Below are 72,089 nucleotides of genomic sequence, written 5' to 3' on the forward strand. Positions count from 1 at the left end.
TACTCTGGTATACATCTTAAATTAATTTGTTGTTTTTGTCTGGCTTCTAAAAATAACATACCATTTTGCTGTGCTTTCTCATTGGAAACATTTCAGTGGAGCCTTTTAATCAGAGATGGGTAAGCAGACCAGACCAGACCAGACCAGACATCACCGAAGGGGCATTACCTTTAAGGTCTTCTAGTTTAAAGGGACCTCATTCCCTCACACTTATCACTCAAAATACTTCGCACCTCTCACCCATCACTCCTGTGACACATCATAACTCCCTGTCACTGTATATTAGGGTCGGTAGCACGTTGCAGGTAAGTGACAGAGCATTATGGGGAAAATTTAAATAGTTGGTTTATTTTACTTCTCTCTACATGATGTAACACTTATCTGAGGATATTTTAAGAGACCCTCTCGGTGTGGCACAGCACATTTAAGAGCACACCCATCCACAAATTGTGTCTGTTGTGCGTACGTTATGCATTCACTTTGCTACCGACACTTGTGTCAAGTTACGCTTTACGGTCTTACTTAATAAATCTTACTGTTATCTATACATTTGCCAGCAGTAACAGCTTGTCGCCAATATAAATGTCAGTCGTGCACTTATATCTAGGAACAGAACGGCAATTAAAATTGGGCATGGTAAGATTGGCGTCTAACTTATGTGGCCGCAACATATGCTCTTACAGTTCTGCAGTGTGCTGCCACGTGTATCGAGCTGGCAGCGTCACACTAATCGATGGGGTCTGCCACAGAAGCGACCATAAAGGTACTTTGGAGGCACCATCCAGCAAGGCTTTGCCTGGAGGTGTTGAAACCATATGGATCCTTAAATGAATTAAGTCTAATTTTTAATAATCAAAATGAACAATGTTCTATATAAATTATTGGATTTAAAAAAAAAAAATTGTCCATAAAATCCAATGATTTTGATTGTTTTAAGCTGATGTAATCACCGCCTCTAGATGGCAGTCTAGTCATTTCTACATTAAATTTAACACTGTTTGCTATACTTTGCAGACACTCTCTTTCAGACTAAAAATAATGAATTAAACTGGTTACTGTTGCAATATTGACATTTGTTTTATTTTTTAACAGTATATTCACACTATGCAATATTTGTTGATTTAACAGAACGCATGTATATTAGTCTTTAGCAACGTTGTGATGGACTGCTATAGGGGTGATATATCTAAGGAATTTTAAAGTCCGTTAATTTACAAAATTAAAATAAAAAGACAGAGTAAAGGTGGACACCAAATTGTTCTAATAACATTTCTTATCAGAAAACGTTGTTATATGTGAAGGCTGATGTATATTAGCCTGTAGTTGTGGGAGGGGCTATGGTTATTTACCCAACGCCTCTCCCTTCCACAGCTACGTTACAGCTCCTAACGTTGGCTGATGCTATACAGGAAGTGATGTCACGGAACTTCAGGAAGGAACGTTGCAGTTTTCAGCTAGTATTGGCAGTGTGGCATGTCTGCGTTTCAGGAGCCAAACGACTCCTGCAAATCAGGTTTTTCGGGGTTATTCGAGAGGGGGCACCCCCCTTCCGGTTATACTTATTGTCTCGTTGCTTGCTTGGTCGTTTATTAACTCATTTACGGGGTCTATGTGGGGTTTTGTTGTTGTCTACAGACTGCTTTGTGTATGCAGGGTGCTGCACAGGTGCTGTTAATCAATCCTAAACCTTCCCAAGCCTGTTTTCACTTTCTTCGTAATCTATATATGTTTCTTTTACTAACAGTACCTAATTACAACATCTGTGTTAACCCCTTCGTGACCTTTGACGGTTCAGGACCGTCATGACAAGAAGGTCACTAAATGACCTTTGACGGTCCTGAACCGTCAAAAAATTAAATAAGCTTAGAAAGTGATCAACGATCACTTTCTTCGCTTAAACGGCGTTACTGTAATGCCTCGATGTCGAGGCCTTCAGTAACGCCGAGATCGGCATCAGGGGCCATGTCTGGCCCCTCCCCGGGGCGTCAACAGCCGCCATACATTGTATGGCGGCGGACGCCCGTTTTAAAAGCGTTTAGGAGGCGATCAACGATCGCCTCCTAAACTTAAATGGTGACGCTGGAATGCCTCGATCACAGCCGCAGCTGCCGGTGATCTTCGCCATCAGCAAGATGGCGGCGGCCCGGGAAAAAAAACAATAAAGAAGAAAGAGTTCGCTAGACGGTCTCCTGACCCTCTAGAGAACTCTGGCTCCACTTGCAGGTTGAATACAGGTACTGCATTCCACCAAGCAAGTCAATGGAACCCAGCTTTCTAATCACTATGTGATTAGCAAAATATTAAAAAAAAAAAAAAAAAAATGTGCTAACATTTAAAAATAATTATGCAGTAATGTCACTTGATGAACCATCCAGTACCAGCAAAATGTGTAAAAAAAAAATATAAAAAAAGTATTAAAAAAATAAAATAAAATAAAAAAATAAAGTTTATTATTTTGAGCAAGTGCTAAAATTTCTCAAAAATCTCAACAAAGAGTTAAAATAAAAGCACTTCAAATACCCAAGGGGTGTCTAATATATAAAAAAAATGGCTGATGGGGTAAATTGGAGTGGCCGAGCTCAAAGATAGGGCATAGGTACAGACTGACCAAAATGGAGAAAAAAAGCGCACTTCCCAAATGTGGCATTTTAAATCTCAAACAACCCGACAAACCCATGCATGTCGGGTATCACTGCACTCAGGAGATGTTCCTGAACACACATTGGGGTGTTGTTTGACAGTGACATATACCAGAACCTGTATATCTATAACTAAAGTACAATTTGTGTGAAAAAAAAATAAAAAAAATTACTATTACAAAGTTTGACAAAGTGTAGTTCTATAATTGGTGCATGGAAAGGGTTAAAATAACCGCATTTGGAATACCCTGGGGTGTCTAGTTTTCAAAAATATATGGTTTGAATGGGTTAAATTGAGTTAACCGGCTTCAAAGATATTCCAAAGAGGAGATGGAGGCAGACTGACCAGATTTGTTAAAAAAGATTTGGAAATCATAAAACGCTGCTTGTACTTATTGCCCTATAACTTACAAAAAACAGCAAAAAAACATAAAAACATTGGGTATTTCTAAACTCAGGACAAGTAGTAGAATCTATTTAGCTAGTTTTTTTACTTGCTTTTTTAGGTGAGTAAAAGATTTTTCAAATAAGTCATAAAATGTGTTTTTTTTCAATTTTTCACCATGTTTTTTTTATTTTTTTTATAGTAAATAAGATGATATGATTGACAAAATAATGGTATCTGAAGAAAGCCCATCTTGTCCTGAAAAAAACAATATATAACTTATGTGGGTACACTAAATGGGTGAGGAGAAAATTACAGCTGAACACAAGCACCACAAAAGTATTAAAACAGCCTCGGTCCCACAGGGTACAAAACGAAAAATGAGCCCGGTCCTTAAGGGGTTAAAGGTAGCAGTTCAGTGGAGCTAGGCTGGGTACTTCTCTTGATTCAGATTGTTTATATGTATGCACGGCCACACAGGTGCACTTCTCATACTCAATCGTTACTAAGCCTGTTAACCCTTTTACTACCTGTTGATACCTCTAGTCCTGCACTACACCATTATGCACGCTCTCTTTCCTTCATGCTTTTATACTGTTCAGTTCATGTTACCATGTCTACACTTTTATGGAGGTTCATTTCCTTATCCAAGTGTATTTTCAGTTGCTCGCTATATTGTTCTTGGAGTTACTCGTTGTATGCTACAGCTGGTCAATTACATTGGTTGTTAGAGTACTTTCAAATTATACTTAACTCCAATTAATTCATGTACACACAATTTGTGGATAACAATCAGCATACAAGCTACATTCACTAGTTTACTCTGTTGGTCTCCTACCGCTTCTGCTGGTAGACTGTTCTATGTATCAACTGGCCCTGCTTGAGGAATTTCTGTTGCTAGAGTCAGATAAGGGTTGCCAGTTAACCACTTTTTTCATTAACCCTTTGTTCACTATTAGTGTGAGTTATTTAGGTTGGTCACATGATTTCCTCTGTCACTGTTATTGCTAATTGAGGAACTGTCTGTTGCCCTCGGCCGCTTCTGCTGGCAGGCTCCTCCATGTATCAACCGGTCCTCCTCGAATTTTCTTCACGTTACTCAACACTATCCAGCTTGGCCATGGGATAGGTCTGGTTTGTTCTTATGTATTCTCTGTGCTGGTTCTTGTATGTGCAGGTTACATTTGTTGTGTATTTCTGGTAGTAGGGCTGGCCCCCCGAACTCTCGCTGGCCCCCCTCTCTTATTCATTATTGGTGCTTGTTATTTAGGACAAGTGCCCAGGTCACGTGGTCTGTTTATGTATATTTGTTGCGTTTGGTCTTCAAGTACTTTCTGTTACACGTCTTCTTAATTAGTCGTCTAGTCGGGTACGGTTATTTCCTTTTGTTGCTAATTCAGATACTCATTGTTGGCCTCTACCGCTTCTGCTGGGAGGCGGTTCCACGTATCAACCGTCCTGCTCGGATTTTTCTTCACGTTACTGTACACTATTACAGCTTGGCCGTGTGATAAGTCATGTAGGTTGTTTTGTTTTCACTGTGCTGCATGTTATTTAGGACAAGTGTCCAGGTCAAGTGGTTTGTTGTTTTTGGTCTTCCAGTACTTTCTGCTATAGGTCTTCTCTACCTAGTCGCCGCTTAAGCAGTTCCCGAGCGGACTGCCACCTTAGGTACTGCTATTTGCCTCTTGTTGCTAATTCAGGTATTCATGGTTGTCTTCTGCTGGGAGGCGGTTCCACGTATCAACCGTCCCGCTCAAAAATTTTTCTTCACGTTGCTTTACACAATTACAGCTTGGCCGTGTGATAAGTCGTGTAAGTTTTTTATGTTTTCACTGTGCTGCGTGTTATTTAGGATAAGTGTCCAGCTCACGTTATTATTGAGGTACTCTGTTTTATCTCACTGTCTGGTTTCCCATTCCTATAATTAGATTACCGGCAGGTCGGTTCCCGTCATTACAACCGGCCCTCTTCCAATAATTGAAAGAAACAGATGTTCCATGGGGTTGCTAACCTTAGAGTGTCAGGTTTAGTGAGTCAGATAGGAGGCAATATTCTCAGGACCTCGTTACGTCCCCGCTTAGATAGACGGCCTCCTTGAACTAGGCAGTTGGGACCCCCCCACCCCGAGGCAATCTCCCCTCCTCGCTTGCAGGTTACGCCCCACGAGCTAGTTTTCGTGCCTCACTGTTAGTTAAAAAGGCCTCCCTCTACGTTTCGTCCCGCTCCAGCCCGGAGCTCGGTTAGATATTCAGTTAGTTCAGATTTAGGTCTGGGGTATATGTCCAGGTTCCGTTGAATAGACTTGTCATTCCTATCCGATCAAGAAGAGAGGTCCTCCATTCCCTGTTCGCACGCTCCTGGGTCAGACTTTGCCGCCTCACATTCCCTCCGTGCTCAGTCTGTTGCTAAATCGACGGCTGTATTAACAAGGTGATGCATTCCTTTCTCTGCCTCGGCCAGCATAGCGGAATTTTTCTACCTACCGTTTGCTATTCCCCTGTCTCCTCCTCATAGATCCAGCCCGCCACAATCTAGTTTTGTGGACAGGGCGCAATGAGGGACATGCTCACCTCACTAGTGGGTGGCATCGGTCTCCTTAATTCACGAGAGATTAGCCAATTTTGGAAGCCCAGTTTGCACCAGCAGGCCTGCCCCCTTCCTCTCCTGCAGGCCCTGCCACCACTGGTTGCCATGTTAGTCTATTCATGCTACGTCATATTTGCACGGATGCCATTAGGCCCTACCAAAGCAATGTGCCCCGGGGCATTATTTCTCAAGCAATGTCTATCTCCTATTAGTGTGGAATCCGGTTTTAAGAGAAGCTGCTGTTTTTCATCCCTCCCCGTAATTCCAGATTAGGGTTTAGCATGTGGGTCCTTTACAGGTATTATGGCTGTACCTCAAGAAGCTCCCTGCCCCTTATTTCCCATACGAGCTTCAGCATAGTTTCCCTCATTCCGGCTGATGAGTTTTCCTTTAAATGCGCCTCTGTAGGTATTCAGGCCAGAGTCTATGTGGGGTGGGGGGGGGTAAGCTCATGGTTTTCGCTCCATGTCCGTGAATCTGTTACATGGCTGCTTCTCAGGCTCCGCGTCCGTGCGTCTGTTACACGTCTGCTTCTCCACGTCCGTGAGTCTGTTACGTGTCTGCTTCTCCGCGTCCGTGAGTCTGTTACGGGTCTGCTTCTCCGCGTCCGTGAGTCTGTTACGGGTCTGCTTCTCCGCGTCCGTGAGTCCGTTACGGGTCTGCTTCTCCGCGTCCGTGAGTCTGTTACGGGTCTGCTTCTCCGCGTCCGTGAGTCTGTTACGGGTCTGCTTCTCCGCGTCCGTGAGTCCGTTACGGGTCTGCTTCTCCGCGTCCGTGAGTCCGTTACGGGTCTGCTTCTCCGCATCCGTGAGTCTTACGGGTCTGCTTCTCCGCGTCCGTGAGTCCGTTACGGGTCTGCTTCTCCGCGTCCGTGAGTCCGTTACGGGTCTGCTTCTCCGCGTCCGTGAGTCCGTTACGGGTCTGCTTCTCCGCGTCCGTGAGTCCGTTACGGGTCTGCTTCTCCGCGTCCGTGAGTCTGTTACGGGTCTGCTTCTCCGGCTCCATGTCCAAGAGTCCGTTACATGTCTGCTTCTCAGGCTCCGCATCCGTGTGTCTGTTACATGTCTGCTTTTCAGGCTCTAGCTCCAGTGAGTGGGACGTTTAGAGAAAGGATTCAGTGTGAGCCTTCTGGTCTCGCTCAGCGACTGTCATCATCCACTCATATTCACACATTGACAATTATACGCAAACTGTCCCTCAGAGCTGACAATCTGACCGTATCCGCTATTGGTTCACGGTGAGCACAGTTAAGCCTTTTCATTAAGCGATGAAGCTTTTCCTAACAGAAGATCAATATTGTAGTTCTAAAGAACCTCTCTGGTTTCTTCTCACCCGGATATAACGTATTAGAGGTCTGCAAGGTCAAGCCAGTGAAGTCCCTCAGTAATTTACCAATGGATGGCGAGTAAGAGCTTTGCTAATGTTAATTGGACATCCTGTTTAGTCCTGGTACATGTATAGTGCTTAAGCTTCCATGTGACTTTTTCGGATGCAGGCAGCTTGGTGAGCTGGCTACTGTACTTAATTCAGCTTCGGTTCTTCTGATCATTACGAGCTGTCACTCGGTCATACGAAACGAATCAATCCGGTCCGAGTACACTGTTTCTTCCTACCAATGTCCCCGGGTGCCTAGTTGCAGTCCTTATTTTACTGGGACGGTAGGTCATCCTTCGTTGGTTCATGCGACCGAGGGTACTGGCCATTACGCTTTATTCTTCGTCATCTCTGAAGTCTCGGACTTGTGTTCTGTTGCTGATCATTTCGTTCTGTCCCTCGGTCATACGAAAACGAATCAGTACACGAATTACGTTTTTTCTTACCAACTCAGTTTGGTGCCCAGTTGCAGTCCTGGGAGCCTTGTTGGTTTTTTGACTGGGAAACCGAAAGCCAGTCTTCTTTTGCCCTTCCCCAGGGAGCCGTTGTCGTCAGTCATGTTTATCAGATATGTTAGGTTATTACGTACCAGGATTGGCCTTAACCCGCTCGCATAATCGGGGCAGCCTCAGCAGCGTCTAAGTTCCAGCCCAGGTGATTAAAAGCTAGGCAGATGGAACTCGTGTTTCCTTCTTTATATCTCACAACCAATCTCCGGAATGCGTAATGCCTTCACGTCACTCGCTTAATAAGCTTGGTCATTCATATTGTCATGTTATGGTACGACTAACTTTGTCTTCTTCTTTTTGCCCTCTATAGGCCTACCTGGTACGTCGGTCATGGCACACCTCAGACCGAATGGACCCTCTCTGGGTCTTTGGTTCTCCGTTCCACTAATCCTATTTGTTTGCCCCTCACACAAATATAGGGATGTCATTTAGAGGGGCAGCTGGAGGCCCAAACATTGCTTTGGAAAACAAATGTTGAGAGTGTAAGAACCATACTCATGAGAGGAACAAAGAAGATAGTCACTAAATAAAGGCATAAATTAACTATAGCTACATATGTAGGAGAACAGACTATATTTTATTTGTCTGCAAGATTTCCTTAGTCTCCAGTGTCTTGTGAACTTTACCTTCTATAGATGCACAAATCAGTACCATGATGTCATGAATTAAGTTTGCCAATTAAGTATTCAATATGTAACAATTCAAATCATTAGGAGAATTTTCTTAATATTGGCAATGGTGAGTCGCAGATACGCTCTAGAAAAAGCAGTCAAGGCAACCTGCTGCACCCCCCCCCAAAAAAAAAATTGCGTTATGAGGGTCCTTCTACTTTACCATATATACACACACTTTGAAAACAAAACAAGCACACAGGGTAATCCAGGTACCTTTATCCAGGTGAATGTCATTCTATATCATATAAATATTTCATATATTTTTACAGTCTGTTTTGTGATAACTTAAAATTAGTCTTCCGATTTTTATGGGGATTATTATTTCTGCTTAGCAATATTTTATTCATCTGCTTCCTATACAACAGTTCACTAAATTGAAGTTCTGGGGTAATCAATCTTTGGCACAAATGTTGAAAAGTCTTATTTAAATTAGGATTCAAATTGTATCCAACAATCCTAGCTGTTCCCGCCTGAAAAGGGCTCAGAGATTTGTCTCGCATTTGGTCAGGATCAACCTCATCTTGCAAGCAAACTTGAGACATTTGATCTCTCCTCCTCCAAAGTTCCTCCACCTCTCGCTGCATCTTCTGTCTGCCAAATGTATCCACTCTGTTCCAGAAAGACCTGTTGAAGTAGACATACAGCTGCCAGTCATACTGGTTCCAGTTCTTGATCTTATCCTGAGTTTCACTAGAGAGGACCACCTTGGTGGTGTTTTTCCTACTATTAAGTGGAAATGAAAGCACATCATCAAATGTCCAGCACAGGGCATCCTTCAAGAGCACTAAAGATTCATCAAAGTATTCTGAGATCAGCACTAGATCAAACATTGTCTCCACTGTTTGTTGCATAATCTTAAAGTGCTTTGCCGATTCTGGACTATTGTGGTCAAAACCCAGATCATACACCATTAGGTTCTTGGCATAGTGGCTGCTTTCACTAGTGCTTTTGTAAAAGTAAGATGAGTTGTTAATGAAGTCTTCTAGGCTACTGGCTTTTAAAAATATATCCATGGCTTTATAGTATGCAAAAGATGATTCCATGAGCGAGACTGGGTTTCGTAGAATTGTGAAGTAGAATGTGTGATTGTCCATCACCTTTTCCACCTATCAAAAAATACATAAATGTTATAACAACTGCTTCAAAAAAAAGAATCCCCCAATACTCCATTAACCTTAGGATTGCTAGCCGATAACACCATATCTTACTCCATCAAAATAATGCGGGGTTCAGGGTTTTTGCGCAGGGATGCGCAGTTCCGGGCGCCAGGCAGGTGTTTCGATTACGTTTTCATCTATCCCTGCTGCGAGTAAGCAGCAGGGTTAGGATCCAGATCCCCCGCAGCGCTGCAGGGGACCTGGATCCTCTTGCCCCCCTAAATATGAAAGCTGGAGACGTCACTGTATCTGACATCTAATCTGCAAAGAATTGTGAAAAAAAATATAGCTTTATGCCTATCCCATACTTGTTTAAAGTACCTCACTATATTAGCCTCTACCACTCAGATGCTGGTATAGGGCGCTCACAGGGCGAGCTGCATCAAAGACAGCAGTGTGAACATTGGTGTGTGCCTGCCTGGGTATGTTATTGTGAGTGTCCCTGGGTATGGATGTCTGCCTGAGTGTTTAAGTGTGTATGTGCCTGTGTGACGCACGCTGAGGCTTTGCAGGGTATGTGAGCTGTGTGTATGTTTGTGTCTGAGTATGTTAGTGTGAGAGGAAAAAAATAGAAATAGGAGGAGAGATCAAGAGAAAAGGGAGAGATGATGAGCAAGAACAGAGTCAGAGATAAGGGTTAATGAGAGGGACAGATGGGAAGAAAGGAAAGAGATAATGAGACAGTGTGTGCGTTTAGAAAGTATATTTTCGGGCAAGCAATTGTGTGGATACAAGTGTAAGCTAGGATGCTTATGTGTAGAGGGAATTATGAATGCGCATGTGTGTGTTTATGGGCAGGCATTTGTAAGAGTAAAGCATATGTGTGTATTTTGACAACCTATCCATGAAAAAAGGGTTGCACGTGAGCCAGACTGAGGGGAGCTTTGACCCAAAGAAGTCCTGACTGAGAGGAGACCCTAGATCTGTGCAAACTGTGTGTATTCTAGGTGCTGGGGCAAATCCTGTTGACGTAATCTGTGCAAGTCTTGTGTCTGTCAAATACCGGGAAAAATAAACAGGACTACAGCTGATCTGCAATTAGATAGGAGAGCAGAGCCTGCAGTCTTCAGTGCTGAAACATAGCTTTTATTAAGCCAAAATTAAAACCATAACATCATGCAAAGATCAAAACCAAGCTAGTGCTCAACCTGACGGGTTTCGTCCAAACAGGACTTACTCATAGGTGAACCACCATTAAATTCGCCCAGATATAAATACGCAGACTGAACGCAAGCACAGCTGCAATGTATAAACTAAGCTCTGCCTAGATGAATAAAAGATAATAATAATAATTCTGTTGTACAGTAAACTGGAAATAAGTAAAATATAAGGATTAGGATCTCAATGGGGACCCAACCAGACTGGGGAATAAATCAGCGTTATATCACTGCAATCAGCTATGCCTGTAGCCGTATACTTTCTCAGTCTGAGGGAATTAACTGTTCTGAAATGTTACAAAGTTGGATTTTAGCCAACTGAAAAATGAATGAATGGCTAGCCAGTACACTTAGAACCAGCAAAACTTTAATTATATCAAGAGTACATACAAGATCATGTGGAAGTGTCCAGGCCCTAAAAATATATAAATTAAAGAACCACACTGCACAGAGATGTAAAAGAAAAATGCCACATCCTATTCTGAGGTTAGACCCTGGTGTTCTTTGATCTCCAATACAAAATTCCAATAGACCTCTGGCCAGTGGCGACTGTAGAAACAATATATAGGGGGGGGCACACAAGATACCACAGTCAAACTGGGGGGGCATTAATAATTTCCAAAAGTAATGTGCTATGGAATTATACTTTTGTTATTGGACTAAAATAATACTTGATCATTCAACATGGGAAGCCTGAAGCCACAATTGAGTGCGACTAATCCTTGAAATAAATATTATAACGCAATAAATAACTTTTCCACTAAATGATTTCAGGGCCTTGAACGTTTTGTCCCCTGAAGTCACTACAACTTCAGGGGGGCATTTTATCTCTGGATAAATATAAATTAAATAATTCCTACTGTAAATTAAGTGCCAGGAAACAGATGACCAAACACACACACACCAGGACAGGCTCTGCCACACCGACAACCAAACACACACACCAGGACAGGCTCTGCCACACTGACAACTGAACACAAACACCCAGACACACACACCAGGACAGGCTCTGTGACACAGACACACACACCAGGACAGGCTCTGCCACACCAACAACCAAACACACACACACACACTAGGACAGGCTCTGCCACACCGACAACCAAACACACACACACACACACACACACACACACTAGGACAGGCTCTGCCACACCGACAACCAAACACACACACACACAACAGGACAGGCTCTGTCACACCGACACCCAGACACACACACCAGGACAGGCTCTGTGACACAGACACACACACCAGGACAGGCTCTGTCACACCGACACCCAGACACACACACCAGGACAGGCTCTGTCACACCGACACCCAGACACACACACCAGGACAGGCTCTGTCACACCGACACCCAGACACACACACCAGGACAGGCTCTGTCACACCGACACCCAGACACACACACCAGGACAGGCTCTGCCACACCGACACCCAGACACACACACCAGGACAGGCTCTGCCACACAGACACCCACACACATCAGGACAGGCTCTGCCACACCCACATCCAAACACACACACACACCAGGACAGGCTCTGACACACTGACAACCGAACACACACCAGGACAGGCTCTGCCACACCAACACCTATACACACACACACCGAGGACAGGCTCTGCTACACTGATAACCAAAAACACACAAACAGCAGGACACAATCTACGTCACAGACGTCTACATCAGGGTGGATTTTTCACACTGCATTGTCGTTTATACCCCCCTTAGTGTTTTTGCCCCTTGTGTATTGATGCCCCTGCTGCCCATATATATTAACATTAGCCCCAGTTGCCGATAGCAGGTATAGATCAACACATTAACACACAAACCAAGCTTTGCATGTATAGATCAACTGAAATTCACTTGTGATCTCAAATAAACAGAATCAGACATACAAATCCTGTATTTGCAGGTATACAATAGTATATGAAACGTAGCATTGCAGGTATAGATCAAATAAATACATGGAAACAGCATTGCAGGTATTAATCAACTGAATAAGACATATTAACCCTGTATTTGCAGGTTGTAAGAAATGAAGGGTGCCTTTAAAATGGGACATTACATTTATTGCATAATGTTTTGGGGACGATTTGGGTTTCTATAAGGTGAGATATCTGGTTTTACAATGTAAGGTAACTTGCATAGTAATGCATTACAAAGGATTTGGAACAAAGGCTCCAACAGAGGTGGGATACCCCACAGGGGGTCAGACAACTGAATCCGATGTATATTAACATAACTGTGTGCATGTTTGCATAGACTACCTGTCTCCTCCGTAATTGGGTCATACAGGAAATCTCTGGAAAGAGGGGTTGGGTAAACCACTTTCTGGGAGGTACAAGGAATTCTGGGATGACTAGTTAGGGGCTGCAATAGAAAGAAGAGTCTGAGTAAGAGAGAATGGAGAGTCGGAGAAAGAAGAGACAGAGAAAGAGCGCAGTGAACAGAAGCGGCCTTGGTCAGGAGACTCAGAACTCATCTGCTTTGTTAATGATGGAGGGTTTATTGAAAAAAGTTGCTAGGGCCACAAACCCTGATGGTATTATTAAGTATATAGTAGGAACCTCAGATCCATGGTTCCAAGCTCAGGAGTGTGTGGCCAAGGCAATTTATGAAAAGAAATTATCCAAATCAAAGGGGAAAACGGCTCTGAATTTTGCTGCCCGTTGGATAGCGGAGCAGTACAAATCAATGAAAGAGCAAAAAGAACTTTTGGAAGCAAAAGTTCTAGGTTTAAACATTGAACTTGAAAAGTGTAAGATTTTTGCACAGAATGCTGCAGCTTTATGTGTAAGCAGCCAGCAGACTTTGCAGGAAATTGAGGAATTGCGTAGTGCAAATGAGCGGCTTACTCAGAGGCTGAAGGATGCAGAGGGGGAGATTAGGACCCTAGCAGCTTGCAATAAGAGGGAGGATGATCCTGTGAATTGTACAGCTAATGGTAACAAGTTAAATGTACAGCTACAGAAAATAAATGATGTTGTGGCTGCAGTCAAAGTGTCAAAAAATGATGATGTGAACGAAATAGATGGGCAAGGTTTAGATGAGAAGCAAAATAATTCTAATCCTAAAGTCATCCAAAATCACAGCAAAATGATTGCAAAGCCTGTGTCAGTATCAAGCCCTTCGCTTCAGAGACAGTTATATCAAATCAGGCTCCAAAAGAATCAAGGACCCATACGTAAAAGGGAAGCATTTAAATGTTTTGCTTGTGGTAAAGTAGGACATTTTGCAAAAAATTGCCACTATCACGCTGCCAAAGAACACCATGTTCAGGAAAGACCCATGGTTGATAGCTGGAGGCAGGGAGATAAGAATTGTTTTAATTATACTAGGTGGGGATCTCAGGGAAGAGGTAATGATGTTAGAAAAGACTACATGAAGCCCTGGATTCCCTACCATGTTATCAGAGGCGTATATAGGGTATGGCAGCCATGGCACGTGCCATGGGCGCCATCCCAAGGGGGGCGCCGGTGAGCGGCTTTTAAATGCCGCTCACCGGCATTTTTTTTTTTTTTTTTGATGCGGAGGAGAGAGAAGGGCGCCTAGCAACCGCTCGGCGCCCCTCATTCTCCTCCACGAGCCCTCTACCCCCATCCCGGTGCCGGCATTTCATGCAGAGCGCCGCAATATGCCGGCATATTGCGGCGCTCTGCATGAAATGCCGGCACCAGCGAGCGGCTTTTAAACACTGATGCGGAGGAGATAGAGGGGCGCCGAGCGGTTGCTAGGCGCCCCTCTATCTCCTCCGCATCAGTGTTTAAAAGCCGCTCGCTGGTGCCCGCTGCTTCACTGCTGGGCGCCGAAATATGACGTCATATTACGGCGCTCAGCAGTGAAGCAGCGGGCACCAGCGAGCGGTGCAGGAAGAGAGCAACATCCTGCTCCCGTCGCTGGACTTCAAGGTGAGAGGGGGGGTTAAAAAGTGGTGAGGGAGGGAGGGAGGAGGGTTAAAAAGTGGTGAGTGAGGGAGGGAGGGGGGTTAAAAAGTGGTGAGTGAGGGAGGGAGGGGGGTTAAAAAGTGGTGAGGGAGGGAGGGAGGGAGGGAGGAGGGTTAAAAAGTGGTGAGGGAGGGAGGGGGGTTAAAAAGTGGTGAGGGAGGGAGGGGGATTAAAAAGTGGTGAGGGAGGGGGGTTAAAAAGTGGTGAGGTGGGGAGGGAGGGGGGTTAAAAAGTGGGGAGGGAGGGGGTTAAAAAGTGGGGAGGGAGGGGGTTAAAAAGTGATAAGGGAGGGGGGTTAAAAAGTGGGGAGGGAGGGAGGGAGGGGGATTAAAAAGTGGTGAGGGAGGGGGGTTAAAAAGTGGTGAGTGAGGGGGGGGTTAAAAAGTGGTGAGTGAGGGGGGGGTTAAAAAGTGGTGAGTGAGGGAGGGGGGGGTTAAAAAGTGGGGAGGGAGGGAGTGAGGGGGGGGAGGGGGGTTAAAAAGTGGGGAGGGAGGGAGGGAGGAGGGTTAAAAAGTGGTGAGTGAGGGAGGGAGGGGGGTTAAAAAGTGGTGAGTGAGTGAGGGGGGGGTTAAAAAGTGGTGAGTGAGGGGGGGGTTAAAAAGTGGTGAGTGAGGGAGGGGGGGGGTTAAAAAGTGGGGAGGGAGGGAGTGAGGGGGGGAGGGGGGTTAAAAAGTGGGGAGGGAGGAGGGTTAAAAAGTGGTGAGTGAGGGAGGGAGGGGGGTTAAAAAGTGGTGAGGGAGGGAGGGAGGAGGGTTAAAAAGTGGTGAGGGAGGGAGGGAGGGGGGTTAAAAAGTGGTGAGGGAGGGGGGTTAAAAAGTGGTGAGGTGGGGAGGGAGGGGGGTTAAAAAGTGGGGAGGGAGGGGGGTTAAAAAGTGGGGAGGGAGGGGGGTTAAAAAGTGGGGAGGGAGGGGGGTTAAAAAGTGGGGAGGGAGGGAGGGGGGTTAAAAAGTGGGGAGGGAGGGAGGGAGGGGGATTAAAAAGTGGTGAGGGAGGGGGGTTAAAAAGTGGTGAGGTGGGGAGGGAGGGGGGTTAAAAAGTGGGGAGGGAGGGGGTTAAAAAGTGATAAGGGAGGGGGTTAAAAAGTGATAAGGGAGGGGGGTTAAAAAGTGGGGAGGGAGGGAGGGAGGGGGGTAAAAAGTGGTGAGGGAGGGAGGGGGGTAAAAAGTGGTAAGGGAGGGAGGGAGATAAAAAGTGGTAAGGGAGGGAGGGAGGGGGTTAAAAAGTGGTAAGGGAGGGAGGGAGGGAGGGAGGGGGTTAAAAAGTGGTAAGGGAGGGGGTGGGTTAAAAAGTGATGAGGGAGGGAGGGAGGGGGTTAAAAAGTGATGAGGGAGGGGGGTAGATATAAGTAAAGAGTGTGCATTAATGTGTGGATGCATTGAGTGAATGAGAGAGAGCATGAGTTAATGTGTGGATGAGTTGTCTGAATGAGGGCGAGCATGAGTTAATGTGTGGATGAATTGTCTGAATGAGGGAGAGCATGAGTTAATGTGTGGATGAGTTCTCTGAATTAAAGTGTGAATTAGTGAGTGACTGTAAAAGTGTTTGTGTATCATAGATGTATAATTGTGGAAGGGCAAAGATGGCACTAGCAGGAGGTTTGAGCCTTGGGGACCGAGATGGCACAGGCAGGGTGTATATGGGACAAAGATGGCACTGGCCGGACTGTTTGGGGACAAAGTTGACTTGTGGTGGGCTATTTGGGGACAAAGATGGCAAATCTTATGTGTGTAATCTGGGTGCTGGCCAGGTTCTATGTGGGCAGTGTTGACGCCAGGGCTGGCTTTGGGGTGCAACCTGTGATCTATGCCTGTAATTTAGGGGGTTTTAAATATACCTTTAATGCCGTGTTTATTTGTGAATTCCAATTGATCTTTACCTACAAAGCTGGGTTTTTGTGTTATGCTGTAGATCCATATCTGCTATGCTATGTTTCCATACATTATTTATGTGTACCTGCAAATACAGGGTTAATATGTCTTATTCAGTTGATCTATACCTGCGATGCTACGTTTCATATATTATTATTGTATACCTGCAAATACAGGACTTGTATGTCTGATTCTGTTTATTTGATATATACCTTCAGTGCTGAGATCACAAGTGAATTTCAATTGATCTGGGTTTGCGTGTTGATCTATACCCGCTATCGGCAGCAGGGACTAATATATATATATATATATATATATATATATATATATATATATATATATATATATATATATATATATAGGCAGCAGGGGCTAGTAAATGGGTTTTTATTTGGACAGGGGCGCAATTTCAGTGCTTGCCATAGGCGCTATTTTCAGTAGATACGCCTCTGCATGTTATTAAGGCACAGAAAGAAAGAGTAGAAAAAGAGAAAAATGAGCTACAGTGTAAAGTAACGGTGTATATGAAGGAACTGGACATTGTAAAGACAGAAGTGTCCAGAATAAAAGAAATGCTAGGAAACAAAAAGATAGCTAAATCAGAAGAAAACTAGTGTGCAACATATGATGCTAATTTATTTGTTTAAGGTTTTGTTTTTCAGACAAGAAACGATACTAAAATAAAAAAAGAAAGGAGACAAACCTGTGAGGAGATCGGGACATTAACACGTGTGATTTCTTGCAGGAAATTCAAAATATTAATAGAGGACCTTAATATCTATTTTTATTTTTCTTAAGCCTCTAAATTCGTTCAGTACAGTCAGGTAAAAATTCTAATTATTTTTGTTTTATTAGTTTAAGACGCCTGCACTGCCAGCTACAGATACCTTAATTTTTGTTTGTTGGTGGATTAAATACATTTAAAATCATAGATTAGGCGAATTGTTGCCAATATGGGGTTTATGTTTTGATCACAGTGGAGAGATGTGATTATGTAACATTATTGTTGGTTTTCAGCGGTATATATTTTTGCTGTTCTAGATTTTTGTGTTGTCTTAATTTTTTGGTTACAAACAAAATATAGCCTCAATCTGATTTTTATTCATATTTCTGAATGGCAACAGACTTTTTATATTTTATTTTATATAGATTGCATCCTGCCAAGACATTGTGAATGTAATGGTAGCATTCAATCTCCTTTTTGTTCTCTCTCCATCTTCATAGAGATTGTTTAAAATTAACATTCTCAAAGTGGATGCTGAAGATACCACATGGTTACTGTTGTTGTGAGGAAGTCTTAGTATTTTAGTATCTGTTATGTACTGTATGTATGTTTTGTGTATTTTATGTGTTTACAATGTTTTAGATCTGTAAAGCCAGATATTAATGCTGAGACAAGAAGGATAAGAGAACCACTAGTAATTTGGGCAAGATAACAATACACACTTTCTGTGTAGATTATCTTTTAATTTCCAGAAGCCATGGGCTAATTAACAAATTATCAAACACCTTCAAGGGCTGAAGCACAAACCCACTCCAGTTATACAGGTTTCAGTAAACGTGCGCAAACACCTTCACGAGTATCACCTCTACACACATTCAATAAACAGAGTTTCTCTCTGGTGTGGTCTCTTCAATACACTGTGTAAGTGAACAGCAAAGGGAATGCTGTTGGTGTGAAAATACACCAGATGTCACGGTGGGCAGAGGTCAGAGGCCTAGAACAAGGCATGCAATTCGAGGGTTAAAGGAAGCTATGGTGGGAGCAGTGTTGGTGGCACAGGTACCTGAGAGTGATGGGAGTGAACACAAATGGTTGCAGTGATGCCAAGTCTGAGAGGGTAATGGAAGGTTAAAGATATGGCTGAATGAATTCAAACTATTAGTGAAAAATGATAACTGTGAGTGCCTCTGATTTGGCTAAATTATGCCTTACAGTACCCTAAATTTTAAATATCTGTGATTGTCAGGTCACTCGTGTCTCAGTGAAAACATACAATCTTTCAAACCACACGTGGTAAATGTACTCATTTATTTATTTGAGAGGGCTCATTTTCTATGTGAGTCATTCGCCCTCTAGGTGGGGACTGTAAGAAATGAAGGGTGCCTTTAAAATGGGACATTACATTTATTGCGTAATGTTTTGGGGACGATTTGGGTTTCTATAAGGTGCGATATCTGGTTTTACAATGTAAGGTAACTTGCATAGTAATGCATTACAAAGGGTTTGGAACAAAGGCTCCAACAGAGGTGGGATACCCCACAGGGGGTCAGACAACTGAATCCGATGTATATTAACATAACTGTGTGCATGTTTGCATAGACTACCTGTCTCCTCCGTAATTGGGTCATACAGGAAATCTCTGGAAAGAGGGGTTGGGTGAACCACTTTCTGGGAGGTACAAGGAATTCTGGGATGACTAGTTAGGGGCTGCAATAGAAAGAAGAGTCTGAGTAAGAGAGAAAGGAGAGTCGGAGAAAGAAGAGACAGAGAAAGAGCGCAGTGAACAGAAGTGTCCTGGGTCAGGAGACTCAGAACGAAGCTGCGCAAGATGTCGTTCGGGAGAAGCCTGTGAGCTGAGCAAGGTTTCCCAAGAATTTGTTTAAGTATCCCTTTTGTTTTGGATAATTATCAAATGTTTTGTGTATGTTATATGTTTTATAACCTGTAACAGTGACCTAATTCAATATCAATATACATTTTTCTATATGCTTGTATTTGTGCTTTGTTCGTCACACATTCCCTAAAAGAATATCCCTGTAAGAGGGTCATAATTTCTTACAAGGTATACATAAATAATGTATGGAAACATAGCATAGCAGATATGGATCTACAGAATAACACACAACCCCAGCTTTGCAGGTATAGATCAATTGGAATTCACAAAAAAACACGTCATTAAAAGGTATATTTAAAACCCCCTAAATTACACGCATAGATCACAGGTTGCATACCCCAAAGCCAGCCCTGGCGTCCACACTGCAATCACACTCCTATCATACCCAGGCAACCAGTAAATGCTGGTACCTAGGCATGATGGGGCTGTGCTTGCTGTTAGCAATCACACTCCTATCATGCCAAGTCAGCCAGTACATGCTGGTACAGGGTGGCTGTAAGTGATGTGTAGACCCCATACTGCTGGCAGCATCAATACACAAGGGGGCAGCTAGCTAGGTTTCAGCATGTACTGGCTGACTTGGCATGATAGGAGTGTGATTGCTAACAGTCCCATCATGCCAAGGTTCCAGCATTTACTGGTCGGATGTATAAGTGCTGGAACCTAGGCATGATGGGACTTTGATTGCTGTTAGCAATCACACTCCTATCATGCCAAGTCAGCCAGTACATGCTCGAGGTGCGGCCCGCGTAAGATCGGTTGCACTGGCTGCCGATCTTACGCGGGCCGCACCTCGAGGTCTCGCGGGCCGCATTTGGCCCGCAGGGCGCATGTTGGATGCCCCTCTATCCCCGGTTTTGTATTTTTGCTTCACATTCTGCTGTTGTGGTCAGTCGCCATGAAGTTTGACGTTTCGGGACAATGATCGCCTTTTTCTTTCACTACATTTGTCTTCCTAGTTTGATATCGCGCCCCCCTCTTGCCGGGGTACCACTGTCGCGCTATACATTTTCTGCTGGTTGTGGGGCCGGCTTGATGTTAGGCTGCGTTTGGTCTTACTGATCATCAGCTTACACCCCTACAAGCACACATACATTTTGTCAAACGCCTACACACATTTTTCTTATTTTCTTTTGCCCCACGATGGCCTGTTCTGCCTTGCTGGCCCTACGCTCACGCACTCACATTTACACTGTCTTACTGGGGGGTTGGGGGGGGTTGTTTGGGGGGGTTTTTTGTTGTTTTTTTTTTGTTTTGTTTTTTTTCCCTTTCTTTCTTCATGTTTATGGGACCTTTGGTCGCCTCTGCTTGATAGGGGCCATGAGCTCCTACTTATGCACCACATGTGTGATTGCCTCTTTCCTCCTGTGGCGATGAGAGGGACGGGGGAGAGTGCATTATGTGATTATTTCCCCTTTGCTGCCTCTCCTCCCTCTCTCTCTGCTCATGGGTTGCAGTTCTCTGGTCACCCGTTTGGTCGGTCATGTGATTTGCCAAGAGGCCTCGCCTCCTGTTTCTATGTTGCCGTGCTCATTTACCTTGTTACCTGGGTTGTGCCCTATCTCTTGCCAATAAATACTAATGTGTCATGTTATGTTTACATTGTGTTCCTTTTTGTTTCTTACTCTCCCTATGCGGGATTGGATTATCGCTCTGCAGGTTATGGGCGGCGGCGGGATCCCCCTGCTCATTGTTCCTTTGACTCCTTCGGTCCTCTCTCGGGCGGTTGGTACTTCCCCCTGCATCGGGAGTGTCCCATACAATTGGGGTGGTCGCGGTTGCTGTCCTCCATTCTGTGGGGTGGCCCGTTTCCTTCCCGATACTCACTCCAAGTGTTGTCTGTTCCTTTTCCCCGTTTTTCCCCTCCCCTCTCCTTGTAATCTTCGTCCCCCCCCCCCCTTTTTTTTTCTTTTTTTTTTCTTTCTTTCTCTCTCTCTCTCTCTCTCTCTCTTCTTCTCTCTACTCTCTTTCTATTTTCTACTTCCCTCCTTTCGGCTCTTTTATGGCTCCTGTGCAGGTGCAGCGCCCCCCTTGTGTGCGTCTTGCCCTTACTGTCGTCTCCTATAATGTGAAGGACCTCAACTTTCCAGAAAAACGCTCACTTTTTTTGCGAGATCTGAAATACCATAGGGCTTCTGTTGTCTATCTTCAGGAGACTCACTTTCGGTCGCCCAATGCACCTACCTTACTTAATGCCCATTACCCGATGGGGTTTTTCAGTAATAACGAGAGGTCTAAATCTAGAGGCGTGGCGGTTCTTTTTGATAAACATACGCCATTTCTCGAGAAGGCTCATATGTCTGACCCTAATGGTCGGTTTCTTTTTGTCAAGGGCACTATCGCGGATTCTGTTTATACTTTTGCTAATGTGTATCTCCCTAATAGCAGCAACACCGTTGTCTTTCCAGGATTCTGCGATTATTGCGCTCCTTTCAAGAGGGTCTCTTGATCCTGGGCGGCGATTTCAATGTAGCTCTTGAACCCAGACTGGATACTTCCGAAGGGCACTCCTGCACTCCCCCGCATGTCTCCCAAAAAATGAAAGCTCTACTTCATGATCTTCAGCTAGTGGATTGCTGGAGAGCGCTTCACCCCTGCGATAGGGACTGCAGTTTTTTTTCCACGGCCAGGAGACTTTATACTAGACTTGATTATCTCTTCCTGCCGTACTACCATCTCCCCAAATTGCTGTCTGCCTGTTATGGTCTGATTACCTGGTCGGATCATGCACCGTTGATATTGTCTCTGTCCTCAACGCGTCTTAACGAATCACTTTTTACGGACCCGATAGTTCAGACTGACACACGCTCCCTCCCTCCTGACTATTTCGCGCATAACGCTTCCCCGGACGTATCCCCTCTTACTGTGTGGGAGGCTCATAAATGCGTTGTTCGCGGTCATTTAATAAAGGTCGGATCTGAGCGCAAGAAAGCTGCTGCGTCGGCCCTGGGGAAGCTATATCGCGACATTGCGACGTTAGAGCAGGCCCATAAAGATTCTCTTACTGATGAGGCCTTCCAGCAATTGGTTCTTCTGCGTAGGGACCTCTCTTCGTTGTTGGTCTCTAAAGCACGCCGTTCTTTTCTGAAGCTGAGGGCCCTTTATTATGAGCACGGGGACAAACCAGGTAAATATTTGGCTAGAGCCCTGAAAACTCGCTGCCGGCCATGTTATGTCCCTAAGATACGTTCGGCGGACGGTTCCCACCGCAGGCTTCCCAATGCGATTATGTCTGCCTTTAAGGACTATTATTCTAATCTCTATAATCTGTCTGGTGCCCATTCATCTGCTGATCGGGCTGCCAGGTCTGCTACGATACGTGCTTATCTTTCTAGAACGCTGACGAATAAGTTGTCTGTGGAGCAGGCGGATAGTATGGAGGCCCCTATCACTATAGCTGAACTGGGGGTGGAGGTTAAGGTGTCTAAGCTTGGGAAATGTCCTGGCCCGGACGGGCTCCCTTTGATTTATTACCGGAAGATGTTGGATGTCCTGGGGCCACAGATGGTGTGCTCATTTAATTCTATTTTGGAGGGGAGGGATATTCACCCACACACCTTGATGGCTAACATCTCCCTGATCCCCAAGGAGGGCAAGGATTTGGAGCAATGCAGTAGTTTCCGCCCCATTTCCCTGCTTAACGCAGACCTCAAATTGTTTTCCAAAATTTTAGCCACTCAAATGTAGCGGTTTATCCCGTGCCTGGTACATCCCGATCAGACAGGTTTCACGCCGGGACGCGAATCCCGAGATAGTACGCTTAGGGCGGTGAATTTAATGCATTATGCGATCTCCTCCAGGACTGAAACCATCCTCCTGTCAACAGATGCTGAAAAAGCCTTTGACAGGTTGGATTGGTCCTTTATGTTTGCGGTCTTGGATCATATGGGTTTTGGACCAAATATAAAGCGCTGGGTTTCCTCCCTTTATTCCCACCCCTCGGCTCGGGTGCGCGTTAATGGAGTGTTAACTGACTCCTTCTCTATCACGAATGGTACCAGACAGGGCTGCCCGCTCTCTCCCTTACTTTTTATTCTTTCTTTGGATCCTTTCATGGAGTCCATCCGGCAGAACGGGGACGTTCGGGGCCTCTTAGTTGGTAACGTCATGCACAAGGTCCTGGGTTATGCCGACGACTTACTCTTTGTTGTCACGCAACCGCGGCTAACGCTCCCGGTCATCCTCCGTGAGTTCAGAGAATACGGGGATTTTAATAATTCGAAATCTGATATCCTGAACCTTAATGTGGCTCCGCTTGACGCTCTTTGCGTTCTAGCTTCCCCTTCAAATGGTGTGGGGAGAAGCTGAGGTATTTGGGGGTCTGACTTACGCGAGACCTGTCGGAGCTTTACCGCCATAATTTCCCTCTCTTGTTGTCTACTATTCAGAAGGACCTCAGCGCGTGGTCCCCTCAACATATTTCATGGTTTGGGAGAATTAACACGCTCAAAATGACTATATTGCCCAAGCTTTTATTTTTGTTCCAGTCTCTCCCAATAGATATCCCCCGGGCCTTTTTCACTTCGGTACGTTCCATGTTTCTGCGTTTCATATGGTCTCGAGGGCGCCCTCGAATCCAGTTTGCGACCTTATGCAGGCCTAAATTAAGTGGAGGCGCGGGTCTGCCGGACCCCCGCCTGTACTTTCAGGCTTGCCACCTCTTGCGAGCCCTGGAGTGGTCCCATCGTCCGGCACACAAGTTGTGGGTTGGTATTGAGGCCCAGGCGATTTCTGTGCCCCTGCACCATCTCTTGTGGTTGCCGCGCCACCACTCCCGAGCTTTCGCCCGCACCCACCCGTTTGTGAAGGCTACGCTTCTCACGCTACACTCGCTGCATTTATCGCACTCTCTGACGACGTATCCCTCATCCCTGACGCCCATTAGAAATAATCCTGACTTCCCGCAGGGACAGGTTGCTGGCCCTTTTTTGTCTACCACGTTGACGGACAGGGCTCCAATTTCCGACTTCTTACTTGGTGGCAGGTTGAGACCATTAGATACGATTATACCGAGCAGGCCGCCCACCATTCTCGATAAATTTCACTACTGTCAATTGCTGAGTTTCTTCACTAAATTGGCTCGCAAACATACCATGGCGCATGCTCTTACTAATTTTGAGCTCTTATGCACTGGCCCATCCCTCCCTCCTCATAGTGTTTCGATATTATATCAACTTCTTTTACGGACGCAACTCACTGCCCCGCTGCGTTTTCAAGGCTTCTGGGAGCAGCTACTGCAAGTCTCTCTAAGCCCGAAAGACTGGGACAAGATTTTTCTCCTCACCCATAAAAGCTCACGCAGTACTAAGTTGCAAGAAACCTCGTACAAACTCCTGACCCGTTGGTATAGGTCCCCTGACGTTCTCCATGCTGCCTTCCCGGATGTGCCAGATACGTGTTGGAGGTGTGGCTCCGCGGTAGGGACAATTTTACATTTATGTTGGGAGTGCCCGAGGATTGTTCCATTCTGGCGTCAGATCCATTCGCTCTTGCCCCGGTTCACGGACCGTCAGGTACCGTTTTCGCCTGCTTTTTTCCTTTTGCATCATACTGACCAATCGGTCTCTAGCTATAGGAAGTCGATAGTGCCTCACCTTCTAAACGCAGCGAAAGCTTTAATCCCGCTTCACTGGAAGGATCCTCTGCCACCTTCGTTTCGGGAGTGGATCCTGAAAGTGGAACATATCAGGTCTCTGGAGGAGTTGGCCATGTCCTCTGATGATCAAAGTGAGAGGTATCGGAAGACGTGGTATTATTGGATGGAATATGTTGGGAGCTCCGACGTTCGGGCCCTGTTGCAGGTGTGAGAGGTCGCTTCCGGGGTGGGGCGCTGTGCTGGTTTCTGGGAGCACCCTCCCCCCCCTTTTTTTTTTTTTTTGTTGTTTCTCTTTCTTTCTTTCTTTCCTCTCTCTCCTTTCTGTTTGTCTTCTCGTCTCCCTCTTGTGTGACATCCTTTCCCGTGTCCTTCCCTTGTTATGTCAGGGATGTTACATCTTTGCGTCTCCACACTTACCCCCATCATGTCCTATTTTGATCGGCCCCTGAGGCCCCCTATTCGATCTACAGTTCATACCTGGGCGGATTTCTGCTGACACGATTTTTGATGCCTTACTTTTGGTATGTCAATGTGGTACGCACTGTGTTATTCTTCCTGCATTATTCTTGCCGCTGTCTATGCCCTGTGTTCGACAAAGTTGGCTCACTGCGTTGGGCTATATATATATGCCTGTATTCTGTGGACTTATGGACCCCTTTTTTCCCCCTTTTTGTCTACCCTTCCCCACTTATCTCCTGTTCTGTTGTTATGATAAAACAATAAACATATATTTACAAAAAAAATAAAAAGCTTCCGGTTCAATGCTCTGTCAGGTAAGAATCAATTCATCAATGTACCTGAAATAAAGTACGATAGATGACTTCAACTTATTCAAGTCACCAAAAATAAATGTACAAATCCTTCCCTACAAGGATTACCGATACCCCTCTCAAATGCTGGCATCCTGCCTAAATCAGATTGGCAAATGATGGGGCAAATGTTGCTCCCATTGCAGGTCCACAAAAACAAAATAATTATGGGTAAACAAAAACTGTATTAGAAAATCAGCTAGTGCGGAATCATAGCTAGTAAAAAGTAACAGCCTCCATGCCCTTTACATACACGGTATGCATGAATAAAAAGATACTGCGTCTTTAGTTAACCACTTATAGTTGGATTTCGAAAAGATTTTGCTCATGATGTGTAAAAGAAGCTTAGTATTTCTTAAATATCCATGCAGACCAGCAACAAGACCCTGGAGATGGTAATCCCCCCAACTGGGAAAGGTTCTCATTTAGGGGTCACACTCTCGGAGATGATAGATCTCCCTGGGGGATTCCAAAAGGTTTTATGTACTTTTGGTAAGAGATAGAATATTATAGGTACCGTCAGATATTCAACCACAAAAAACTCAGCAACAATCACATAAACCTATATCCACTAGGAGTTTAAGTTGATTTAAAAAAACACTAGTTGGATCACAACTTAAAACTGTATATGAAGCGGGTCTCAAAGCTTCACCTTTGTAAAACAAAGAATCAAGAACCACAATCGTGTTACCTTTATCAGTTTTGAATTGTAATTTCCTCATGTGGGAAGATGTAGAGATAGACACAGGGTATGTGATTATTAATTCATAATCCTCTCTATCTTGGACTCACCTTGTCTACATATGCTACTTACAAAGACTATACTTACTACTTTCTAAAACTCAGAGCACATGTATCATGTTCACATTCCCTTTTATGAACACTAGAAGCGTTGATTAATATTATACAAATGTTAAAAAAAAAATGAATTTTTTTTTGTACAATTTTATGTCTACTTTACTAGATATTAGTATCTTTTTTATTTTTCTTCTTATTGATAAAATTGTTTAGTGATTAATAGTGCAAGTGTCTAAGATTATGTATTTTACCAATAAATGCCAATGTTCCCACTGGACATACCTCAGACAGCTGGAACCTCAGGTGATGGCACATGATATGGAATGTCTTTTTGCTGTCCTTTGAGAAACCCTCCACATACGTAGATCTGAAATATGAGGGGTAGAAGAACTGTGCTTGTTGGTAGGTGGGAAAGGCGACTGTTAGGTTGTGATATTCCCCAAAGCGAAACAGTATGTTCATGATTGTGCTGCTGGCTGTTTTGTGAGTTTTTAAGAAGAAAATGTGTGTCTTTGGTTGGCATATGGTTGCATTTTCTCTACCCTGGCCAGTCTTTATTTGCCGGGAAAACCTTAAAAAGACATACAAATATGAATGAACAAATATGCAAATATATACGGTATTGTATTTTTCCTTCTCTGGTGCTGCTGCTCCTGGCTAACACTAGTGATGACCGCACACAACTTAACTTGTGTGCCAGCCTCCCAATTGAGGCCGCCTGCACTCACAATCACAATATGCCCCTCATATCTATGAGAAAACATAGTCAATCTTTTAATATATACTAAACAGCTGGTCAGTGTTACCCTCAAGAAGCTTGTCTATGCCATCCATGCCCACCAACAGCTTGTCCGTGCCATATATCTCCTCAAACAGCTTGTCTATGTCATCTCTGTCCACAAAAAAATGTATATCTGTGCCATCTTTGCCACAACCAGCTTGCCTGTGCCAAAAACAGCTTATTTTAGCCATATTTGTCCCCAAACAGCTTGTCTATACCATATATGCTGAAACAAATGAAAAACAGGCAGTATTCAGCAGCCCCGAATTCTTCACATCCACTACCAGTGGCCTACTCCCACTGAGTGCCGCACAATATGGCGTCTCCTTCCACTACAGTAAATACTTCACAAATCAAAACGAGTAGATTCATGCACATCTCATAGGGAATCAATGAGTGCAAAATAGTGCTAGTATTGTCCGGAGGAAAGCTTAATTATCAAATCATAAAAGCACGAGGAGAACCGTGTCTCACGCGTTTCATCTTAGCAGGCTTAATCATAGACAAAAAAAACCCAAGAAAACATCCAAATATATAGCAAACAAAACACTGTTGGAAGTTAGGTACAATTTTCACAAAGCGGGTATCCATGGAAACTTGTTAACAGAGCGTATCTCAAAGCAAAGTGCAGACATAGGAACACCCTACTAGATGCTGGTCCAATTATGTCTAGAACTGACAGATCGCAAAACAATGATAACTATACTTCATTTTTTATAACTGACTATAGTCAGTGGTTTGAGAAGATTAGGGATATTATTCAGAATAAAATCTGTATTTTAAAAGCAGACCCTAAATTGAGAAGAGTTTTGGAGAAGATGGACTCAAAATGGAATCAAATTTGTTCCTAGAAAAGCATGTTCCTTACATAATAAATGATTTATTTATTTATTTGTCAGATCATTCTAAAACCAAAATGGGGGTGACATGGTTAACTACATATGGTTAATACCCATATGATTCAAAAAGATGTGTGTGCTGTGAATGTCTCAACAACTCTTCATTATGCAAATCAAGAATATAAAATGAGAACATACATTAATTGCAATAAAATTTGTAAAAAATTTAAAATCCAAACAGGTAGGGCAAACAGGTAGGAGGTTACATGAGCGTGTAGGGGAACATATTCCAGATATTAAGAACATGAAATCCCATGTAAGCAGACATTTTCACCAATGTTCAAAAGGGAAAATGTACTATTTTTCATATTTGGGTATTGAACAATGTCGTTTAGGTGCTTGTGGAGGTGATATTAAAGCAGTATTTTGGATTTTCAAAACGGGAACTAAGGCCCTTCTGGGCATCAATAGAAAGTGGGAATAAAATTTGTCGAATTAATGTATTTGTTGTATTTGTATGTGATTATTCCTAATTATGTAGTTTTTGCACTGCATTGCATATTTATTTTTATTTTTGATTCTTGATCATTTATTTTGTTGAATTATGTATATCTTGATTTTAAAAGACTTATTTTTTCACAAATAAGGTATATCCCTATAACTAGAATTGATTCTTTTCTCACTATGTAATTGATTTTAATGCTTAATAATGTAATTTTGTATATGTCATGTTATTCATTTCACTGCTCAAGAGTTAATTATAGAATTTTGTATGTGTTCAGACACACACGGAAGAAGGGCGTATGCCTAACTTCCAACAGGTATTTTGTTTGCTATATAGTTGGATGTTTTTCTTGTTTTATTTGTCTATGATTAAGCCTGCTAAGATGAAACGCGTGAGACACTGTTCTCCTCATCCTGTTATGATCTGATAATAAAGCTTTGAATTTTATCCAGACAACGCTGGCACTATTTTGTACTCATGGATTGCCTATGAGGTGCCCATGAATCTGCTTGTTTTGATTTGAGGACGTTTGTACCGTATATATGCCCCCCAAACAGCTTGCCTGTGCCATCTTTGTACCCAAATAGCTTTTCTGTGCCCTATTTGTCCCTAAACAGCTTATCAGTGTCCCAAGCAGCCTCCCTGTGCCATATTTTCACCAAAATAGATGAGTAGAAGAGAAAATCTTGGTGGTGTGCGTGTGGAGGAGGTCCTCTATGAAAGGAGCTCCAGACCATTTGTTCTGTAAGGGGCCCCAAAATTTCTGACGGGAGTGCTGACTGCCATATCTTCTAATCTCCCAAAATAATAATTTTATTATCATCATCAGGTTGATTTCTTTCAGTTTGTGTTGAATTTACACCTAACAAGATCCTATGAACACATTATACACAGCGACAATCCACTACGTCACTTACCTAAATGGCGCACACGCAATATTATTTTGTAAGATGTACACGGATGCTATCCCGATAATTACAAGAGCACTGACAAAAGTCTTCGGGTGTGTAATTTTCCTGCACATATAATTAAAAAGAAAACATTTACGTAATCATTGAGAAAATTACACATTTCTTACAGTAATCAACTCATCAGTGATAACAAAGGACAAGGGGTTTATTCACAAAAGCAGGGGTATGCAAGGAGGATGCCATTTTGACTCACACAATTTTCATTATGAATTATACATTATGGACCACCCAAAGTAAGCTTCACCTGCAAAAAGAGATTGGCGGTTGGTGTAAAATTCATCTATAAATAATTGCTATTACACAACTCAGTTCGTCTTGTAGATGTAGCTCTCCTGCACACTCATGCTTAATTAGATCAACCCAGTTACTATATGCGTGTTACTATAATTAGCCCTTTCCCAATTAATATGTGTATCTACAGATCACAAGAACTTGGCACATGAGTCAGCTACGAGAAATCACATTTCCGATGGTACTGAAGTATCATAAAGTGGTATAAATAAAAGCTCATAATTACCCCAAAAAGTATTACCTTTCCATGTCTATAGTCAAAGATGATACCTTTGTGACAATGTAACTGTTGGCCGTTTCTATCTGTATTACTTGGTATTTTCTGCACAGGAACATTTTCAAGCATTTTTTATTAGTTTGTAGTAACTCTATGTATTTAATTCTATTTTAAAAAGGTACAATTTTTCAACAATTCTACACTAAATACCCTATTATCCCTTTATATTCTTGGTTGCCATAATAACTGCGGCTATTCGTTTTACTTTCCCCCAACTCTGCTATTAATGAAGGTTTTGAGCATGCTACTGACAAATCAAAGTGTGTTTTTCTTATTTGCCAATATGTTGCGTTTTCCTTTTAGGTGTCAAGGACAAAAAGTGTTGTTTAATGAAGGCAGATACGATATCAGTACAAATGTTTAGATTTCCAATGTTAGTTAAGTTTAATAAATGTTCTTGAGATCTTATTTCAAGCAGCAAGAAAAGGTCACATAAACATCACTGATCATTTATCATGTAAAATAAAATATAATTCGATACATTAAACGATAACATACCAACCAATTGTGCCACATTGGGCTCCAATTTCCTATGTCCATTTGTCCGTGCCTAATGTCCATCTTTTGTAGGAGCTCAGATTTTTTGCTGTACCTGGAGCCGCATAGCCTTCTGAGGCAACTATTGCTCCCCTGGGCTTTCATATACGACTCATTTTTGAATGTTTTTATTTACACTTGCTACATGATGACATAATTAGTCCGAAAAATGTTTTTACAGAACATGCACAAATGTACACACAAACCCTCTAATATATATATATAGAACAGACATTGAAGTATTTACTACCAAGCCCACCGACTATAATTTAAAATGTAAATTGGAATCATATTATTGCTAAAATAACCCTATATAGGATACCCAAAATTTAGCGTAGAAGTGCGTTCTGTAAAAAAAAAATTCTCAGTCGGAAGCGAAAATTCAAGCATACATTGTGCAGGTAATTGTAGTATTATCAAAACCTGTTTTAGAATATTGTTAGCAGACTAGATAATGAGTTGCATTCTTACCTGCAGCACCACGTCAGTATCATCATTATTGATGATCTCTTTTATTCTGGAATCAATGCTTTCTCGTGTTGCTTAACCTTCTTATTGTCTCGTGTGTTCTTGTGGTAATAATACATTCTTTCTTTTTTTCCTTTCATGGTGTTCAAATATGTACTTTTTGTTACCTCCCTTTTTTTCCATCTGACTCCACCCTTTGTTTTTCTCCTTTTTCAACTATTCTGGAGTAAAAGGTAATTGTTATCTATAGGACCTACTAGAATTTGTTGAATGAATGAACTCAGATTTAAAATAAATATTAAACATTTATTTGAATGAGCTCAACTAGAAAAAAAAATGTTTTTTCTATAAATGGAAGCATTGCCTTTTTTCTGCATTATGAAAAGGGACTGGTTTACATGGACTGTAATGTAATCATTTTAATTAAGCTAAAAATAAACTTTTTGGTAAAGTAGTGAGAAATATACTTGTAGTTATTGACTTGGGCTGAAGCTGAATTATCTCCTTTGATACAGCACTGCAGTTATATATTTATGTTTTGTTCAGTTGTAGGTAGAGTCAAGTGCCCCCTCACCCACCAGGTAGACTCTCTTACCCTTCCTTCACATACCCTCTCCTTACTGCATAGACTTTAAAATACACAGACATGACATGGCTAATGGATGGTGCTATTGGCTATGGCTAACAACCTTGCTATTTTTAATGGTTGGTACACAGAAGATGTTTGTAGATCGCATGAACTTTTGTATTCACTTGACATATGAAGAAGTTAACATGACCGTTAACATGTTAAGACTGAAGAAATGCCATAAAGTAAGAATTATTTGAAAAATAGACATGTTAATAGTTTATTTTTTGGTTGTTCGTTTGAGGTCGTTGCCATGCTGCAGAATAACTGTGGGGTTCATCAGGTGTCTCTCTTATGGTTTTGCATGATGGATAAGTATCTGCCTGTACTTCTCATCACTGGGGAGGCCATTCATTATGACCAAACCCCTGACTTAGTTCGAGGAAACGCAGCTTCACTGTTGCTTGCCAACACTCATTCTTCTACCACTATCCAGCCCTTCGGGAAACAAACTTTGCCACAGCTACAAATTTAGAAACTTTGACTTATCATTCCAGAGCATCCTACTGTTATTTTTCTGTACCCCAGTTCTTGTGTTTTTTTTGGTCTTATTTCCAAATGGGAAGTATAGTTTTTTGGCCACAAGTTTTCCATTAGGGCCACTTCTGAGTAGACATAGCCGGACAGCAGATGGGTCTACCAGGGTGCCACTGTTTTCTGGCAATGCTAGACATCTTACAAAGGGAAGTAAGTATTTTTTTTATTTTTTTTTTATCTGATTCACTAAGCTTCCTTGGCCGTCCACTGTGTCTATGGTCCTCAACTCTGTGCTTTACTTAGTGCTTCTTTAATTATAGAATTAATCTATATATTTTTATAGAGGGGCTGCAGTGGAAGCCACCTGTAACGTCACAAATGAATGATCCCTGTATGCTAGTCGGGATCAGACGTGTTTTCTTGCACCCTGGCCAGAATGATGCTTCCTCCAAGAGAGGTAAATAAGGTTGCCTATTGCCTTGGTAGCTAATGCACTGCACCACTACACTATATAAATGCTTTTTTGCGATCTTTTTTGGAAGAAGTAATTTTGGAAGAGTAATACCGTATTTGCCCGATTATAAGACGAGGTTTTTTCCAGAGCAAATGCTCTGAAAAATAACCCTCGTCTTATAATCGGGGTCGTCTTATAATCAGACCTCAAATAGGTCTGACTATTAGACTAAGAAGCGATGCAGGGGACCTGGATCCTCCTGTGTTCTGACCCCCCCCAACTTACCGGTGCTTCTGAGTCCCCGGTGCTTAGTCCGGGCAGCGTGTAGAGCTCTACGCGATTCCCGTAGACAACTAACGCTCATCATTTTCTCAATCATAGCTTTTATTAACAAACAATTGTTCACATGGTTTACATGAATTACTGGTAAAACTTTTTTCCTATATGGCCGTCTTATATTCAGGGTCGTCTTATAATCGAGCAAATACGGTATGTAATTAAATTAATTGTGCTAATATAAAATTGTCTAGATAAAATTTTCCCCTAGAATTGTAAAATGACTTTTGAAATTCTCATTTGTCCCCTTCGGCATATTATGTCAGCACACCTTTCATCTTCGCAGATAAAATGCGTCACCTGCCATCAGTACATATCTTATATATTTAGTGTTCAATGGGACACACACTTGGAATTTCCCAGCCACTAATTAGAATTTCAAGTTATACAACCTTGTCAGATGTCGCAGTGAACATCAACTTTTGTGGTTTATTAGTGTATAATGAACGTTTCTTTAACTTCATCCTCTGGGGAAGTACTTTATTAGTCTTAATCTGTGCAGGGAACTCTAAGAGTTAACAACAATAGATTATTAATCTCTATATACATAGATACAGTGGATGAGATTGGAGTTAGGCACACATGGCCACGTACTAAACTTTTGCAGCTTGCGGATGCATATATCCAGAGCCGGAATAAAAACTTGTAACAAAACTTGTAACAAAACCCCAATCACTATATACTATGCCAAACATTGATGTGGTCTAGGCCTACCACTTCATTGTCTGGCTTAGTAATAGGGATGCACCGAAATGAATTCTGGACTGAAACCGAAACTGCAGCATTTACCTGGCCAAAACCAAATATGACTTTTATTTAAAGTAAGTAACACACCAAAATAGGACAAAACTATTAAATAATATTATATATATATATATATATATATATATATATATATGATTAACAGCAATCACATTCCTATCATGCCCAGGCATACCCAGATTCCAGGCATGATAGGAGTATGATTGCCCTATCTACCCCTTCTCACTCTCTTCTGCCCTATCTACCCCTTCTCACTCCCTTCTCCCTATCTACCCCCTTTCCCCTGTTTCACTCCCTTCTCCCTATCTACCCCCTCTGTATGGAACAGTATAGAATGATGGGAGTTATGATGTACTTTTAGAGCATAATTAGATCATGAAAAAGACATTGGAAATGGTACAGCATAACACCCATCACTCTCACACACTTACCTATCCACACATATACTAATCCACACACATACCAATCCACACGTATACCAATCCACACGTATACCAATCCACACGTATACCAATCCACACGTATACCAATCTACACGTATATACCAATCCACACATATATACCAATCCACACATATACACTAATCCACACATATATACCAATCCACACATATACACTAATCCACACATATACACTAATCCACACATATATACCAATCCACACATATACACTAATCCACACATATATACCAATCCACACATATATACCAATCCACATTTACCAATCCACACATATACACTAATCCACACATATATACCAATCCACATTTACCAATCCACACATATACACTAATCCACACATATACACTAATCCACACATATACACCAATCCACACATATACACCAATCCACACATATACACTAATCCACACATATATACCAATCCACACATATATACCAATCCACACACACACCAATCCACACATACACTAATCCACACATATACCAATCCACTCTCACTCTCACTGAATGCTTTCCTACCTTTCCTCGTCGCACAGGTCGCACACCCCAAAGGCCGGCCCTGCATATATCCCACCGGTGGCCGCACACTAAGCATAAAAACGTGCAGCCCGTCATATCCAGTTCTGAGCTGCACTTACCTCATGAGATGGCCTAGATGAGAGAGGCACCTTGTCATCGTCCGTCTGGCCCTGCTAGCTGGCATGTAGGGGAAATTGTCTGCTCTATACAAACTTAGGTTCAGAAATCGTATAAGCCATCCCCCCAATAAAAAATGGAAACAATAAAAAAGCCCCCACGCACATCTCATAATAAATATGCATGCCCCCCAACTGTCCCGATTTAGGCGGGACAGTCCTGATTTTGGGTCTCTGTCCCGCCGTCCCACCTATCCCTTCGTCTGCCCCGCTTTGCATGTTTCTCTAAATCTTTCTTTAATGTCTTTGGGACATTTAATCCTGCCATAGGCATTCCTGCCCTTATTCCTATGCACTGTTCCATGGTGCGGACAGCTGGTTACGCCAATCGCCAACAGATACGTTTGTAAGTCCAAACTGTACCAATATGTATGCAAAGGCACAGGTGTACTCACTAGTAGTGATCATTCTGTGATTTCAGGAAAACCAAGCGTGTATAATTAAGTGCAAATGGCACATCAGGAACAACAAAGTTATTATGCAACTTAATGTAAAACCAACAGAGGGCAGCATTTTGTCCGAAGATATATTAGCCATTTGTGGCAGTGTGCTCATTTGCATTTATTCAAATAAAATATATTCCCATGATCCTTTCGTGTAATGGTTTAATACAAAAAAACCCCAAAATAAATAGAAAAAAAGAGTTTGCAAGTTCGACAGAATTAATGTCTGCGAGTGCGGACATTTAACTGTTGCAGCGGGGAGACCAGCGGATCATGGGACTATATTTTATTTAAATAATTAATAAATGAAAATGAACACACTGCCACATATGGCTAATATATCTTCGGACAGAATGCTGCCCTCTGTTGGTTTTACACTGAGTAGCATAATATTCTGCCCAAGAATATATTAGCTATATATATGGTAGTGAGCTCATTGGTCACCAGCAGGAGGCCCCCTGCTGGCGACCAATAGAGTTGCTGATATGCACATTAAAACTACTGGTGCCAGAGCTGCTGCGGTACGCGTTAACCCCGTATTAACCCCTTAACCGGAAAAAACGAAGAAAAAACGAATATTCGCCCGAAGAGAAGACAGGAACGGGCGAATATTCGCGGAATACGAAGATTTTTTTTTTTTACGAAGACGAGCGCGAAGACGAAGAGCCCCTTGGTGCCCAAGTCTACTAATGATAGCCTCCTTCCCAGGACCCTTTACACACACACCTGCTCATAAACACACATATACTGCCTTTACACACACATATACACAAACACTGCCCTTACACAAACCTGCCCATAATCACACAAATACACGTACACTGCCCTTACACACATATACATGTACAATCAGTGGCGGATCTACCGGGGTCGCGACTGCGACAGGGCCCCGGCGGCAGGGGGGCCCAAGCCAAGGGGCCGCCCGAAATCTTTTTTACGTTTTTTTTTTTTTAAATAAGGCAGGGGCGTCCAACATGCGGCCCGCGGGCCAAATGAGGCCCGCGAGACCTCGAGGTGCGGCCCGCGTAAGATCGGCAGCCAGGGCAACCGATCTTACACGAGCCGCACCTCAAGCCCTGCTACTTACTTGTGGGAGGGTCTTCTGGACAGCACAGAGGAAGCGGAGTTCACGTGACTTCCTACTTCCTCTGTGCTTTAGCAGAGAAGGCAGAGGGAGGCCGCGCCCCCTGCTGAAGTCTGTGAGCGGCATCGAGGGAGCTGCAGTACAGGTAAGGGGGTGGGGAGGGTGTTTGAATGAGTGTGTGTGATTGAGGGAATGAATCTGTGAATGAATGATTATATGAATAAATGTGTGTGTATGTGTGTTAGCATGGATGTGTAAGTGCTGGAACCTAGGCATGATGGGACTGTGATTGCTGTTAGCAATCACACTCCTATCATGCCAAGTCAGCCAGTACATGCTGAAACCTGGCCAGCTGCCCCCCTTGTGTAGTGATAATGCCAGCAGTATGGGGTCTGCACTTACAGCCACCCTGTACCAGCATGTACTGGCTGACTTGGCATGATAGGAGTGTGATTGCTAACAGCAATCACAGTCCCATAATGCCTAGGTTCCAGCATTTACTGGATGGATGTGTAAGTGCTGGAACCTAGGCATGATGGGACTGTGATTGCTGTTAGCAATCACACTCCTATCATGCCAAGTCAGCCAGTACATGCTGAAACCTGGCTAGCTGCCCCCCTTGTGTATTGATGCTGCCAGCAGTATGGGGTCTGCACATCACTTACAGCCATCCTGTACCAGCGTGTATTGACTGACTTGGCATGATAGGAGTGTGATTGCTAACAGCAATCAGAGTCCCATCATGCCTAGGTTCCAGCATTTACGGGATGGATGTGTAAGTGCTGGAACCTAGGCATGATGGGACTGTGACTACTGTTAGCAATCACACTCCTATCATGCCAAGTCAGCCAGTACATGCTGAAACCTAGCTAGCTGCCCCCCTTGTGTAGTGATGCTGCCAGCAGTATGGGGTCTGCACATCACTTACAGCCACCCTGTACCAGCATGTACTGGCTGACTTGGCATGATAGGAGTGTGATTGCTAACAGCAATCACAGCGAGCACAGTCCCATCATGCCTAGGTACCAGCATTTACTGGTTGCCTAGGCTAACAGCAATCACACTCCTATCATGCCAAGTCATATTGCTAATTTTGTCCAATTGCGTGTTACCTACTTTTATTAAACATGTGAGTTTTTATTATTATTTTTAAAGGTGGGGGTCATTTTCAGTTTTGGCTAAGTGAACCCTGAATGTTTTGGTCCAGAATTTTCATTTTAGTTCATCCCTAGAATAAATCTAGGGAATCCTGAATTTGTAGTCGCAAAACTTTCAAGGCCCAGAAATCAGTGAGAGGAAGAGTAAAGGTTTTGTGTCATTTTACTTTATTTTAATCTGCATATTTTATTAAAGGCCATATTTTTTGTCACAGTGAAAAATGAGTGCGGCCCGCGCACGTATACAATTCTGATGAAGTGGCCCACTGCAGAAAAAACTTAGACACCCCTGGATTATGCCCTTTGTACATGCGCCCCTTTTTCTTTGATTATGATTCAATATGTAAATTGAATTTGTTGAATTAGTTGAAAAAAAATTGTTGGGTAAAAATCATGTTTTTTTGGGGGGGGTGAGGGGGTGGGGGGCCCTTAACAGATTCTCGCACCCGGGCCCTGAGGCATCTAGTTACGCCCCTGTGTACAATGCCCTTACACACACATATACATGTACACGTAGAGGCAGAGTGGCATAAAGGGGTTTAAAAGGTATATCATAGGGCACTCTGCCTCCAGAAAAGCCTTATGTCCCCCATATAAGCCTCCCCCCCAGACATACCACTGCTTCTGACTTCCTGGTGTCTGGTGGGGGCAGCGGGTAGAGACCTAGGTTCATGAAATTAAAAGGGGCTGGCATGGATGGAACACGCCGCCCAATGGCCAGGCCTCAGCACTTCGTCCCACATCTTAAAAGGGGTGGGACGAACAGCTGAGGCACGGCGCTGTGCGTGCACGCCAGCCCCTTTCATTTCATTAGGCGCCGGTGGCTGGAAGAGGTTTTCAATCCTGCTCACAGCCGCTCAGCGGATGTTTTGAATGTTGGTCTGCCAGCCACCCGGCTGCGAGCGGGATTGGAGGCCTCCTCCGGCGCCAGGGGCGCAGCGTGAGGGGTGAAAGCTCCGCCTCCTCACACAGAGCTTTCACCCCTCACGCTGCTCCCATCACTATGCGGCCATCAGATTGCTGGAAATATAATCTAAACGGCCGCTGGGTGCTGATGCCACTGGCTGGAGCTACTTTAATACTTTTTATTTATTTATTTATTTTTACTTAATATGGCGAGTCGATGCGGCACATTAAATTTAAAAAAAAAAAAGATTTAAAGTAGCTCCGGCCAGCTGCATCAGCACACATCGGCCGTTTAGATTACATTTCCAGCAATCTGATGGCCGCATAATGATATCTGTCCCATGATATGCCTTTTAACCCCCTAAATGCCAGAACGGCATATAGGGGTATAAGGCATTTCTGGAGGCAGAGTGGCATATAGGGGGTTAAATGTATATCATGGGGCAGAGTGGTATATATGAGGGTATAAGGCATATCAGGAAGGCAGAGTGGCATATAGGGGGGCATAAGGCTTTTCTGGAGACAGAGTGCCCCATGATATGCCTTTTAACCCCCTTTATGCCACTCTGTCTTCAGAAATGCCTTTTAACCCCCTATATGCCACTCTGCCTCCAGAAATACCTTTTACCCCCCTATATGCCACTCTGTCCCATGATATGCCTTTTAATCCCCTATATGGCAGAGTGGCATATAGGGGGTATAAGGCATTTCTGGAGGCAGAGGGGCATATAGGGGGTTATCAGGGGCAGAGTGGCAAGCCTGGGGCAGCTGTGCATAACTGGGGGGCAGGTTGGCAAATAAAAGGAAATAAAAACAAAAAACAAAGATGTCTCAATCATAGCTTTTATTAAATATGAAAAAATAGTTTACATGAATTAATAAAGAAATAAAAGTTTCTTACAAGAATATCGTGAAGAATAATGTGATCGCTGTTTTGTTCCACTGAATAAAATGGAAATTTTTCATCTAAAAATGTTTGCAGTAGCAAATGTTTTGATTCCATTATGTGTAATGTATTTAATTTATTAGGGTCTTTTAACACTTTTTGCTTTTTGGCATTTTAATACAAATAATGTGATAAAAAGAATGTTTTATAGTTATTTGTATGGCAAATAGTGTGACTCGGGTATGTATAAGGGGTGCGTGTGGGTACAAGAGCTCGACCGCGAGATAAACTATATGGGGCTGGTCTCCAAATTTTTCCAGGGCTGCTTTTCAGTCCCAGTTCGGCCCTGGATAGGCATAAAACTATACTGAACCTAAAACAAGATCAATGACCGAGTAAATCCTGAGCTTACATCTGCAGCAAAGTCAGAGATTTTGCCCCATGGTGATGCCACCTCAGCTATCAGGAGTAGAAAGAAGAGCAAGAAGGTGCAACAGAATTATGGACAGGTGGTAAAAGTGTGCCCCTCACCCTGCAATGCCCAAGGCAGCTGCCCCAATTCAAATGATAAGGAACCATACTGGAAATAGGATGCGAGGTAACAGAATTGGTAACAGTGGCCCCAAGTTGGAAGTCAGTGATTCTGCAAAAGGCATCAACACTAACAGAGTCTATAAACGGACAGGAGGACAAGTATCTCTATCTCACGTAGCACGTGGCGGGGCAAATTAACTATACACCTTTTGTCTACTAAATGCCTTGCCTTTGCCATTTACTATCAATTTACCAGGGTCAAAATCCAGAAGGTCATTCAGAACAGCAAACACACTCTCTGGAGCAAGGTAACTTTACAACTGAGCAGGGAGGAAAGGGTGGGTCGCTTTATAAAGGGATCGAGGTGGTATGGCTGTGTAGTGGGGTGCACAGGGCAGCAAGAATCACACAGACCTGACAATATTGCTCAAATAAACATCTATCTGAGCTACTATTAATCGAAGATGGAATATGTTATATATCCATATAATCATTTTACTTATTATATTTTACTATTATATTATTAGTGTATTATACTACACTTTTTATTTTTATCTATGTTGACATATTGAATATGTTACTAGCTGCCATTCTCAGATTTACCTGTCTAAGTCAAAACTGTTACCAACCTGCACTGATGAGATCTAACAAGATAGAAATAGATATACACGGATCAGCCATAGCATTATGACCACCTGCCTAATATTGTGTAGGTCCCCTTTTTGCCCGTTGAGGCATGAACTCCACTAGACCTCTGAAGTTGTGCTCTGGTATCTGCACCAAGACGTTAGCAGCAGATAATTTAAGTCCTGTAAGTCGCGAGGTGGGATCTCCATGGATCGGACTTGTTTGGCCAGCACATCCCTTACAGCCCAATAGGATTGACCGTTAACACCTTGAACTTTTTGTTGTGTTCCTCAAACCATTCCTGAACCATTTTTGCTTTGTTAGCATTATCCTGCTAAAAAAGGCCAATGCCATCAGAGATTACGGTGTCCATGAAAGGGTGTACACGGTCTGCGGCTATGCTTAGGACCCAAGGTTTACCAGCAGAACGTTGCCCAAAGCATCACACTTGCCTTTTTCCCATAGTGCATCCTGTGCCATGTGTTCTCCAGGTAAGCGACGCACATGCACCCGGCCATCTACATGATGTAAAAGAATAGTGATTCATCAGACCAGGCAACTTTATGGCTGAACAGGGTATTTGTCTAGTGGGAGTTCTTTGGTCTATGGAATTCCACCGAGGTCGATGCTCAGTCCTATGTATAAAGTTGCAGGCTTACACAAAAGAGGGAGCACGTGCAAAAGCGCTTGAGGAATCAAAAAGTGACTTACCTTGTGTCTTTATTAAACTTTGTATCTTTTTGATTTCATCGTACCTTTATTTAAAGTAATTTTTCCTTTTGTGTAAAATGAAGTTTATTAGAGCGTTTTACAAAATATTTAGGAGAGAGGTACATAACAGATGTATGGGGGAAATATAAATAGATAAAAAAATAAATACATTATGTAGGTTAGCCAAGGCATCTGGATATAGATATAACTATGCATATACAATAATGTATTACAGAGGAACAGAGGAAAAATCTCTACAAATTTCCATATGGTTTTTGATCATCTACATGAAGTGACTAAAATCAATGAGAATAGATTTTCTACAGAACCCTATAAATTAGTTAAGTGGAGAATGAGTTTCCAATATCTTTCATGTAGCACTTTTCAGTGACCATTGTCTAGTTTCTATGCCTGAGAATTTAATTTTAAACAGGTCATTAAATTGCAAACCTTGCATTTTTTCCATTTCTAGTTAAACCAATTACGAACCTGCAGATTCTTTTTCATTTTTTAATCTCTTTCTTACGCAGGAGACTGCTATACTGCAGTTCTGGAGTTACTAATCTCTGGCACAGTAGCTGTTCAGCCATTCCAAGTCCTGGTTTCAGATTGTAACCGAGGATCATGGCCACTCCATATTGGAATGGCTTCAGTGACTTTCTTTGGCTTCCACCTCACCCTGCAAACATATTTCAGACATCTGAGCCCTCTTGCTGCATACGGTCTTTTCCAAATTTCTCTACCCGATTCCAGAATGACCTGTTAAAATAGACATACAGTTCCCAATCGAGCTGATTCCATGCCTTTATCCTATCATGAGTTTCAAAAGTATGGTTCTTTTTGGTGCTGTTGCTCCTGCTGTTAAGTGGAAATGACAACACATCGTCAAAAGTCCAACATAGGGCATCCTTCAAGAGCACCAAAGATTCATCAAAGTATTCTGTGATGAGCACTAGATCAAACACAGTCTCCACTACTCGTCGCATATACCGTATTTGCTCGATTATAAGACGAGGTTTTTTTCAGAGCAAATGCTCTGAAAAATACCCCTCGTCTTCTAATCGGGGTCGTCTTCTAATCAGACCTCAAATAGAGGTCTGATTAGGAGACTAAGATCCAGATCCCCCCACCGCTGCAGGGGACCTGGATCCTCCTGTCTCACCCCCCCCCCATCATACACACACTTACCGGTGCTTCCTGCTGTACTGCCGGGGCAGCGGGTTGACGTCTACGCGATTCGCGTAGACAACGTCCGCTGCAGCCGGAAGGAGGTGTGGCTAGCAGCGGGGGTTGTCTGCGTCCGTCGCGTAGACCTTCCCCGACTGTCAGAGATCAGAGTTCCCCGCACCGGAACCGCACCGGTGCGGGGAACTCTGATCTCTGACAGCCGGGGAAAGTATACGCGACGGACGCATACAAACCCCCCCTGCCAACTCCACCTCCTTCCGGCTGCAGCGGAAGGCGACGTCAACCTGCTGCCCCGGCTGGAAGCACCGGTAAGAGAGGGCTGAGAGGGGAGAGAGGGAAGAGAGGGGTGAGAGGGGGGGGAGAGAGTGTGTGTGTGTGTGTGTTAGTTAAATGGGGGTATAGGGTGTGTGTGTGTGTGTGTTAAATGGGGGCATAGGGCATTTCTGGAGTGGCGTTAAGGGGGCATTTAATAGAGCACTCTGCCTCCTGAAATGCCTTATACCTCCCTATATGCCACTCTGCCCCATAATATGCCTTTTAACCCCCTAAATGCCAGAGTGGCATATAGGGGTATAAGGCATTTCTGGAGGCAGAGTGCTCTATACAATGCCTTTTAACTCCCTTAATGCCACTCTGCCTCCTGGAATGCCTTATACCTCCCTATATGCCACTCTGCCCCATAATATGCATTTTAACCCCCTAAATGCCAGAATGGGATATAGGGGTATAAGGCATTTCTGGAGGCAGAGTGGCACATAGGGGGTCAAAAGGCATACCATGGGGCACAGTGGCATATAGAGGGTTAAAAGGCATATCATGGGCCACAGTGCCATATTGGTGTGGCAAGCCTGGGGGCAGATGTGCGTAACTGGGGGACAGGTTGGAAAATACAAGGAAATAAAAACAAAAAAAATATTTTTCTCAATCATAGCTTTTATTTAAAAAAATAGTTTACATGAATTAACATTTACTGGTAAAACTTTTTTCCTTTAGGGTCGTCTTATATTCAGGCTTTTTCTTTTTTTCCTAAGTTAATATTCAGATTTTGGGGGGTCGTCTTATAATCAGGGTCGTCTTATAATCGAGCAAATACGGTAATTTAAGTGCCTTTCAGATACTTGCCCATTGTTGTCAAAACCCAAGTCAAATGTTAAGAAGTTCTTGGCATAATTACTTGATATACTTTTACTTGAATAGAATTTGGAGGTATTGTTGAGGAAGTCCTCTAGACTTTTAACTTTGGAAAAGCTAGGCGTTGCTTTATAGTATGAAATTGAAGATTCCATGAGGGAGATTGGGTTCCTTAGGATGGTAAAATAAAATGTGTCACTTGGCATCACCTTTTCCACCTGTTTAAAGTATAGAAATAATCAGTTAAATATATCCACTCATCTTTTGTTACCGAAATAATAGGCAGTGACTTAAATGAATAAAATGAGGTTTAAAAACAAACATTGGAATTGTTATGTAGAATCATTGATTCAGCTCCAACACGACATAGTTACAAGGCGTCTGGAAGTCAGTGGGGAGCGTGAGGCAGGAGCACACCTTAGTGATGGGTATTAAACTGAAACTATAGGAGATTAGTGAACCTCCAAGCAGGGCAAGGGTTTTTGCCACCATAGGCCAAACATAAATTTGCCGCCCCATGGCTCCACCCCATTATCAATGTGATAAGGATTACCCCACCATATATAGAAAATAAATCACCTTCATTCATTCATTTTATGAATGTTACATTGTACTGAGCAGAACCTGTCTGCATCATCTAGGTTCATATATAGTGTGTATATATGTGTGTGTGTGTGTATATATATATATATATATATATATATATATATATATATATATATATGTGATAAGGATTACCCCACAGTATATAGAAAATAAATCACCTTCATGGATTCATTTTATGAATGTTACATTGTACTGAGCAGAACCTGTCTACATCATATAGGTTCATATATAGTTCGTAGGTGTCAGGGTTTTGAATCTGGCAAACCTAACTATACCTTTAATATAAAGAGATATGCCAACTGTTTCTGTTACTGCTTGTTCGAACCATTGCATTTCTCACCTCTTATATTTACAAACATGCATTAATTGCAGCGTGACGAAAATCATTCCCGAGATCAGTAGAGCTGCAGTAAATAGCTTCATGTGTTGAAAGTGCCTGCAATAATAATTAAACAGACCATTTACATCCAAGAATTCTAAACTGTCAGTTATTATAGAATTATTATCTATGGTAAATTGTGCAACAATGTGCTCCCTGGTAAATAAGAAGATGTTGTATACGTTTTTGATAATGTGAAATCCATAGAAATACAATATTCAGTTTTATACAAAAATAAAATATTGTTCGTGGATATTTGTTACAGATCATTTAGTAAAAAGTAAATCCTAGTACTATTATATAAAAGCAAAGCTGCTTGATCTGGGCAGGGTGTGAACCTGTTGAACAAAAGCGATAAGGCAAAAAGATTTCCCAGCTCTTAAAAGACAACTACATGACTTAATTAATGATTCAAAGAACTAGCGATATTACCGTATTTGCTCGATTATAAGGCGACCCTGATTATAAGACGACCCCCCAAATATGAATATTAATTTAGGAAAAATAGAAAAGGCCTGAATATAAAACGACCTTATAGGAAAAAAGTTTTACCAGTAAAAATTCATCTAAACTATTTTTTTTTTTTCACAGTAATGGTGTTATATCAACACCGTTTATTGACAAAGCAGATGATAAAATGACAGTGGACATATCAAGTATATCGGTACAAAGTAGGACAAAAGCAACATGAGTACAAAGTTGCAAAGGAGCATACAAATGCGGGTCACATAGCGCCAGCAAATACATCAAAAACTGCAATAGGCAGAGACACAATGACCGAGCCGTTGTTATCTGTAACCGCAGAACGACCCAGCAGCAATGCAGCGAGCAGTAAAGTAACAAAATAAACATTATAGCAATACACATGTTACAATGTCGTTATTCCAAGATAAACAGTGAGTGGAAAAGAACAAAAAAGAAAAAACATAACCATGCTCCAGGGAAATAACACATCTGAAAACAAAATGTATAGTAGCGCAGACCCAAGGGCCCAAAGGCGGAAGACTAGGAGAGTCCCGAAAGTAATATCGACCCACCAGCCACACCGTGAGGCGGCCATAATTAGTGCAAAAGATAAAGGTCCACTACGCGAGGAGAGGAGACGAAAGTCGACCATGGGAGCCATTTGAGACCATTGGCATATTCACGGCCCTGAGCAGAGGCCACCAAGTCCTCCATGTGAGACAGAAAGTTAACCCTCGCTACCCAAGCAGATAGTGGGGGGGGGCCGCGGGTTTTCCAGAACCGGGGGATAATGGCCTTCGCCGCTTGAATCAGGTGTATGGTCAATGATTTTTTATAAGAGGTGAAGGAGGAGTGTGTGTGGTGTAAGAGGAGACCCTGGGGAGAGGCCACATAGTCGGGATCTATAACATCCTGAATGACCTTCACAACAGCCTGCCAAAAAGGACGGATATCAGCGCAGTCCCACCATATGTGCCTATAGGTGCCGTCCTCGACCCCGCACCTCCAACAAAGGGGGGAAATTTGGGGGAGAAAACGATGCAATTCAGCCGGAACTTTGTACCAGCGGGACAGGAGCTTGTAGTTACACTCCTGTACCAGACTGGCAATGGCACCTTTGTGAGTGAGCTGTAATATCTTGTCCCAGTCAGCATCAGACAAGGAGATTTGTAAGTCCCGTTCCCACAGACTGAAGTAAAAGGGCTTAGAGTGCCCATAGGCCTCCTGCAGCAGAGAGTATAGCCGAGATAGCAAATGAGCGGGTTCAGAACCCAACAGGCAAAGTTGCTCAAAGCCCGTTAAGGGCCTAGTGAGCCGGGTGTCAGGCAATAAAGAAGAAATATAGTGCTTGAGCCCATGGTATGCTAAGGACAACTGGAAGGACGGAGCGCGAGGGTGTAAGAGGTCAGCAAGGGAACGGAACGCGCCCGACTGCAAGACGTGGCAAAGCCGCAAGGTCCCTGTCCGCGTGGAAGTGAGTAACCGAAGCACGTCCTGAGGGACATGAATAGGCAAATCAGGATTGTGTGTCAGTGGGAGAAGCGGGCTCGGGGGAGTTAAATCATAAAGGGCCTTGTAATAGGAGTGAAAACATTTGGCAATGTCATGAGATTCATAGTGAAGAGATCCGTCTGGGGATCTAATTTTGGGAATATAAGAGGAGGCTCTTTGGACACGCAAAGCTCTGGCCAGTAATTTACCTGATTTGTTCCCCCATTCATAGAACAATTTCCTAGTCAAAAGAAAATGTCGTTTTGTAGTGCTATCGAGAAGGGAGGTGATCCCGCCAGCTGATCCCGCAGGGTATGCAATTGGGCCAGAATCTCAGGGGCCAATGTGAGTTTGTGTGAGTGTTCTAATCGGTGGATCTTACGTGTGATGTCGAGGATAGAGGCCAATTTTAACCTCTTGAGAGTGGCACCAAGTTTAATCAGGTGACCACGTATTACCGGTTTATGGGCCTCCCACACCACAGGGAAGGGAAGCTCATCTGTAACATTATCCTGGAAATAATTGCGGAGATGCGTTGTAAGATCCTCAACATGGTGGGGATTATCTATTAAATTATCATTTAATCTCCAACACCAATGTTTGGGTGCACGTACCCGGAGGCGTAGTGTGAAGTGCGTCGGGGCGTGATCACTGAGGGTTTGTGAGCCGATGTCAGAATCGTGGAGATGTAGAAGGTGGTGGTGGGAGAGGAAAAGGCTATCAATCCTCGTGTAGCGGTCATGGATGTGCGAATAATAGGTATAGTCCCTAGCTGTCGGATGCTGGGACCGCCACGTATCAACCAACTGGTGAAGGTGCAGGGCCCGTTTAACTTTCTTAATGTTGGAGTAGGGAATGGATGAGGTGTGTGCGGAGGAGTCCCTATGCGGATCCAAAATCATATTTAAGTCCCCCCCAAAGACATTCAGACCATCCTGAAATGAACCAAATCGATTCAACATGCCACAAAGGAAAGAAGACTGATTACGATTAGGAGCGTAAACATTACCAATCGTGACCTTTAGGGTACCAATGTAACATTTCAGGAATATAGCCCTACCCTCAGGGTCCCTCCAGACGTCCAGGAGTTGGAACGGAAGGGATTTGTGGATAAGAATAGCAACCCCTTTAGTTTTCGAGTCAGGGGCACTTGCCAAAAAAGCGTGTTGGTAATATCTATTGGTCATACGAAACTCCCTGGTAGCTTTGAAGTGAGTCTCCTGAAGGAGAGCAACATGGGTTTTTTGGAGTTGTAAAGTGTATAAGACTTTCGACCTCTGCTGGGGTTTATTCAAACCTCTAACATTGAGAGAGGTAAATTTGAGTATGTCAGGAACCATAAGGAGAACGTCTGGAGGAACCCCGCTGGGACAGTGTCAACCCTGGAGCAAAAAAGAAAAATAAGAAATAATAAAAGAAAACAAAAAAAAACAACAACCACAAAAAACAAAACATAACAACAAATGTATGTAACGACAGAAGATGCCGTAGCATCGAGTATTGAGCCAGACGACCTTAGGAAAGGCCGAAATCCTGTGCCTGAACCCAACGAATGGGTCAAGCCAGTAGACTCTCGGGGGGTGGGCAGAACTGCCCGGTAAGAGAGCCGCCAAAGGCGAGTGCGAGAAAGGGTGGTACGGGAAGATAGAGGAGAGGTATCCCGCTACACCCAGCCCTAGGGAGACAAGCCCCCCGAAACAGGAACAAAACATACCGAAAAACAAAGATATGTGTGCAAGTATACCCCACTAGGGACCGCTATAACGGGCGGTAAACGAGGTAGAAACAGCTACCATGCGGCAATGGAAGTGAAACACCCGTGTACAGGTAAGTGCAAGTGTAATAAGGACGATGATACGGTAAAAAACAAAAGCCGACGAGCGAAAAAAGAAAAAATACCCTGTGGAGACGACGAGGCAACAGTAGGACGAAACCGTACAGCATAGCGTCCGTGGGTCCCAATAACAATCAAAACACAGCCGAAACAGCGAGAAAGGCCCTGAGACGCAAAAAGGTAACAGAGTACCGTAATCAGTGGGTGTCGTGTTGCTTGTGCTTCTTACGCCTTTGCGGCCTGGGGGACCAATCTTGTGACGGGTCCAGCAGAGTCTCCGGTGCAGAAAATGACGGCTCCCAATCGGTGACCTCGCACGGCGGTAGACCAAGATCCTCTGTGAACTGGCGGACATCACAGGCATGTCGGATGACATGAGTAGCGTTGCCACGGCGGACCAGAAGGGCAAACGGAAAGCCCCACTGGTAGGGGATATTAGCCTCGCGCAGGGCCTGTGTGACGGGACGGAGCAGCCTCCGGGCCTGCAGAGTGAGCGGTGAAAGGTCCTGAAAAATGGTGATAGGGTGCGAGTCCCAAAAGCAGGTTGCGTTACTCCTGTAATGGCGCATGATCTCTTCCTTCAGGGGATAACTTTGGAGGCAACAAACAACATCCCGTGGGGGTGCGGATCCCGTAGGCCTCTGACGGAGAGCTCTATGAGCCCTGTCAAGATGGATAAGTGTGTCAGTCGGCCTGTTGAGAATCTTATTAAAGATGGTTTGTAGCGTCGGCGCAATCTCCTCATGAGTAACCGATTCCGGTATGCCACGGACCCGTAAATTATTTCGCCGGCCTCGGTTATCGAGGTCTTCCAATTTCCTGGTGAGTTGCACTAGAACATCTGCCTGGCCCCGCAGCTGGGAAGTCAGAGCGTCAACGGTTTTACAAATCTTTGGCTGCGCGTCTTCCAGAGAGGCCACGCGGTCGCCAATATGTCGTATGTCTGCTTGTATAGCAGAAAGACTCACGTGGATGCCTTGCGTAGCCCTGTCGACAATCGCCGCGATATCATCCTTAGAGGGTAGAGAGTCGAGCTTGTCGTGCCAAAGGCGGTCCGCCCGGTGAGTGTGAGGTGTCTGTGAGGTACCGCAGTCCTCGTCGGCCGGTTCACTTGCCTGGCTCGCGGGAGAAGATGGCGGCCTCTGCGAGGAATCGCGGGAGTCCTGGTCGGACGGCGCGGTGAAAAAGGAGCGCACAGAGGTAAGAGCGGTCCTGTCCTTGGACCCCGACGGCTTCGGGGTATTGAGCTTTGAGTGTTTGCCCATCTCGGGGGGTATAGCGGAAAACCGAAGCCTATTTACGAGCGTGGTGAGCGGGAGCCCAGGACTTATGCGTCCATCTTGTTCGCTGGTCGGCCACGCCCCCCCTAAACTATTTTTTTAAATAAAAGCTATGATTGAGAAAAATATTTTTTTTGTTTTTATTTCCTTGTATTTTCCAACCTGTCCCCCAGTTACGCACATCTGCCCCCAGGCTTGCCACACCAATATGCCACTGTGCCCCATGATATGTCTTTTAACCCTCTAAATGCCACTGTGCCCCATGATATGCCTTTTGACCCCCTATGTGCCACTCTGCCTCCAGAAATGCCTTATACCCCTATATGCCACTCTGGCATTTAGAGGGTTAAAAGACATATTATGGGGAAGAGTGGCATATAGGGAGGTTTAAGGCATTCAGGAGGCAGAGTGGCGTATACAGGGTTAAAAAGGCATTTCTGGAGGCAGAGTGGCATTAAGGGGGTTTGTAACGGGTTCACCAAGAGAGCTGTAGTAACTCCCAGAGATCACCCACATGTATCCTCCTCTTGTCCCCGGAATCACTTCCAGCACCAGTCAGCATGCGCACCTTAGAACCCTGCTATGTGTACCCAATAAGTAGACACAACTACCTTGAATTGAGTACAGCAGGAATGAACAGTTTATTGTTGTAAAACATAGACTGATATAGCCACAAACATAAATCAACATTGATAACCAGGTAGACAACCCAACCTTTAATCCCCTTTAGCTACTGAATATCCCCCTGGTAGCCATCCTGTTAATCGGATTAGTTTAACAATGGAGTTCATGCCTGTTTGGCAGCCAGGCTGGAGCCATCTCTGAGTACCTTGGGCCCCTGTATGACAGCTCATTCTGTCACAGGGTTAAAAGGCATTTCACAGAGCACTCTGCCTCCAGAAATGCCTTATGCCCCCCATTTAACACTCCCTCGCCCCCCCCAAAAAATTTTTTACCGGTGCTTCTGACTTCCCTGTCATGTAGCCGGGGCAGCGTGTAGATTCCACGCACTTACGCTGCAGCGCCGGTGCGGGGAACTCTGATCTCTGACAGTCTGGGAAGGTCTGCGCGATGGACGCAGACAACCCCCGCTGCTAGCCACACCTCCTTCCTGCTGCAGCGGAAGTTGTCTACGCGAATCGCGTAGACATCTACACGCTGCCCCAGCTACACACCGGGGACTCAGAAGTACCGGTAAGTGGGGCGGGGGGGGGGGAGCAGGAGGATCCAGGTCCCTTGCAGCTGCGGGGGATCTGGATCTTAGTCATCTCATAGTCAGACCTATTTGAGGTCTGATTATAAGATGACCCCGATTATAAGACGAGGGGTATTTTTCAGAGCATTTGCTCTGAAAAAAACTTGTCTTATTTTCGAGCAAATACGATTAAAAAGTATCAGGTCTGCTTTAAAGGGAAATACTCACCAATAATTTTTATTACTATTATAGTATTCAAAAATAGTTTTCAAAAGTGTTTTTCTTTCTTAAAACCATTTTCTTTTTTTTTCTCCATAATATAGAAAACTACATACTAGTCATTTGTATGTGTTCTAGCTCTGTTATATTAGCCTAATCTACTAGAAAAACACGCTTATTCTTTACTTGTCAAAATGAATTGCGGTAAACAATAGAATGGCTTAGTCGTAATCAATCACACAGACTCTGACATAAAGATTCAGCTCGGTGCGGTGTTTGAGGAAAGTCACCAAAATATAACAACTGCATACAATATCAGCCTCCATGTCTGCAGATAACAGTAGTTTATAGGAACAAAATGAAATAAAACCAATTGCTGCAAGAATATTTCCTCAAGATGAAGTCAAATCCAATTAAGGGTGAACAAGGCAATAGGACATGGTGATTTTCAGCCAAGGGTTCTTCCGTAGCTTAACGGATGAAGGGACTTCCAGACCTGTTTGTACATTTTCTCTGACTCAAGGCTACAAAAAAAGCTACTGCAACTATTATTTAAAAAATAAATGCAGACTGGTAAATTTAATCCTAGTTTGGAGGAAAAGAATTCTGGGAGTAGGTACCAATTAACATTTTTTATTATGAATGAATCTATCTGTCTGTCTATATATACAGTATATATAAAATATATTCAATAAGAAGGATCTATATATATATATATATAATGCACTATATTTTATGTGTATATATATATATATATGTGTGTGTGTGTATATGTGTATATATATATATATATATATATATATATATATATAAAATGAACTATATTTTACATATATAAAGTCCTTGCAATCCTAAAAAAAGTTGCTTATTTTGTGAGAATTTTTTAGGGGGGAAAAAAATCAAAATTGTGTTATTTATTTACAATGTACTAATATATTGAATATTTGTATCTATTGTTGGTGAGTGATAAGAAGACATTCTTTATAATGATATAATGAGGGCATTTCATTTTATATGGTATGTTGATATCACACTAATCAGGTTATTCATCTGGTATTTAGTACAAGTAATACCATTTAATTGTGAATCTTTAATTCTTTACAATTTTTCAGACTTTTCTGAACTAATGTTTGCCCAATAATAGTAGGGATTCTAAAAATGTCTTAACCCATTGGAAAAGCAAAAACAAAGGCTACTCGCTCGTTCTGAAAACACTGAAAACAAAATTAATTAAACACAATAATGAATTTAAAGGGACAGGCACATTTTAGGAGAGGAATAATATTCTATTTAATTATGGTTTTTTTTAAATATATCTCCAAAAAAGGAACTTTAATGGCTATGTAGTAGTTTGAGTAAAAACCAAATTTTGCTTACTCACATGTTTTGAGTATTTTGCTGTTCTCTGGTAGCAATATTGTGGAGTTAAATCTTCTCACTTCTTCATCAGAAGATTTTTTTGGTCTTTATGTTGATAAAAGTGTAAAAGTTATTTTTTTTAATTGTAGTTTCATGTAATACTTTTGTATTTCTCTTTTGCTTGAATTGTAATATTCAGAGCATTTCTTATTTGTTCTTTTGCCAATCTTTGTAACATGTTTGGCACTGACTAATATCACTACTGAAAAAAGTTGATTAGGTATAAGATCTAATTCAGTATGTAGGGTAAAAGATGCTGTGATATAAACCAAAGTAAAGCAAAGAGTAGCACTTACTGACAACAACACCAGGTAAAACATTCAGCAATATTTGTGATGTCTGAAAGCAAGCAAAAAGACCAAAGACAGGACCGAGTTATAATTACTGCTACATTTTGTTAGGAGTGGTTTATGTCATAAGCTTGTTCTTTAAATAACCCATTGATGGATATATCTGCAGGGAGTTGCATCAATGAGTTTTTGAATGGAAGGGTCACTCAGTATATGTGGCAATTCTCTACCGGTGAACCCAGGCTGAGAGAACAAGATGATAAAGACAACATAATTAAAAAAACACAAAGGGAAATGAAAAGACATCTGCATTTACAGTTTAGTGCATTTTACTAACATCATCATAAGATAAATTTGAGAATAAGGTGAGAAGACAACTACTTCAGGTGAGAGCATATGATATATTTTAAGTGCCCCGGTCAAAGGAGCCATGTGATAGCCATTGAGTAAAAGAGGTTTGTAACACCAATGAAGATCAATAGCAACAGAAACATACTGGCTTGTCTGTTAAAGGTTTCAGCAATGTGATATGTCTCGGTAGGAACAGAAGCAGCATCTTTTTGCTTCATACCAAATAGCTATTAAAAATAATAAGATGCAGTGAGGCAGTGATGGATCAAGGCAAAAAAATATGGTGTGTTGGATGAAGACACAGACACACACACACACACACACACACACATATATATATATATATATATATATATATATATATATATATACTGATAGTATCAAAAGGAATCTTCACATGTATCATAGGAGTAGAAATGCTGGTTTTTAACTTGTACTTCTATAGTTATATGACGTTTGTAGACACACAGAAATGTCTCTTCACTAAAGAGAGAGATGGGGAGAGTTATCAAGAGGAAAGCCCAGTGAGCATATGTTGTCTGAGATGATGCCAAATACTCTAGGAATGCCCCTGGGCAGTAATGCATTATTTGTTATCAATGGAGCATGCGATATTTAGTTCTCTGTGTATGGAATGTTGTGTCTTTCTCTGTTACTCTTACCCTAACCCTTCAGGGCATCAACCACTCCTTAAAACACACCTTTTTAGAGAGACCAAAGGATCATCTGCCATTCATTATGCCTTTGTCTGTTTATCTCACAACCTAAGCAAATATAAAAGGTCAGCTGACCTGAATGTTACACTTATTAATATTCTGTATAAAGAAATGATGAAAGTGTTATTTCAAAAACGGTGTAAGAACATGATGGTTGCAGTATTTTCATCTCTGTGCTTGCGCGGTACTTATCTGAGCATTTTTATGCCTTAACAGTTAGGACCACGTGTGATTCTTATACACCTTAGATTTATACTTAGATTTAGCAAATAACATAATTTGATACATTACAGCATACGTTACAGAGATGGCAGGAGGTGGACCAATAAGGTTAAGAAGGTCCTGTGGCTGTGCATTAACCCCTTAAGGACAATACTGTTTCTTACTCGTAGTACATTGTGGGACAATGGCTCTTTTAACATTTTTCGGTGTTGCTGTTTAGCTGTGATTTTCTTCTTTCTCATTTCGTGCTCCCACACATATTATATATTGTTTTTTCAGGACAAACCGGGCTTTCTTTAGATACCATTATTTTTATCATATCATCTAATTTACTATAAAAAAAATGATAAAATTACTTTTTCTCACTTTTTACTCATCTGCAAAAAGCCGGCCAATGCAATTTACCCCATCAAACCCAATATTTTTGACAACTAGACACCCCAAGGTATTTGAAATGCTGGAATTTTAACCCTTTCCATGCACTAATTTTACCACCAGCCTTTGTCAAACTTTATGGTAGTACATTTTTTTTTTACTGTGTTCTGCAACACCCCACAGCGATACAGTACAGCGATACCCCACATGCATGGGTTATTTGGGAGGTAAAAGGTCACCTTTTTTTTTTTTTTACATTTTTTTACATTTTTTTTTACTAATCACACTGATTAGTGAGCTGGGCTCCATTGACCTTACATGGTTGGATGTAGTACCTGCATTCAACCTGCAGGAGGAGCTCGAGAGTTCACAAGAGGGTCTGGATAGACCCTCTGTGAACTCATATCTATTGTTGATGCCATCTTGTGAATGACGGCAACGTCATTTACATGATGGCACTTGTGGTTGCTCTTCGGAGCAATCACAAGGCTATCGGGGTAGGGGGGTTGTGTTGCTGACATGCCTCGATATCGAGGCATGTCAGCAACACAGTTTATGCTTAGGAAGCGATTCTGATCGCTTCCTAAACAGTTTTAGCCAGGGCTTTCCTCCCCGGATCCACGGTCAGCCTCACTTGTGAGGCTTCCGTGGATGCTGCAAAGCCGCAAAAACGCAGCGATCGCGGCAATGCAGCTATTTAACGGCAGCCCGTACATGTACGGGCATTGTCGTTAAGGGGTTAAAAACAGGAGCTTAGAGAGCGTATATGGAAGGGTTAATATATGGATTTTTAAATTTTGCTTACCAGCCCAGATAAAGGGTTGCCCTGCAGTATGGAGGATGTATAACTGACTAATTGGTTCCCTTCCATGAGTCTATACATCCACTTTACCTGTGCTGGTCATCAATAAGTAAAAAGTTATATGTGTCCTGTTCAATCTCGGTCAGATGGCCAAGTTGGATGATACCAAGAAAGAGGAGGATGAGTGGAAAAGGTATAGGTTGATACCTAGGACCTTTTCAAATTGGCTAAAGCCAACATTGGCAAGTGTCATTGGTGAATATCATCTGGAACGCTGCTGTTTTGCTTTTTAGACAGCATTAGGGAGACTTATTGTGTATATGGGACACTGTGCTTGCTAAGGCATGATGAGCAGTTCAGGAAATGACTGCTGTGCATCCCGTCCTTTTCTGAATCATAAAGAAATTGATCTATGGATGAGGCTGCACCAGCCAAGCTTCCCAGTTTTCAGACGACCTCAGGAAATGCTTTGGGTGCAGGCAGGAATGTATCTAGCGGGGAGCGGGTGCAGTCTGCCCTGGATGCTGCTCATCAGGGGGGTGCCACCACGCCGGCACCCCTCCAGAGACGGACAGTAATGTCAGCCACTAGAAGAGCAGGCTCAGAGATCAAGGATCTCCCTTTAACTGGCTTAAAGCCAATCAAGGTAGCGGGAGGTCTGCATGGCCAGACTGGGAATGAAAAGCAGCCCTGGAAACATTTGGACACCAGCCCCATATATTTTATCTCGTGGTCCAGCTCTCGTACCCACACGCATCTATCATACATACCTGAGTCACACTATTTACCATCCAAATAACTATAAATCATTAATTTTTATCACATTATTTGCATTAAAATCCCAGAAACCAGAAGTGTTAAAAGTGTGAAAAATTCCAGTTCTGCCAGTGTGTATGTAAAAGGTTCTCCCTTAAGGGGGGAAGGACTGTGAAACCAAAGGGAATTGTCCCCTGTAGAGCAGAATGAAATCAGGTCTTACAATTAAATTGGGTTTCACAGACTCTGAAGATCCCAACCACCATCCAGGTTTAGAGTCAATATCACAAAACCTTTACTTTTCCTCTCACTGATTTCAGAGCCAAAAAAAGTTTTGTCCTCTGAAGTGAGGGCGTTTTATCTCTAGATAAGTAAAAATTAAATAGTTCAATTCATTCCTACACACACCGACACCCAAACACACACACCAGGACAGGCTCTGCCATACCGACACCCAAACACACACACACTAGGACAGGCTCTGCCACACCAAACACACACACCAGGACAGGCTCTGCCACACCGACACCCAAACACACACACCAGGACAGGCTCTGCCATACTGACGCCCAAACACACACACACCAGGACAGGCTCTGCCACACTGACACCCAAACACACACACCAGGACAGGCTCTGCCACACCAACACACAAAACACACACACACAAGGACAGGCTCTTCCACACCGACATCCAAACACACACACACAAGGACAGGCTCTTCCACACCGACATCCAAACACACACACACCAGAACAAGCTCTGACAAACCGACACCCAAACACACACACCAGGGCAGGCTCTGCCACACCGACACCCAAACACACACAACAGGACAGGCTCTGCCACACCAACACACAAAACACACACACACAAGGACAGGCTCTTCCACACCGACATCCAAACACACACACACAAGGACAGGCTCTTCCACACCGACATCCAAACACACACACACCAGAACAAGCTGTGACAAACCGACACCCAAACACACACACCAGGGCAGGCTATGCCACACCGACACCCAAACACACACAACAGGACAGGCTCCGCCACACCGACAACCAGACATTCACACACCAGGACAGGCTCTGCCACACCAAACACACACACACTAGGACAGGCTCTGCCACACCAACACACACACACCAGGACAGGCTCTGTGGCAATACACACACAACAGGACAGGCTAAGCCACAACGGTTATCATTAATCCCCCGTTTATATTTTTGCCCCTTGTGTATTAATGTCCAGCCAACCCCCCCTTTAGTATTGATTAATGTGTTCCCCCCCACAACTTCTGTATTGCCCTTCCTTGTGTAGTGATGCCCCCACCCATTTTGTAGTGGTTAATGTGATGCCCCCCTTTATTATTCATTTATGTGATGCCCAACCACCCTCTTGTCTATTGACGCCCCCACTGTCATGCGTATTACTCCTAGCCACCCACCCCCTGTTTATATTGATTTTGTAATGACAAAACCCAGCCAAACCCCCTCTCCCCACTCCCTTAAATATGGGTCCACTTTCCCGTAACCCATAGCTATTTTTTTTTAAATACTTAAATTTTTGTTTCTTTTTTTTCCTGCTCTCCTCAGACATGTTGGTCTGCCGGCCCACCAGTTTCCCGGTGGGCCAGTCCGGCCCTGGAGGTCTGTTGATTCACAACACTGAAGCCACACTCCGCGTTCACTGCACCGGAAGGACACACAAGAAGAAGAGCCAAGAGGAAGAACGAAAAGGAGGAGGAAAAGGAACTGTAGCGGGAAAAGTGACAGGTAGGAAAGCGTTCAGTGAGAGTGAGTGGATTAGTAAATGTGGATTAGTAAGTGTGTGACAGTGATGGGTGTTATGCTGTAGCCAATGTCTTGTTCATTATATAATTATGGGAGTTATGCTCTAAAGTACATCATAACTCCCATCACTCTATACCAGTACTATGCCAGTATATGAATGAGTGAATGAATGTTTGTGAATGAGTGTGGGTGTGATAGCATGGATGTGTAAGTGTGGGGGGGGTAGCATGGCATACGGAGGGTGTAATCACACTCCTATCATGCCCATGTTCAAGCATGTAATGGCTGCCTGGGCATGATAGGAGTGTGATTGCTGTTAGCAATCATATATATATATATATATATATATATATATATATATAATATTGTAATTTATTTAGGTTTTTTGTCCAAGTTTGGCATGTTAACCACACTTTTATTAAAAGTAAGTAACACACCAAAATTGGACAGAAAAATTAAATAACAATATTAATATATTTACAGCAATCGCACTCCTATCACGGCCAGGCAACCAGTACATGCTAGAACATGGGCATGATAGGAGTGTAATTGCTGTCATATATGTATATTAATATTGTTATTGAATGTTTTTTGTCCAATTTTGGTGTGTTACTTACTTTTAATAAAAGTGTGGTTAACATGCCAAACTTGGAAACCTTTTTTTTTTTTTAAAGGTTGGAGGGGTCATTTTCATTTTCGGCCAAGTGAATGCTGAATTATAGGTTTCGGTCCAGAATTTTCATTTCGGTGCATCCCTACTATATACTAAGCCAGACACAGAAGTGGTAGGCCTACACCACATCGATGTTTGGCTCAGTATATAGTGATAGGTTATTATGCTATACCACCATCAATGTGTGCCTCATTATAAAGTGATAGGTGTTATGCTGTAAAACCGTCAATGTGGGCCTCAGTATATAATGATAGAAGCTATGCAGTTTTAAAGTGTGTGTGTGGGGGGGGGGGGGGGTGCCACATACAGGATCTGCCCCAGGTCCCAAATAGTTTAGGTACGCTCCTGGGTGCAGGGGTTTTAAAAGTTTCCATCTCAGGAAAACCACGTTTTTGTGGTTAGTTCAAAGACAGTAATTGCAAGTGGGGTGGGGCATGTAAAATTAAGCATGTATCTATTTGTGGTACGGCTCATGCTTTGGCACATTGTTTTTGTCGCTCACAGAATGGATCTCGGTCTTCCGAGTCTGCCAATTAAGAGGACGTCTACAGTGAGCGCAAGCGCGATGGAGCAGTGGCTTCTACATTATCCTCTTAAAGAGAGATTGCTTGCTGGTTTTCATGAAGGGTTTTGTGTTCCTTTTCAAGTTTGTGAAGGAATCAAGAGACATGTCTGCTGAGGCCTTTCTTCATGTGGTTGATGAAAAATTCAGAAAGGAGGTTAAACTTAGTAGAATGTCAGGACCTTTTCAAGATCCCTCCATTCCTAATTTACTTGTTTTTGGGGTTGTGCCTAAGCCTAAGGCAAATTTTGTTTAACCATCACCTGTTGTACACTAAGGGCTTTTCAGTTAATGATGGGATAGACAAGGAGTTCTATATTGTGTCTTATACATTTTTTGATACTGCGGGACCCAGGGCGTTGTTCAGTTGTACATGGTGGGGCATTTTTATGTGGATATGTGCCTCTGTATGGAATGCACCATCACTTGTTGATTTTACACCTCTTTGGAATGGGTAGTGAATCAGAAGTCAGGTTTCCACTATCGATGGTGGCAGGGCCGGACTGGGCCACTGGGAAACCGGGAAATCTCCCGGTGGGGTGGCCGGTCCGTGGGCCAGCTGGTTCGTGGGCCGGCAGACCTACATTGAAAGCAGTTGCAGTGCCGCGAGGTTCAAAGCGACTGTAGACTACCAACGCCGGCCACCTATTAAAATTAAAGCGACCAGGGTGCATTCACCATGCCTCCCAGTGGCAGTGCCTTCGTCGCGCCCCTTTCAAGGCATCATGCTCAAGGGGGCGGGCAGGGCGAGGATTGTCATGTCAGAGGAGAGCAGGAAAAAAGAAATGTAAGTATTTCCCAAAAAATAGAGGTTACAGGAAAGTGGACCCATATTTAAGGGGGATTCCCTTGGGACATCAAAAGGGGGGGTGGCTGGGTTTTGGCATTACAAAATCAATATAAACAGGGGGGGGTGGCTGGGGGTAATACACATGGCAGTGGGGCATCAATAGACAAGAGGTGGTTGGAAATCACATAAATCAATGCTAAAGGGGACTGGCTGGGTGCATCACATTAACCACTAGAAAAGGCGTAGGGCATCAATACACAAGGGAGGCGGGGGGTTGCTGGGGGCATCACATAAATCAGTACTAAGGGGGGTTCTGGCTGATCACATCAATCAATAAACAAGGATGTGGGGGCACAAATGCACAAAGGGGGGCATAACACAAGGTTGGGGGGGCACATTAATCAATACTAAAGGGGTGCCTGGCTGGGGCATTAATACACAAGGGACAAAAATATAAAAGGGAGAGGAGGGAAAACATTCTAGGCCCAGAAATCAGTGAGAGTAAAAGTAAAGGTTTTGTGTTATTTACTCAATAAGCAGATCTTATCACAAAGGATTAGTCGCAGAAACTTGGATGGTGGTTGGGATCTTCAGAGTCTGTGAAACCCAATTTAATTGTAAGGCCTGATTTTATTCTGCTCTACAGGGGACAATTCCCTTTGGTTTCACAGTCCTTCCCCCCTTAAGGGAGAACCTTTTACACACACTGGCAGAACTGGAACTTTTTCATCTGAAAGTTTTTGCAGAAGCAAATGTTTTAATTCTATCATGTCTATTCTCTGTAACTAATTTGGGGCTTTTAACACTTTTGGTTTCTAGGATTTTAATACAAATAATGTGATAAAAATTAATTATTTATAGTTATTTGGATGGCAAATAGTCTAACTAAGGTACGTACGAGGGCTGTGTGTGGGTATAAGAGCTTGACCATGAGATAAAATATATGGGGCTGCTGTCCAAATGTTTCCAGGGCTGCTTTTTATTCCCAGTCCGGCCCTGGATGGTGGTGAAGCAGTTTGGGCTTCCGTTATAAGGTTAAAAAGGAAAGCCCAACCACATGTCTTCAGTTTTTAAGTACAAGCTGGCTGAACGTATGGGTGCCTGTGGTGCTGCGGTGGGCCAGTTGCAGTACCTTCTTGGGCATGCTCAACTTTGCTTGCATTGTTATGCCAATTTGGGAGGATTTTTAATACGCATTTGCCTTTGGCTACTGTAATAAAAATATATGGCCAATACAAACTTCAAAAAATTGGAACACATATAAATGTATGTGCATCAAAAATAGGCAGAGTCACTTAGATGCAAACAAAGGTAAAACATTTAATACGAACAAAAATAGAAGAAGAATATAAAAAGTAGATAACAAAAATAATACAAAACAAGTCTTACAAAACCTTGGAAAGGAATTTAGTTTGGGGCATCTGTCCTATGCATTCCTTAGGATGGAGGGAGGGTGTGTTGGGACGTGAAGAGTCCGTGGATGGCAAGTACATCTCCCCTCTACCTCTCCTGACATGCTTCTCCAATGCCTAACTTATATACGGTTTAGATAATGATGTCAGTCTATTGGTCTTCACCTAATTGGGCAAACATGCTCACTAAGATCTTTACACGTCGAAACCCTATTTTAGGTGGTCACTGTTCGTATACTGTAATGTCCTTTTACAGTTACAACTATACCATGCATTAGCAAGTTACTATCCTATCTATAGAATGCCTGTTCAGCAAATCCTTCATTCTATATTTAAGGTCAAGGAAACCTTGAAGCCTATCATTGAAACATATTAATATATCTTAATAATCATTTATTTATGAACAATGATTACATATCTTTGACTATTGCCTATACCAATAATTATATACGATCCATTTCTTAATTGGGGTTAGAAGAGATGTTAAATGTGTTAGAATATTTTTACAGCTACGTCTGGGGTATCGCGCCTACAGGGCTGATTTGGAGGTGTGGGAAAAAAATGTGGGAAGTCTTGTAGGGTGGGTTTGAGGAGCAATGGTAGCTAGAAAAGAGATAAAATTGAAAAGGACAGGGCAGTTGCATGGGCATTATGAAAAACATTATAAAAAACTTTACTTTTTATTGAATAAATATTTTTCTACTTACCTTCCGTCTTCTACGTATACTGCCTTGAGGGAGTCCATATCCAAGAAGAACACAGATCCTTCTTAAAGGGCGATTCTATGCTCTATATCATGTAACGGGCTGTCTTTGTATTTATATTCTCCACATTTATCTACTTACTACACTATATAGTGTTTATGTTCTGTTTTTTTATATATTTATATTTGGAGACATTTGAGTTTCTTCCAGCACTTCAAAGATTTGTTGTGTATGTATCTTTTATTATTCGTTCACACAGGTGAATTGGCCACCGAGTGCGCAGTTATTTATTGTTTCTTTTTAGTTTACAGATGTTGATGTATTTGTTTGAATATCCTAGTTCACAAGTTTGGGTTAGTTTCCTTTCCAGAAGGTTGGAGACTTTGGGGATGTTGATATGGATATGTTTTGCGAAGCAGTTTTGGGAAACGCGTAGTGTGCACTGACGTCACAGGAGACGGGAGGAAGCTGCATAGAGGCACACAACATAGAGACTGTCTGGAGGGATGCTCTTATGGTGAAGCTATAACTGCAGCAGCCACAAATACACCATAATTTTTATTACGTTTTACATAAGAATTTAGCTGGGTTTTTTTTGTATTTGTGATTAAAGTTCGTCTATTTCTACGTTCTTCTTCGTTTTTGTTTTATATATATATATATATATATATATATATGATATTGGGACTCCCTACATCTGCATTAACTGGAGCATCCATATATGGTCATATTACCTTGGTTTATCCTAATTCACTTGTTAGGGGCGCAGGCACTATTTTGGTATTTTTGAGTGCATGTTAGTGTATATGGTAGGGAAGTGAGTGTGTTACAGTGTGGTGTTAGTTTGAGTGGGTGTTGCTATATGGCAACAGAGCATGCATATGTGTGTATTGTATGGTTTTAACATGTATGTGTTTGTGTCAGTGTATTGTATTAGGATATGCAAGAGGTTGCTATTAGCATGTATGTGTGTTTATTACTATATGGCGTTAGGCATAAGTGTGTGTTAGCATATGAGGTTAGAGTGTATGTATGTCAGTGTAAGGTAAGCATATATGTATATCTGCGAATCGTGCTAGGTGTCAGGGCTGAACCTTGGGATAGTTGTGCAAGGGAGAGGAGGAAGAGATATAGTGTGTGTGTATTTTTACGTGTATGGTGTTTGTGTTTTATTTTTTGGCACATGTTTTAGTTGTGGGGAGGCAGACAAAGAAATACTGTACCCTGGTAAGCTTGAGAATGAAATAGTTGTCTGATTTATATATATATATATATATATATATATATATATAATGTTGTGTATTTCCAAATGTTGACATATAGTAGACCAAATCTACAAGTCCAAAAGTGTTTCAAGTTTATTAGTTATATGTTTTCTACAGTGATAAATATGTTTATTACTGTGAGATAACTTTGCTATGTATTATTCAACTCTGTTGAACACTGTGTTCTTTGAGAAATTATATACAATGTGCTTTAGTGGGCTAAAGATGAAGGAGTGATTGGACATACTAGAAGAAGAGAAAAAAAGAATTATCTACTACAGTGCTGTTTTCACCGAATCAAAAGAAGTCAATATACAGTAATATTTGCAACATAATGCTCTTGATGAGATTAATTCTGACACAAGGGTGACGTGGTAGACATATGTAGCAGGGTTTGGGCAGCAGAAGATTAAAATGCAATTTAATAGATAATAGTAACTCATAGATCACTCTATAGTGGAGATAGAGTGAGCGAAGATGAGATAATTGTGATGGGCCAGAAAATAGGACTTTTAACTTATGAATGAATTAATACTGCAAGCTAAACAGTGTAAATTAAACAAAAATGGAGCATTTCAAAAATCAATACAGCCAGCAATGGTAAAAAAATAATTTTAAATAAATGTAAAGATTTTTTTAAGGAATATAGTGTCTTCTGGAATGCCACTCCAATATTTCATGGAATTCTTTTTTAAAAGGACAGTTTAATGATTTTGCAGAAACACCCCATGCATTTGCAAAATGGACAACATTTTTAACACAACTATGCAGCCATCCTATGCATTAAAGTGCATATGATGGCTGGAACAGTCCTTTAAGGCTAATTCACCAGTGGGAATCAACAAAGAGTGGTCTCTAAGTGGTAATAAAAAATATCTGGCACTTGTATTTTCTACAAAATAATACATCATCATAATTAGACTTGTGCATTCGTGTTGTTCAGCCCGAATACCGAACATACGAACATGGCTGCTGCAAAACATATACGAAGACGAAGACACACAACACGAAGAATATTCCTGTTCGTCTTCGTTTACTAATCCCCCTGGTCCTTTCCCCGTCTAGCCTACCTTATATACGCAGCATCTCTGGGGTTAACGGGAGCGGAAATCCGTCAGTTAGTTAATGCCAGAGGAGGCCTCTGCCAGCGACCAATAGAGTCACTCGCACGGCCCTTTAACTCCTGATGGTGGAACTTGGCCTATTGGTCATTCGTACGGACCTTTAACTCTTGGAGCAGGGAGACCAGTGGTCTCCCCCGGCCAAGTTACGGCACCGGGATTTAAAAAGTCTGTACGAGTGACTCTATTGATCGCCGACAGGGTGCTCCTCTGCCATCAACCAATGACAGAGGAGCTCCCTGCTGGCGACCAATAGAGTCGCCCATACAGACCTTTAACTCTTACCAGTCTCCCCAGGCCAAGTTCCGCGTCAGGAGTTAAAGGGCTGTGCGAGCGACTCTATTAGTTGCCTGCCAGCGACCAATAAAGTCGTTCTTATGGCCCTTTAACTCCTGACGGCGAACCTACAGATTTCCGTTAAGCCCTGCGATGCTGCATAGATAACGGGAGCGGAAATTTGTAGGTTCGCCGTCAGGAGTTAAAGACCTTTAAACTCTTGGAGCGGGGAGACAGGCCAAGTTCCCCATCAGGAGTTAAAGGGCCGTGCAAGCGACTCTAGTGGTGGAGGAGGAGCCCCCTGCAAGGGACCAATAGAATCGCTTGCACGGCCCTTTAACTCCTGATGGGGCGCTCTACTCCAAGCGGGCACGTAACTTACCGTATTGGCTCTGATATAGGCCGCCCCCGTGTATAGGCCGCACCCTAAAAGTTTGGTGCTTTTTTAAAGAATTTTTTTTTTTAATAGACATGCTGCCACTCTGTCTCCCCCCCGAGATATGCTGCCACTCTCCCCCACCCGAGATATGCTGCCACTCTGTCCCCCCGAGATATGCTGCCACTGCCCCCCCCGAGATATGCTGCCACTGTCCTCCCCCCCGAGATATGCTGCCACTCTCCTCCACCCGAGATATGCTGCCACTCTGTCCCACCGAGATATGCTGCCACTGCCCCCCCGAGATATGCTGCCACTGTCCTCCCCCCCGAGATATGCTGCCACTCTCCCCCACCCGAGATATGCTGCCACTCTGTCCCCCCGAGATATGCTGCCACTGCCCCCCCGAGATATGCTGCCACTGTCCTCCCCCCCGAGATATGCTGCCACTCTCCCCCACCCGAGATATGCTGCCACTCTGTCCCCCCGAGATATGCTGCCACTGCCCCCCCGAGATATGCTGCCACTGTCCTCCCCCCCCGAGATATGCTGCCACTGTCCTCCTCCTCCTCCCCCCGAGATATGCTGCCACTATCCTCCTCCCCCCCGAGATATGCTGCCACTCTGCCCCCCCCCCTGACTTACCAGAGCAGACTCCCGGTCGTCTTGCGGGGCCGGCGGGGGACATCTATGCAATACGCGTATACAACTTCCGGGGCCGGGACTCAGCGGATCTGCCGGCACCAGAAGTTGTATACGCGTATTGCGTAGGTGTCCCCCGCCGGCCCCGCAAGACACCCGGGAGTCTGCTCTGGTAAGTCTTGGGGGCAGAGGTAAAACGCATCGTGGGGTCGGTGAACGTCTGCACGAAGCGCTTAGACAATCTCCCGTGCCAGCACTCCCCCCGTGGGAAGTGCTGGCAGGGGAGGCTGTCTGAGCGTATCAGAGAGAAGGATACGGGTCCCCTGCACCGCTGCGGGGGATCTGTATCCTAACCCTGCTGCCTGCCCGGTGCCCGGAACTGCATGTCCCTGGCGTCAGACCCCGAATATAGGCCGCACCCCCACTTTAAAGACAAAGCGAGGGGAAAAAGTGTGGCCTATATTCGAGCCAATACGGTATTTTAGCGGTACGAGGGTCTAAATCTGTCTTCACTAGACCGAAAAATAATGATTAAATGCCCCGCTTACACACATCCCACTCTAATATAAAGCTAATGCTGCCATCAAACCAAACCTGGTTAAAATGCTCACTTTAAATTTAATCTACTGTCCCCAAATAGTTTATGAAAGATACCCGAACAGGCAGATTAGCCAAGCATCTATGCAAACTACGGACTATTAAATAAGTCTCTTCAAGGAAAATGTGGTTCTTATATCAGACAAAGGCAGGAACTTAATAAATGAATGATTTATTATGAAATAAAAAAATATTCACAGTACATATAAAAAACAGATATTAACAGTTTAATCACACCAAACAGACAAAAATAAAAGGGAGAAAAATTAATAAAAATCCTACTTACAGAAGTACTTGATTCTATTCCCGGGGGAGCTTCCGGCGACAAAATTGGCAACTTATTGCAAAATTAGATCTTGGCCCCAAAATAAGTACACTTTGATTTTCAAGTACCAGATAATGTATACCTGTTGACTGCAGGTCAGATTTCAGGACGGCCTCTGGGATGAAGGGGGCAGAAAAATAGGAGCGGCTTTTTAACACCTAGCAAAGGGTGTCATTTACAGCACCCTACATCAAGAAAAGCTTGATATCTTGGAGTATGGATTTTTAATAAAGGTTATATTTTCAGATTTAGACTTCTTAGAATTTCCTCTTTCCATAAAGGCCTTACATGGTCAGTCTGTGATCCAACACTGCTGACTTTTGTTTATCTGGACTGGAGTAAACCTCATGTATGGTTCATTGGGTTCACACCGCATCTCATTTAAACGCTCGCCACTCCACTCTCTGCCTGAATGGGTAACCAGTCCATATATCTACTACATACATATTTACAATACTGGGTCTGACATGGGTCTACTGGGCCTGACAGGGGGAACTTGGCCTGGGGAGACCATGGTCTCCCCACTCCAAGAGTGAAAGGTCCGTACAAGCGACTCAGGACACAGGAACGGGCGAATATTCATGGAATACGAAGATTTTTTTCCCCATGAAGACGAACATGGAGACGAACACGAAGAGTTGGCTGGCGCCAAAGTCTAATTAAAATACAATATGTAAAGGAAGCATGGATTCACTATAATAACATATTTTAACTTGTTTTGGTCACCAAAGCACATAGCATTTTTATAACTGCAGAATGTTTGGTCTTGGGATCTGTTACTACTATTCCAAGTATAGCTTTTGGATTCCGCATATAATTTGTTCTCTGAATAATTCCTAAAATCTGCTGGACCATTTCACTGAACTGAATTGATTATTTTGGTTTAACTTTTTTGTTTTTATTTTTTACTTTGTTGTGTTTGAGGACATGAACATGTTCATTTTTCTGCCTCTGTTTCTTACGCAAGAGATCACTATACTGAAGTTCTGGAGTCACCAATCTCTGGCACAGTATCTTTTGCTCCATTCCCAATCCTGACTTTAAGTTGTATCCGATAATTTTGGCCATGCCATACTGGAATGGTTTCAATGACTTGTCTTTTATTTCTTTGGCTTCTACCTTACCCTGCAAACAAGTTTTAGACAATTGAGCCCTTTGCTGCCTTAGTTCTTCCACCTCCCGCTTCATACGCTCTATTCCAAATTTCTCCACCCTATTCCAGAAGGTCCTGTTGAAGTAATTATACAGTTTCCAGTCATGCTGATTCCATGCCTTGATCCTTTCCTGGGTTTCCAGAGGGAGGGCCTTTTTGGTGCTGTTGCTCCTGCTATTAAGAGGAAATGACAACAGATCGTCATACGTCCAACACAAGGCATCCTTCAAGAGCACCAATGATTCATCAAAGTATTCTGTGATCAGCACCAAGTCAAATATTATCTCCACTGCCTCCTGCATGAGCTTAAAATACTTAGCAGATTCTAGACCGTTGTGATCAAAGCCAAGATCGAAGGTCATTAGGTTCTTGGCATAATTACTTTTTGAGTAGTATTTAGTGGTATTATTGAGAAAATCCTCCAGACTCTTAGCTTTGGCAAAGGATGATGTTGATTTATAGTATGAGAAGGAAGATTCCATGAGGTAGATTGGGTTCCTCAGGATGGTAAAGTAAAATGTGTCACTTGGCATCACCCTTTCCACCTGTAAACATTTAAACAATTAACCAGTTAGGTATTTAATAAAATATTAAGTGATATTTTTGTTCTTCACAGATACAGCTCAGTTATTCAAAATTCACTATTATAGTTATGAGGAGCACATGCCCATTAACACCTTCCAGTATAAATAAAATTAATAGCAGTACCATGCATTCATTATGTAGAGACCTGCTCCTTACTTACTACTACATATAAGTGTATACAATGATGGCGAACATATGGCACGCTTGCCACAACAGGCATGCCAAGGCCTCTGTAGTGGCATGCAGCCAGCCAGTCTGATTATTTTTTTAATCAGCCCAAAATAAAGGGTTCCTACAGATCTACATTTCACTGCTCCTTCGTGAAGTGTACCGGCTATTGATGCCTAGATATGATGTCATATGCATGCACTCATGGCTGAAGCCACACGCTTTGTATGAACAGACCCAGCACTCCCACCACAGGAATCAAGAAAGGTAAGAAATTGGGAGAAAGTGAAAAGATAGATAGTGAGAAAAAGCAAAGGATATTGAAGAGAAAAAAAGAAAAAGAAAGTAGGGGGAGATAATGAGAAAGAGGAGAGATGGTGAGATAGTGGCAACGGTACGTGGGTTCCATCAAACACCTTACACCAATCCTGTTTAATCTAAATATGTTTATATACATTAAGATAAAAAGGGTGGATGCAAGGTGTTTTCATATATGTATATTTAGGTAAAACAGGATTGATGCTAGCAGAGCCGGCCTTAGGTGTTCTGGCGCCCTGTGCGGACTACTCCTCTGGCGCCCCCCCATCCCAAAAAAAGAAAGAAATAAAAACTTGTAACAAAACCCCAATCACTATATACTACGCCAAACATTGATGTGGTGTAGGCCTACCACTTCATTGTCTGGCTTAGTAGTAGGGATGCACCGAAACGAATTCTAGACTGAAACCGAAAGTGCAGCATTTACCTGGCCAAAACCGAATATGACCCCCCCACATCATAAAAAAAATCTAACACTTTTATTTAACGTAAGTAACACACCAAAATAGGACAAAACAATTAAATAACAATATTATATATATATATATAATTAACAGCAATCACATTCCTATCATGCCCAGATTCCAGGATGTACTCGCAGACTTGGCATGATAGGAGTATGATTGCCCTATCTACCCCTTCTCACTCTCTTCTGCCCTATCTACCCCTTCTCACTCCCTATCTACCCCCTTTCCCCTGTCTCACTCCCTTCTCCCTATCTACCCCCTCCTAACTACCTACCCTTTCCCTCTTTGAAGTTCACTTACCTTTCAGGAGTCCTGCGGTGGGGGTGCAAGGCCTCTGCCTCCCAGCTCTGTATGGAACAGTATAGAATGATGGGAGTTATGATGTACTTTTAGAGCATAATTAAATGATGAAAAAGACATTGGAAATGGTACAGCATAACACCCATCACTCTCACACACTTACCAATCCACACATATACCAATCCACACGCACACCAATCCACACGCACACCAATCCACACGCATATACCAATCCACACGCATATACCAATCCACACGTATATACCAATCCACACGTATATACCAATCCACACATATATACCGATCCACACACATACCAATCCACACACATACCAATCCAATCCAATCCAATCCAATCCAATCCAATCCACTCTCACTCAATGCTTTCCTACCTTTCCTCTTTTCTCCTTACAGCTCCTTTTCCTTCTCTTCGCTCCTCTTCTTCAGTTCTTCTGTCTTCTTCCGGGTCAGAGGGCACGGACAGCAGTGGGCGCGGCTTCAGTGTTGTGCGCCGGGATCTGACAACAAACCCCGGCGCACAGCAGCTGTTGCCGCGCGTATCACAAGGGAGCGGTATCGGAGGTCTTTAACAGACCTCCGGCTCCCTTGAGTGAGTTTAAAATCACTCAAGGGAGCCGGAGGTCTGTTAAAGACCTCCGATACCGCTCCCTTGCGAGCCTGCTCCTCCAGCGGCGGACATTACTGTCCGTCTCTGGAGGGGTGCCGGGTGCCCCCCGATGAGCGTCACCCGGTGCGGACCGCCCCCCCCCGCTAGGTACGCTGCTGGCGGGAGCGGTACGCTACGGTGGCGTCGGACCCCGCGGCGGCGCCCCCTGGAGTGTGGCGCCCTGTGCGGTCGCACAGGTCGCACACCCCAAAGGCCGGCCCTGGATGCTAGGTGTTTGGTGGCTTCTCAGATGGAACCCATATGCTATTTATATATTTCCTAATATGTCTTGAAAAATAAACCGTATCTGCCAAGCTGTGTGATTTATATAAGTGTTTGTATGCATGCATGTAAGTATGTGTGTGTGTGTGCATGTATGTGAGTGTAAAACTAGAATAAGTTTAAATTTTAAGGTCAGCTGTTGTACAGGATAAGCTTAGAAGGGTAATATATCAAAAGAGTGGCCGCCACAAGTAGGAGAAAAAACTAAATGCACAGCATTAAAACATAAGTTTAAACTTAAAACATTTCTGCCAAAGCAAATAAGAAGTGTCACTGAGACACTGATGCAGAGTAGGACACTGTATCCCCACAAGAAAATGCAGGAAGGAGTTTAGAGTACTTGAGGTATCAGAACCAAGGCTAGGGAGCCATAAAACAGAATAGTCAAGGTCAAGCCGGATCCAACACAGGAGCAATAGTAATAAATATGCTAGGACAAGATATACTATGACTAGCATAGGTATACAGGGCTGAGAAGGAGAAAAGGATACGAGGTCCCGAAGAGCTATGATTCTTGCTGTCTCCGTTGCTAGTCCTGCCTGACGGTTGAAGTTTTGTGTCCTTGGTGGCAATGGGGAGAAGGAAGGATCATCTGCCGAGTGTACCCAGTCGTACACCATTGGTGTTGATGCTTGGCTGGGACTGGTTAGAGGGAGATCTAGGATCCAGCCTACAGCCCCGAATGGAGATTCTGGGGTTAAAGTATCTCTGTTCGGGGCTATGAAGTTGAGACTCAAGGTTTAAGCCCCAGTACCCCCCTAGTGATACCCCTGTGCCCAGCACCAGCAATGACCAAACATAACTTATGTGACAGCCTTCCAAAAAAATAAAAAGGAAGATCAAAAGTGTGAAGTCATATCCCAACCCCACAGAACTACACACGGTAATGAGCAGAGAACTAGGAGAAGGTCTGTGCTGAGCACAAATCAGTAGCTCCCTGCATAGTAACAGGAGCCACCAAGGAAGCACCCATGAGCCTCCAAGGTAGAGGGAACTTGGTGTGAGTAAATGTAAGATATTTTTACGATGGGATTTACCAGTGCTGCAGATACGTTAATATGTATATATATATATATATATATATATATATATTATATATTAAACAGCGGGTTAGTGTCATCTTTACCCCCAAAAAGTGTGCTTGTGCCATCCGTGCCCCCAAACAACTTACCTATGTCATCTGTGCCATCTTGTGCACAGCTTGTTTATGTCATCTTTGTCTCCAAATAGATTACTTGTGCCATCATTATCCTCAAACAGCTTGTCTGTGACATCTATGCCCTCAGTTTGTCTGTACCATTTCACCCCAACCAGCTTGCCTGTGCCATCTTTACCCCCAAACAATTTTGTGCCATCGCTTTGCCTCTAAAAACATGTATAGAAGAGGAAATTCTGATGGTGTTGTATGAGGGGGTGATCTGGGGAGTGGGCCCCAGAACATTTGTTCTGTAAGGACCCCAACATTTCTAATGGTGGCCCTGCTACCTCCAACCCCTTATACTGGTCATCTGGTGTGGAAAAGGACATTAATGCCAAAGATGACATTTCTGGCTTCACTTATACTATGTGGATCCTAGCTTATACAGACCAGTGCTGAAAGGGCATAGCTTCACCCTCGGTCCACAGTAACTAAGCAGATGAACATTGTGTATATGCTTAGCTAAGTTTCTAATGCACACTACTCTTTTGAGTCCTTTCAATCTGCATTTTAGCTGTTGATACCTTATTTAGTTGTTAGGAATCTCACTATATTTAAATCTATTGGTCAATATTCATGTATAATTCTCCTTGACTTTTGTGCAGATTTGTACATAGTAAACTAGCAGTTATTACTTCAGCCCAATTACACTTCGTGACATTGTTCTTTTTTTGGTTGTTTTCCCAACACACCTCCCAGCACTAAAATGAACAATATAGTCTCTCAATAGACCTCAT

The 72,089-nt window shown here is 43.1% G+C and overlaps 2 protein-coding genes across 2 annotated transcripts in view; one reads left to right on the plus strand and one right to left on the minus strand.

Moving 5' to 3' along the window:
- Window positions 1-5,008, plus strand: part of LOC149288180 (aquaporin-12-like) — a 7,932-nt gene extending 2,924 nt beyond the window's left edge. Inside the window, exon 4 of the mRNA XM_089491954.1 lies at window positions 4,956-5,008. Coding sequence (XP_089348080.1) covers window positions 4,956-5,008 — 53 coding nt within the window. The remainder of the gene's footprint in view (window positions 1-4,955) is intronic.
- Window positions 5,009-8,433: 3,425 nt separating this feature from the next.
- LOC149288181 (galactose-3-O-sulfotransferase 2-like) lies at window positions 8,434-34,588 on the minus strand. The gene is made up of 3 exons (XM_089491955.1): window positions 34,551-34,588; window positions 26,408-26,696; window positions 8,434-9,276 (listed from the first exon to the last, which is right to left on the minus strand). The coding sequence occupies exons 1-3, from the start codon at window positions 34,586-34,588 to the stop codon at window positions 8,434-8,436; spliced, it is 1,170 nt and encodes a 389-aa protein (XP_089348081.1).
- Window positions 34,589-72,089: the final 37,501 nt, after the last annotated feature.

Source organism: Sceloporus occidentalis, unplaced genomic scaffold, assembly GCF_023333645.1.
Source record: "Sceloporus occidentalis isolate IW3139 unplaced genomic scaffold, rSceOcc1.0.p SCAF_53, whole genome shotgun sequence".
Taxonomy (NCBI): Eukaryota; Metazoa; Chordata; class Lepidosauria; order Squamata; family Phrynosomatidae; genus Sceloporus; species Sceloporus occidentalis.

Excerpts from the sequence above, each read along its gene's own strand:
- LOC149288181 (XM_089491955.1), bottom strand. The coding sequence starts at position 34,588 with ATGACAAGGTGCCTCTCTCATCTAGGCCATCTCATGAG. Across the intron at positions 26,697-34,550 it reads CATCTAGGCCATCTCATGAG|GTTTTCCCGGCAAATAAAGA; the intron begins GTAAGTGCAGCT and ends TGTCTTTTTAAG. Across the intron at positions 9,277-26,407 it reads TGAGGTTCCAGCTGTCTGAG|GTGGAAAAGGTGATGGACAA; the intron begins GTATGTCCAGTG and ends ATTTTTTGATAG.